At 37.0% G+C, this 72,089-nt stretch overlaps 1 protein-coding gene across 5 annotated transcripts; it reads right to left on the bottom strand.

Moving 5' to 3' along the window:
• Positions 1-54,009: 54,009 nt before the first annotated feature.
• On the bottom strand, positions 54,010-57,193 carry LOC149219110 (protein XRI1-like). 5 transcript variants are annotated; one of them, XM_089384270.1, is made up of 9 exons: positions 57,060-57,193; positions 56,542-56,638; positions 56,316-56,444; positions 56,074-56,228; positions 55,894-55,981; positions 55,721-55,814; positions 55,525-55,556; positions 55,110-55,166; positions 54,010-54,994 (listed from the first exon to the last, which is right to left on the bottom strand). In XM_089384270.1, exons 2-9 carry the CDS (start codon positions 56,606-56,608, stop codon positions 54,717-54,719), a joined length of 900 nt encoding a protein of 299 aa, XP_089240396.1. In that variant the 5' UTR covers positions 56,609-56,638; positions 57,060-57,193; the 3' UTR covers positions 54,010-54,716. The 5 variants fall into 5 exon arrangements, with proteins under 5 accessions (XP_089240396.1, XP_089240395.1, XP_089240394.1 ...); XM_089384269.1 differs by lacking the exon at positions 57,060-57,193 and adding an exon at positions 56,756-57,007; XM_089384268.1 differs by lacking the exon at positions 57,060-57,193 and having other exon boundaries at positions 54,010-54,541; positions 54,722-54,994; positions 56,542-57,006.
• Positions 57,194-72,089: the final 14,896 nt, after the last annotated feature.

Here is a 72,089-nt window from a genome sequence, read left to right as displayed (position 1 = left end):
TATTTCACAATGTTTGATCATGAAATAGAAGATTGTCCTATGCTAATAGCCAGGATATGGTACAAAGGAGCACTACCACCTCCCCCAACTTAGAACCTGCAGATGACGAGGTCTGAGCCACGTGAGGAATATCCGAATGTAAATATATTTCTCCGAAGTGGAATTGCGATGGGAGATGACAAGGGGAAACAACCAAAAGACAGTACTTGGGTTCACAAAGCCCCGGTGAAAGAGGCTATGTTTGATTTGGAGCATGCTCGGGAAACCTTCAAGGAAGCTAAGAAGAGCTTCGCTAAGGCCTCCACTTCAGGAAGCAAAGATAAGCCTAAGCCAGTGACAGACCCCTCTATGCTCACTACATTCCTATAAACCTATATGAAGTTACTGCATGATAGTAAGGCTGTGAAAGGGTTATAAGAACTCATCAACAGATGTGTTGGGACCACGCCTGGAGAACACGTGTAGTCTGAAAGATCGGAAAGCATAAAACAAGGATGGGGCATGAAATGAGACTAACCATGCAGATCGGAGAATACAAGATGCATCAAGTCATTCTTGATTTGGGATCAAATGCGAATGTTTCATCAAAACAAACATGGGAGCGACTGGGGCAACCTGCGTTGCAATGATCTCCAATTCAACTAATGATGGAAAATCAACAAAAAATCATACCCATGAAGATTGCAAGGAGTAATCGTGGATATTGATGGAGCGAGCGTGCTGGCAGATTTTGAACTAATAGAGATTTTTGATGATAGAAATGCCTACCCTATACTTCTGGGAATTTCCTAGGCTATTGATATGAATGGGGTAATAAATCTGAAGAAGAAAAAGATGATCTTTGAGAAAAAGTCACTACGCATAATAATACCCCTAGATCCTGTTTAAGGATTGCTCTATACAAAACTAGTCCGTGACTATGAGAGTGATGATGATAAGGACTGCATCTACAAGATAACAACGTGAGACCAAGACTGGGTGAATCCCACCATGGATGGGTGGATTACATAGGAGCGCGAGAGTTCCTGCACTTTGGATTCTTACGAAGAAGTAGAACAATGGAAGAATCGGTTACACGAAGTAACTATGTTGAATTGAAATATGATGACCCGGTCGTTGCACTGTGTGGCATCAGAGGAAAGGAATCTTCCTACTTATGATGGTCTAAATGAGGTAGATACATTCTTGGATGCATTTGAAAGGGAGGTGCTGGAAAAGCAACACTTCCAGGCCTTAGACTAGGTACTGCGCGCTACACCCACAAGGTGGTAGGCTACACACAAAGGAAGATTTGATGACTAGCGCAAATGTAGGAGAATGATGTGAGCACGATTTGGGAAGCCTAAGATGCGACTGATAGACAAGTATGATGGACACGATGATATATGCATGCATCTGGCCAAGTGGACATAGGACTATGGAGAAAAGACCCAACCTAAGCATATGCACATGTACTCCATGCTAAAGTATCTGGTCAATAAGCCTATGTTGGGGGGGCGAATTTGCAGATTGCTTGTATTATTCCAGGAGTATGATTTTGAAGTTGTTGTAAAGCCTAGATGATTGAATGCAGGACTAGATTACCTGCCACGCATCGAGATAGGGGAGTGTGGAGTACTAAAGAAGGTATGTTTTTGGTGATTATTTTGGCATCTTTTCATTAAAACTTACAAACCTATTGCATCATGAACTAGGTAGATGATAAGGAATTGTAATAAAACCTGTAATATTAATGTGAAAAATGAAAACACTGACAATTGTCATTTTCTTATGCAGGAAGAAGGAAAAATGAAAGACTGCCATTCCAAAGGAAAGGACAAGGCCGGGTTAACCACTGTTCCTTTGATGGGGAACCGTATGCAAACAAGGAAAACCAAATCAAAGCGTATCAGCCCTGGAAAGGAAATGGAGATATCGGCTCGGCGCAAGAAAGTAAAGAGATAACTAAGAGCCAACGGTTTGGTGAATCCCTCATGATCCTTTGATCCTAAGGGATCGCTGCTTTAACTATTTTTGCACCTAGACAACTTTTACTTCGCCACTATAAAAAGGGGTAGCATTGTTAGCCTGGGGGATAGTCTCTTATATTTTTATGTAATTTCTCTTAAAGTTGAGACTTTGATCATCGAATCTCGATTGAGAAGTGATCCACTGTAATTTTGTCTTATGCATTAATACAAACTCGGTCACTATTTCATCTTTGATTCTGGAATAACTTCAAGCGGTGTACCCCTGGAGGCTAAGGGCCCGGCCTTGGAGGAAAACTTGCTCCTGTACTATTACTTTTGGTTTATGCGTGGTTTTCTCATCATAGTTATTTGGTAATCTGATATGTTTTGTTATTCTACATCACAGCTCTGTTATGTTTGATTTATTGACTAATATCATTTCTGAAGACAAAACCATTATATTAACTTTGCAACGTATTACTGTTCCTTTAAGTATTGATATAATATTGCTAGTCTTTATAGAATACTGTTGCTGTTCAATTACAGAGTATCTGTGTGTACACTTATTCATTGGTATTACTGAACTCATCTTAGGGATTATGTTTCCTTGCGATTGTTGAATCTATAAATGTTGTTGTTCCATTCTGAAATACAGTCGTATTCTTTATAACTGAGATTGGCAACCGGATTACCAAAATTAGATTACTATTAAGGTGTGTCGTGTGCATGTATGAGTGGCTTTCAAGCGTTGTTCTATAGTCCATTATTAATCAGTGTTGTTTGATTCATCCTTAAAGATAGAGGGTTGTCATTTGATTTCTGTAGAACATGATTGTTGCATTTGATCCTGTAGACTAGGGTGTTGCTGCTTATTAGACTCAATTGCTGTTACAGTTTCCTGTTTGCTGTTCCATTTCTTATTTGTTGTTCCATTACTTATCTTCTGTTCCATTTCCTATCATTTGCGTTATTGTTACTTTGGTGTGAAGAACGATCTAAGACTGTAGCGGGCATTGACATTTACTGTCTGGCCCCCAGATCAACGATCTGTTCCCTGATTTCCTTTGGCCCCATCAGTTTACAAAGGGATGAGTTACTGCTACTGAACCCTTGACTGATAAATTGCTTAGTTTTCTGAATGCATGGTTTAGTCTTTAAAAGTAGTTTGCTGTAAACAAGCATCTGTTTACTCTTGTATTTTTGAGCACTATACTACTAGCATTACTCTGGAAAATGATAGCATCAGACTGAGACACTCTTTGAAATAAAAAAACGTTCCTGGATTGACAAATTAATGTGAGGTAATTAGAGGTGAAAGAGACCCTTTTTACAGCTCGACATTTTGGCACCGTTGTCGGGAAAGAGTGTAGCCATTTGTCTCTTTTCAGAGTAATGTAAGGTCCTGCTAGGGAAGAATTGGGTTTTAAAAATGGAAGGTAAGAACCTACGTGTGGAGTATGTAACAGCCCTGCTCCTCTGCCCACTTTCCTGCAGATTTGTCATTGTTTTGTTTGGGTAGAACCTAGCAGTTGATTTGTGTGCATGACTAAGCAGAAAAAAGCCAGAAGAGAATTCCAAACCTCTACCCAAGCCAGAAAAGCTAAGGGGTCGGTGACCCTTGGCCGATCAACCTTTATGGACGAAATTTTTAAGAAAGAATAATCTCAGCCTTTAGTAGGACTCAGAAAAGTTATTTCCAGACAGCCTACTAGTTCCCTTCAGGCCACAGGATCACCATCTGTAGCCTTTGCTGAGGTGCATAGTCAAACTGAAGAGCAGGATTTTCAAGAAATTGAAAATTCTACTCTAGAACTATTGCAAGAAGGGAATTTCAGCAATCTTTGTGAAGGAAGAGGAGAGACAGGGGAAATTGAGGAAACAAGGTCTCCTCTTGGGACAACTTAGCCATTGAACAGCCCAGATAAGGGAAGTGCTGCAAAGATCATTTTTGAAGAAACCCAATCTCCTCAGACATTATGTACTCTCATTGTCCCAGATAAAGGAAGCGTTATTAAAACCATTCATGTTAAAGCCATTCCCTCTCAACCTAGTGTTGTGTGTGGAGCATGATTGTTCAGAGGTCTTTGTTTCAGCCGGATGTATACCCCAGGAAGTTTGTACACCCCTCCACGCGGGGGGGTGCGGGGGGGACTTGTCCCCCCAGCGAGGGTCCGGGGGGGCTGATCCCCCCTGGGTCCAGGGGCCAGCGGTCCCCCGACGGGGGCTCGGGGACAGCGCCCCCGAAGCTAAAAACAAATGTAAAATTGCCTTATAAAAGTATAGTAATTTCTAGTCAATCTGGGTCGTTCATTAGGCAGATGATCTGACAGTAGAACTTATGTTTAGTTTAGGGTTTTTTTCCCTAGAAGGCAACCCCCTCTCTTTGTATGAGGGCATTGTATTTGAGGCTGAGATATAGATGTGTATTCTGTGAGCGAGAAACAGAGAGGTGAGACTGTGAGAGAAAACAGAGAATATTACAGCGGATTTGCTGTAGGTTGTGCCTCTTCATTTTGCTGGATAATAGAAAGGAAGGACTGGTTGTTCGGGGTGGACGTAGCCCAAACTGGGTGAACCACATATATCTGTGTCTCTCTTGTTTTGTGTGTTTTCTGTGTTTATATTTCTGCAATATTTTATGTGTTCCATTGCTTCGTAATATATAATTATCTAACACCTAGGAATACCCTCCTAGATATCCCAGAAGGTTACTGGCATATATTTGACCAAATGGCCCAAAACCAACCCAACACCCAAACCTCTACATTGCAATACCCCATAGTGGATACTGCAGCGAATACACCTATGAAAGCAATTCCTCTTCAGCATATCCCTACATTCCATGGTCTTACATCAGAGGATCCGGATGCATTTCTATTTGAATTCGATGTGCTGTGTAGGGGATATGATTACACCACCAACCCCCAAAAACTGAAATTATTTCCCTCTACATTAAAAGGGGCTGTTTTAAGATGGTTTATGGGATTAGGTGGCGGAGTTATAAATAACTAGGATCAAATGAAAAAATCTTTTTTAAAAAAATATCAAGACTATTGCAGGTCTAGAGAACTAAAAGACGAAATATTCCAGATGGTAGCTAGACCAAATGAAACATTAGAGGAGTATGTGGAACATTTTCAGTATAATCTTCAAATATCTCCTTATGCATCCCTACCTTTACCTAATAATGTGTTAAAAACAGCGTTAATTAGGGGTATGAAGGAACAATGGATTGAAACATTAAACATTATGGGGAAATGAGATATTTATCAAGAAAATTTTGCTGACATTATTGATTTATGTATCAGGAGCTCGAGAGGCAGCACAAGACTAAAACCGGCAGAACATGATCGGTTTGTAAGAGATAATAAAATTTTGACAGAAGGAGTAATGCGTGCAGAAATTGGAAATTTATTGGAAAATTTTAAAACTGATAAAATAGGGACGCTAACTACACAACTTGATATTATATAGGCCAAACAAAAGCAAATGGAGGCAGAACAAAATTTGGAAATCTTCTGTCCCCAATGCGGGAAGAAACATAGACATAAGGAGTGTCCACTAGATGCAGTCCAAACATGTGTCATCTGCACAAAAGACCACCTTACATAAATTTGTCCCTCACTTCCCGGATTAAAAGCAGTATACAAGGAAGCAGAAGAAGAGCAAGAATCGGTGTATCTACTCAATTAGCGCCATCAGTGGTAGCCGCGACAATCTGGTATGTTTACGGACCCAAATTCTACTTTTCAATCCCCACAGTATAATGCTCAACAATATAATATGTGGAAAAATCAACCTCAGCCCCTGTTTCCAAATTGGTCACCACAGTCATTTCCTTCATCAACCCCGTGGCCGAATCAAGCAAGCCAATCTAATTGGCCGAATTTTCCCTATGTCCCACCATATTGGAAAAGTAACGCATACCTAGCACAATGGACCCCTCCTATTTCACAAAGTCCAGCCTGGCAGACAAACTGGCAAAGACTGATGCATTAGCCAGTAGGAACCATTCCGCTCCCTCAACCTACACTGCCAGCCAAAACCCCCAGTCTAACCTGAGATCGCAACTCCCAACCCAACCCAACCCTAACCCAAATAATAGACCAGTCCAATCTGTCCAAATAGTAGAAACACCAGAAATAGGAGCCGATCTGAGGGAGTGTAATGGTCTTCAGCTAAGATCTGGGCGTATTATTGAAACCGAGGGAGACAAGACAGTTCATGTTGAAAATCAGTTACCTAGAGAACAACTGTCACAAGAAAAGGATGTGAATAAACAACAAACTCATAACCAAGCAACCACATCCTCTCCCCCATTCCTAGAACGATTAATCATACCTTGACCTACACAATATCTTGATTTTGACATTCTGGGAGAATTACAAAATTTTTACATAAAAATTACATTCCTTCAAGCCATTCAAGATATCCCGATATATGCAAAGACTATCAAAGAATTGTGTGTAAAGAAACCAAGGAGGAATATAGCAAACAATCCAAGAGTCCAAGTAGTTGGCACTCTATCTGACTTGTTATTAGGAAAAGAAACACCCATTAAATATGAAGACCCAGGAAATCCAATAGTAACCATACAAATTTATGGTCAAACCTTCCCCAATGCCTTAGTTGATCTAGGAGCTGCAACCAATATCTTAACAACTACTACTTGCCAAAAGCTAGACATCTGTAGAACCCACCTCTACCTTACTAGAACTGGCTGACCGATTTGTGGTTATGCCAGAGGGCACACTACATGATGTCATGGTAACTGTTGACTCCTGGGAATATCCAACCGATTTTTTGATAATAAATCCCAAAAACTGACTTGATGGACACCCATTGATTTTAGGTAGACCTTGGCTTGCAACTGTCGATGCTTATATTGGCTACCGACAAGGCAATATGACCATAACCAGAGGAGCGAATATCAAGAACTTAGCTTTATATCCTCCAGCGCAGCCAAGTGTCACAATAATGAAAACTAATAGGCACCCTGTATCATACCTTACTGATAACATTAGATCTCCATTAACTATACAAGAGGCACTTGATTTCAAACACCAAACAGAAGACGATGCCATTAATAATTTTATTAGTCAAACCAAACTCAGATCCCACACACAATGTCACATGATAGAGGCAGCATTTGATAACGAATTAGAAGAAGATCCTCTTAAAGAAACACATGACCAAACAATACCTATTACCTCTGTTGCAAATAGTAAAATTGTAGAAATTGAACCTGGAAAAACCTTAAACATTAATGCCAACCTCACCTTCGAACAAGAAACGAAGCTCATCCATTTATTGAGGAAATATAAAGAAGCATTTGCATGGGAATACCCTGATATGAAAGGAATTGATCCTCAATTAGGTACACACCACATTTAGATAGAAAAAGATGCGAGACCTGTTCACCAGCCTGAAAGGAGACTTAATCCTCATCTAAAAGATGTGGTAAAAGCTGAACTTCAAAAACTTTTAGATGTCAATTTCATCTATCTTATATCTGATAGTAAATGAGTCTCTCCGCTTGTGGTGGTACCAAAAGAGAATGGAAAATGGAGAATTTGTGTGGACTACAGAGAGCTAAATAAAGCAACACAAAAAGACCACTTCCCTCTCCCATTCATTGATCAAGTATTAGACACTTTGGCAGGAAAGAAATTCTTTTCTTTCCTAGATGGCTTCAGTGGATATAATCAGATCTAGATTTCCCCTGAAGACCAAGACAAAACCACTTTTACTTGTCCTTCTGGAACATTTGCCTACAGAGTTCTACCCTTTGGCTGCAATGCTCCTGCCACATTCCAAAGGGCTATCCTCAGCATTTTTGCAAACTTAATAAATGAAGGACTTGAAGTATATATGGATGACTTTACACCATACGGAGACAATTTCAATCCAGCATTGGACACACTGGAAAAATTCCTACAACGCTGCATTGCTACCAGGCTTTGTTTAAGCCATGAAAAATTCTATATGATGATGACTGAAGGACTTATTCTAGGACACTATATTTCAACAGCTGGCATTTAGGTAGACCCAGCCAAAATCCAAATAATTTTGCTTATTCCCACTCCTACCACTCAAATGGAGGTACGCAGTTTTCTTGGATTTTCTGGTTATCATAGGAGGTTTATAGAACATTTTTCGCATATTGCTGCACCTCTGTATACACTAACAGGTAATGTTGATTTTCTTTGGACAGAAAAATGTGAACGTGCTTTCCAGGATCTAAAGAATCTTCTATCCACAGCCCCAGTCCTTCGAGGACCAAATTGGGATTTTCCATTTCAAATATCATCATATGCCTCAGATACAGCCATTGGAGTAGTCCTTGGGTAGGAAGAGGATAAAAAACCATATGCAATTTATTATATTAGCAAAAATTTATCCCCTGCTGAATTAAATTACACTGTTACTGAAAAAGAATTTCTAGCTGTAATACATGCTGTCAATAAGTTCAGACATTACATTACTGGATATCCTGTTATCTTGTATACAGATCATTCTGCCATAAAATATTTAGCAAACAAGCCTATCACAAATGGCAGAATAACTAGATGGCTGATTTTATTGCAGGAATTTGATATTACAATCAAGGATCGACCTGGAAAAGAAAATCCTGTAGCCGATTTTCTCTCACGAATGCCAAAGCCAATCGATGCAGCAGCAGTTGAAGATCAATTTCCAAATGAGCATTTGTTTGCTGTTGCTGTTAAAACGATATGGTATGCTGATGTTGCCAATTACCTAGCAGTAGGTAAACTACCGAAACATCTAACCCCTAATGAGCAGAAACAGATTGTTCAGCGGAGTGCTCGATTCTCTTGGGTTGGAGGCTACCTGTTCCACACAGGGGCAGATATGCATATCAGAAGATGCGTTTGGGAGGATGAAATCTTTGACATTTTAAAAGCCTGCCATGACGGACCATGTGGCGGAAATTTCGCAAAGCACAGAACTGGACATAAGGTGCTGCAAACAGGGTATTATTGGCCTACAATTTTCAAAGACGCAAAGAAATTCGTCGAAGCTTGTGACAGTTGCTAGAGAGCAGGACGCCCTGGTCAGTCCGATGAGATGCCCCTAAACCCACAGCTAGTTATTGAACCATTCGAACGATGGGCCCTTGATTTCATTGGACCAATTAACCTACCCTTGAACCAGAAAACATATATTTTGGTGGCAACAGAATATGTCACCAAATGGGTTGAAGCAGAGGCATTGCCGAGAGCTACAGAGGATTCTGTCATATAGTTCCTGTTCCATATATTTGTGCACTATGGCCTTCCAAGAGATATAATTACGGATGGTGGACCACAGTTTGCTGGGAACAAAATAGTTGCAACACTCAAAAACTATCATGTCCAACATAAAATCACTACTCCATACCACCCACAGGCAAATGGTTAGGTAGAAAGCAGCAATAAAATAATAGAAGCAATCCTAACAAAAACCATTGCATCACATAGACGTGATTGGGCTGCCAGACTACCAGAAGCATTGTGGGCTTACAAAACAACATGGAGAAGTACCACCGGTTACTCACCTTATCAATTAGTGTTTGGAAAACAACCCATCTTCCCCATAGAATTCGAAATCCAAACATTACGAACAGCACAGGAAGTTGGCTTAGATCTAACCGAGGCACAGATTAATCGATTACAGCAGATCAATGAGCTAGATGAAATCAAGCTCTCTGCACTCCAAAACACTGCACTGATCCAACAACAGCGAGCTAAATGGCATGATGCTCTCATTAAAAATAAAGTCTTCCATAAAGGAGACTGGGCACTTTTGTACGGTTCCAGGTTTCAGGACTTTCCCGAGAAACTTCAAACACGTTGGTTGGGACTACGAAATCCAGAAGGTACATGACAATGGTACTCTTACTCTAATCACTATTTACAGTTCTAGATACACCTTCAAGGCAAATGGCCACCGAGTTCGAGTTTACCACAAATCACTCACTTGGGAGTCCTTCTACCAGCAACTATGCCAAGACTCTGATATGGAAATTTTGGGGGGGGGGGGAGAAGTCTTCCTCGCCTGTGATTCATTAAGTAATTTATCTCTTTTTACAATTTGTACATAATTTCTTTGTTTTGTTGAATTATTTTTGTATCAACACTTTTGCTGTTACTTTTCGGAGCAGCAGCAATTTTATTGCTTTCTGCTGTTCTTTTTCTCAAAGGGACAGCATTTCCATTTTGTTGTTCCTTTTTCAAAGGAACAGCACCTTTTGGATCAGCCCTTCATTTTTCTTTAACTTTGTTGTTCTTTTTTTTTCCCTTGTGCTTTTGCTATTCCTTTTTCCAAAGGAACAGCACTTTTGATTTTTGTTGTTCCTTTTCCAAAGGAACGTCATTTGTGTGTTCTGCTGTTCCTTTTCCAAAGGAACAGGATTTTCGATTTTTGCTACTCCTTTTCCAAAGGAACGGCATTTATGCTTTTTGTTGTTCCTTTTCCAAAGGAACGACATTTGTGTGTTCTAATGTTCATTTTCCAAAGGAATAGCATTTTTTATTTTTGTTGTTCCTTTTTCAAAGGAACAACATTTGTGATTTTTGTTGTTCCTTTTCCAAAGGAACGACATTTGTGATTTTTGTTGTTCCTTTTCCAAAGCAACGACATTTGTGCTTTTTGCTATTCCTTTTCCAAAGGAATGAAATTTGTGTGTTCTGTTGTTCCTTTTCCAAAGGAACATCATTTTCGATTTTTGTTGTTCCTTTTTCAAAGGAACGGCATTTGTGTTTTCTGTTGTTCCTTTTCCAAAGGAATGGCATTTTTGATTTTTTGTTGTTCCTCTTTCAAAAAGAACACCACTTGTATTCTTTTGCTCTTCCTTTTTGAAACAACAACATCCTCGTATTCCTTTTACTTATGCTTGCTCCCCTTATTGTTCTAAATTAAGGATGCCTACTACTCCTGTTCTTTAAATTCTTTTTGAACATAGCTATGCACTTATGCAATGGATACAAAATGACAACATACTGAAATCAATAAATCATAAAATCGCTATTTTTATAAGAAATTGCTCTGAATTGGTAAGAGGAAAAAGGTAAGGACACACTTACTCATTATCCTTTGTTGTCATTGTTCCACTAATTCTGCTCTGACTGGTTATCTTTATCATATTGGTTCCTTTGAAAATTTTCACAATTCTCTTCGATTATTATTTAGGAATAAGAGCAAAGGTTTTACATGTTCCTATTGAGATGTTAAGAATTTTTCCATCATTCCTACTCTTAAGGAGTGTTGAACCACCCTTTGTGTATAAACGGGAAAGTACTTTATGAAAAAGAAAGAAAAAAAGAGCGAAAAATGATGTTTAATGACTTGGTTATATAAATTGTCAAATGCAGGATTTTGAAAATGCAACAAGATGATGGAGCTTAGTGGAAAGGATTCGTCTTCACTAAGTGGGCTCACAGGCTATTTTTGGTGCAGAGTCTATTTTTAGACTATGTCTATTTTTAGACATATGGATCATGGTCTATGAGTTGCAAGATGCTATTTATGGATGATTGGTCATGTTGGGAAAAATAGATGGACTTCTATTTTTGGTTCACAGTGGAGTGACCAGAGTCTATTTTTAGACTTCCAGGCTAAACATAGAAACAACCAAATATTATTAGCCCTTAGTAATATTTGGACTCTAAACATTATCTTATTCTCTTGGAGCACTTCAGTTCGAGCTACGGATGTGGCACATGCAGCTGACAGAAGGAATCATGTGGTTTCTTATGTGTTAGTTGAGCTATTGCATGGAGGACTTCAGTTAGAACTCATGCATGTGAGTTATGTGGAGTTGGATGTGGAGTTGATGGAGTTGTGTTCAGTTTGACTTAGTTGAACTAGTTGTATTTAGTCTGACTAAAGAATACACTAGTGATGAATTGTGTGAATTGATTTTTAATTAATTCACTAACTATTAACTCATAAAGAAACTAAAGAATACATCAGTTAACTCAGTGCATGGACAGTTCAACAGAGACAGGTGTTAGAGGTAAGTGAAAGGGTGAGTTGTGACTATCAGTTGTGCATGAGATTTGCACATGCATGGATTGAGTAATGCCAATGAGGATTGTGTAGTGTGGGCCAATATCAAGGCAATTTTAGCTTGTGCTCACATGATTTCTCTTGGAGATTGCGCAGTGGAGGCAGGCAAAGTAGTGGAGGATATTTGAGCTGTGATTGATCAGATCTGAGCTAGTTTTGTGTGTAACAGGTGGAGATAGTACTGAGTACTTGCGAGGAGTATTGTACTATGTATTGTTACATGTTCTCAATCATTATAATATACAGATAGTGTGGGGTTTTCAGCTGTATGCTTTCCCCAGGTTACATATTGTGTTAATGTGCGCATGCGATTGATGTTTCATTGTTTTTTATGCTGCTAAATTGATGATCAACGTAGAGGAGATTATGTATTGTGCATGTATTCCGCAATAGTGTATAATCGAGATAATCTCTGTGAATAAGTGTTTATTATTCAAAATTTCTACATGGTATCGGAGCTGGTTGATTTGTAGAAAAAGTTCTACAGGATATCAAAGCGGGATTGATCATCAGATCTATTATTCAGAAAGTGTTTACATTTTATTTCTTCAGGCAGAGTCTGTAATCAGGCCAAGTAGCCTCTGGATTCATCCTTCTTTTGGAAGGTGAGTTATCCAGTGAATGCCCATACAGTTTATCTCTGTACAAGAAATACTTTGTTCTCACGAATTTTAGATTAGAAGTGGTTGAGTTTTGAGCTGGTAGAATGGCGCTCAAGGATAAACTCAGAAACATCAAAGCTGAGAATGGAGATGCCACAGATTGTCCGCAGAAGAAGAAAAATAAGCAAGTTGTTGGATCTGCAGCAGGAGAGGCCTTAGCCTCGCAGTTTGAGCTAAATTTTTCACTGATCGCATGCTTGGTATCAAGTGTGATGGGATCGGTATGGTTCTTAGACAGTGGTGCGTCTTCTCACATGACAGGAGATCGAGATTTGTTTTCTGATCTGGATGAGAAAGATCTTGGAATGCACATCGAGATGAGCGATGATGGTAGATACAGTGTGACCGGTATCGGTACCATTTCCTTTGAGAGGGAGTCTGGTAAACCCTTCAGATTGAAGGAAGTGATGCATGTTCCAAGATTGAAGAAGAATATTATCTCTGTGGCGATGTTAGAAGAAAAGGGATATGATGTTGTCTTCAGCGAGGGAAAGGCTTTCCTGCGCAGAAAGACAACTGGAGAAACCCGGCAGATAGGGGTTCGTGTCAGGAACCTTTATCAGTTGCATGTAGATGCATGCAAAGCCTTGAGAAGCGAGGCAACTGATGGAGACTTGGTGGTTGAGAGGGAGCGTATATTACCTCTCAACATGCAGTGCCAGAAGAAGTCTCAGATGATTGTCGAGGAGCCACGATTGGTGCAGCAGCTTCAGGAGGTTATGGAGCAGCCACAACAAGGGAAGCTGAGAGGAGATCAAGTAGAGACATCTACTCATGCAGAGACCTCTAGTAGGGGGAATCTTCGAGCCAGGTGGGCAGAGGGATCGCATGCAGCCATACCTTCAGGTAGGAGGTGGGGTGATGTGGATTGATCGTCCCAAGGAGAAGGGGCAGGATCCTTGAGGTACCCAACCTCTTGGATGAGACCTTGGGAGCCCCAATGTGGAGTAGCAGGAATTGGCTGACTGGGTAGAGACGGATGTGGATGGAGCAGCAGAGAGAGCAACAGTGTAGGGAATCCCAAGACAGTGCATAGCTAGCAAGCTGCAACAATGTGAGAGGCACAAGTGTTTTGCATAGTGTTAGGTGGCACAGAGAAGTGTGCAATGGTGCAAGATGCATGGAGATGTTGCAGTAGCGCAAATGTCAGAGAGGGAGCACTTGTCAATAGCAGGTAGAGCTTCAGCATAAAAGTATGTTCCTAGCCCAACAGAGTGGTCAGTTGGGAGTGTTTTTTTGTTCCAAGTGTTGTTGGAGCAAGTGGACTGGGCAAATATGTTGCATGCAGAACATTCCAAAGTTGCAGGATAGGGGTTGCAGATAATCCATATCTTGTTGAGAGGTAATGTTGAAAATGCAACAAGATGATGGAGCTTAGTGGAAAGGAGTCGCCTTCACTGAGTGGGCCCACAGGCTATTTTTGGCGCAGAGTCTATTTTTAGACATATGGATCATGGTCTATGAGTTGCAAGATGCTATTTATGGATGGTTGGTCATGTTGGGAAAAATATATGGACTTCTATTTTTGGTTCACAGTGGAGTGATCAGAGTCTAATTTTAGACTGCCAGGCTAAAAATAGAAACAGTCAAATATTATTAGCCCTTAATAATATTTGGACTCTAAACATTATCTTATTCTCTTGGAGCACTTCAGTTCGAGCTACAGATGTGGCACATGCAGCTGACAAAAGGAATCACGTGGTTTCTTATGTGTTAGTTGAGCTATTGCATGGAGGACTTCAGTTAGAACTCATGCATGTGAGTTCTGTGGAGTTGGATGTGGAGTTGATGGAGTTGTGTTCAATTTGACTTAGTTGAACTAGTTGTATTTAGTCTAACTAAAGAATACACGAGTGATGATTTGTGTGAATTGATTGTTAATTAATTCACTAATTATTAACTCATAAAGAAACTAAAGAATACATCAGTTAACTCAGTGCATGGACAGTTCAACAGAGACAGGTGCTAGAGGCAAGTGAAAGGGTGAGTTGTGACTATCAGTTGTGCATGAGATTTGCACATGCATGGATTGAGTAATGCCAATGAGGATTGCGTAGTGTGGACCAATATCAAGGCAATTGTAGCTTGTGCTCACGTGATTTCTCTTAGAGATTGTGCAGTGGAGGCAGGCAAAGCAGTGGACGAGATTTGAGCTGTGATTGATCAGATCTAAGCTAGTTTTGTGTGTAACAGGTGGAGATAGTACTGAGTACTTGTGAGGAGTATTGTACTATGTATTGTTACATGTTCTCAATCATTATAATATACAGATAGTGTGGGGATTTCAGTTGTATTCTTTCCCCATGTTACATACTGTGTTAATGTGCGCATGCGATTGATGTTTCATTGTTTTTGATGCTGCTAAATTGATGATCAATGTAGAGGAGATTATGTATTGTGCATGTATTCCGGAATAGTGTATAATCAGGATAATCTCTGTGAATAAGTGCTTATTATTCAAAATTTCTACACAGGATAGGGGGTCTCATCAAGAGCTAGCCTACCATGATCATGAGGAAGAAAGTGAAGTGGCATTCCCACTATGGCCACCACACCAGGGATATGGTCCAAAAGGTATATCAAATTAATAACCCTTGGAACAAGAGGTCTCATCACGAGCTGGCCTGCCCACCTTTCGCTCCTTCCTCGTGAATGGAATTATGGCTAACTGGTCACCAAGCCAGCATAATGGCCTACATTTTGACATCACACAACATTTCCTAAGCATACACAAAGGATCATGGTTCCATGGGTGAAATAAACAACTCTGCCAAGGTTATACACACCTGTCGGCAGCAAAGCACTGTTAATGGTATTGAAGTCACATTACTTACACCAATAGGTAATTATCAGCACCCTTCTGTTTCTTATACCTTAGTAATAAATCACATAAGAAGAATGTATATTATTTCCCGAACCATAAAATGCATGTAAATCTATTATCACCAATCATGACAAAGAAGTTGACAATGATCGCATGAGACTTTGTATGCACGACAACTGTCCTATCTTCCCAGCCTCGCATCATATCACAGCAGTCTCTCACTTATTAAGCGATCTGACCTTGCACCTCGATTTCGGTAACCTGCTACTTTTGTAAACATGGCATATTGCCATACGTTGTTCCTTTATGACTCTGTTCTAGGGCAGATCGGCACGTCGCTCCTTTATTTGACGGCCGAGATGGCTTATCACGTTGCAGGGGGGGAGGTTAACCTCATCATTCCCTGGATTACGTGTCAGACCACTATTTGGGAAATTGTGTACCTGGGAATCACACAGCTCAATGGTATACTATTTTTTTTATCTTTGCATGGCTTGTTGTTCCTAAGCCATTTCCATAGTATGCTCTACGGCATTAGTAAAGCCCTTTAGATTTTGAGCAAGTCCTACGTCTATTAGTTTCTCTGTGTTTTAACAGCGTGAACAGCTTGTTGTTCCATTGTCAAATTCTGAGATTTTACAGGGAAACCACAAACATGGGAGGAAGATCGATTCGGAGAGAGCCATAGGTGTTGATAGTCTCTGATGCTGCACGAGAAATCCTGGCAAGAGCAGGATGGTTAACATATCTCAATCTCTTACAGGAATCCAATGAGACTGTAGCAATCGAATTCTTGTAGAACTTGCAAGAGGATCACTCCACAGTAAGGGGGAGACACATAGTAGTCACCGATGACATAATCACAGAGGTCTTGGGACTGCCAGCTGCTGGACCTGTATGGACGTTAAAGAAGGAGAGATTGGAGAAGATCATAGAAACCTTCCAGGAGGAATGCCAGAGCCTGACAATTAGAGGAAAGGGGGTTCTACCAGCAGCATTAGGAGAACCGTGGGCGGAATTGGCGAAGACTATTCAAAGCTACATCACCTGTGAAGGCAGGAAAGACGTGGTAAGACAATGACACCTTAAACTTTTAGTCGTATTAAAGCAAAAATGCTCTGTAAACTTACCTGCATTTTAAATTCATTACTTCAAGATGTTGCATGGAGCATGAAAAAGGCACAGCATGTAGAATCATTCGTCAGTCACCATGGGTTGATACGGTTAATAGTTAGCCATAGCCTTACCCAGCAATAGAGCAGCTGGGAAGAGCTAATTTCCATGATAGATGGGGGATTGACCACACCATGCCCAAAACGTAAACATGCCACCAGTACACCAGAGCGTCCAGAAAAATGAAGGAAATCGATTCGATTAGCACGGATTAAAGGGAGGATGGAAAAGTCCCAAGGAGATATTAGCCAACCAGTAGAGGTAAACGATTCAGGGGATGAGCAACCCCCACGATTAGAAGGAGAAGAAAATGATAAAGGAATGCATGGAAATGAGGAAGGAGAAATGGAGGAAGAAACCGAGCAACCTGAGCAGAGGAGGAAACAGAATAGCATGAAGGAAGCACATTGCAGAATCCATTGAGAGAAGATGAATTGCCCAAAATTTTGGCCAATATGGGTGAATATGGCCAACCTTCCAACCCAACAGATCTCCATGTTGAAGAAGAACCAAAAGAACACTCTACTCAGGATAGAAATGCACCCAAAGAATTACATGCCGAGGACGTAGAAAAAGAGAGTCAGCCTGTTCATGATGAAAATGTGATAGGAGAGAGAAGCGATGTAGAACAAGAACAATCCGTTCCTAGCCAGACTACACCAGAATAAATTATGGAAGAAGGGGAGGCAGGAAAAGAAGTCACCCAAGAAATAATAGAACCAGCTAGGGTTCTTGTCCCTGAGAAACCAGAGCAGAGCAAGGAAGAATCACCCCAAAGAGAAAATCAAGGAATTGATCCAGATCATAGTCCAAGCCGCAGTAAACAGTCTGCTATTCCTTCTAAGGAAATTGAGGAAATTAAGAGATTACGGAAAGAACAACAAAGACTACTGAATGTAATAGTTCAACTTCGACAGTAGATCAGGATTTTGAAAACAAGAAAAAGGGTAAAAAGGACTTCAGGGGTGAGACATGCAACCATTACAGCAAAACCCCTCAAGAAAAAGGTTCTAAGGACCAGAGTCCATCATGTTGTTCAAAACCCTGTCGAAAAGCGGTCTGTTGTTCCAAATGTTGTTGAGGAGCAATCTGTTGTTCAAAATCAAAAGGAACAGCATTTGACTGTTACCCATAATGTATTGGCCTGTGACAAAGAAGTACAGACAGAGGCACAGTCCCCTGAAGGAATGCGAACCATGAAAAAACACAATAGGAAGATTCAAGTAAACCTCCCGGTCTCCACTACCATGTGGGATAGTGATCCGAGGACGGTAACCCTACGAGAGGGTTTGACACAAGCTCAGCAAGCAGCAAAAAAGCTCATAGAACAAACGGTTCCTCGAGAAAGGTATGAAGAACTACAGCAACAGCTAAGGAACGTCAATCTATCCAAAAGCCAGGCCTTTGAAGGGTGGCGAAGGGAAGAAGAAAAATTCGCGAAGGTAACTCGTAGTTTAGATATAGTTATCAAACAGATGGATACCTTATGCTCTTTGTATAATGACATCCTAGCATGTAGAGCCCCTGCTAAGAATTATGCCTTGTTTTTAATGGAACGATATTTGCAATTGAAAATAAAGGCTGTTAAAGCAAGCACCCCTATACAAATTAATACCATCGATGATTTTATAAACTGTTGTAAGCACTACGGGGTAAAGGTTCAAATATTACTGTGTGAGTTTTATTTTTATAATCTTGTGTTAGACTAGGAGACCGAGCAAAACCCCGGCCCTTTTGTTGGGGATATCCAATTACAGGCATTTATTTCATTTGGGGTTAATCAAATTAAATGGCTTAAAGCCTATAATTCTTTCCAAAGACAAGAAAACGGATTAGACTTGTGGGTAAGAGCTGAGCCTAGGGATCTAGTACAGTTGTGGAGGGAACATAGGAACCTCATGGGGACTCCAAGCGTAATTGAAGCATTAGGACCCATTCATACAACAATCAATCGGCAGGGAATAGAATACCTTTTCACTATTAAAGACCTTGCCATTGATACGGCTAAATTTCGATACCAGATCTCTAATCCAAATATCCAACTCAAGGAACCATTTAATTATGAAAATTTTAAGTTAGCCGCCAACCGCTTTCACCTCTATAGCGAACCATTTTGAGGGCAGGGCCATCCTCGTTAGGATATAGGTTCCGAAGTCAAATTATTTGGCACCCTGAACCTAGATACCAAGCCCTGTACGAGATGCCTGAGGGTCAAACAGGCCATTTTTTCGAACACCTAGTTATGCATCATGGCTGTAGACCTCCACATGAAATTCCATCTCCAGCCTACTCTCTCACTGCCTTACATGTCAATTACAATGTTTTCATGAGGACATGAAAAAAGGTAAGCAGGGGGGTGTGTGGAGTACTAAAGAAGGTATGTTTTTGGTGATTATTTTGGCATCTTTTCATTCAAACTTACAAACCTATTGCATCATGAACTAGGTAGATGATAAGGAATTGTAATAAAACCTGTAAGATTAATGTACAAAATGAAAACACTAACAATTGTCATTTTATTATGCAGGAAGAAGGAAAAACGAAAGACTGTCTTTCCAAAGGAAAGGACAAGGCCAGGTTAACCGTTGTCCCTTTGACGGGGAACCGTATGCAAACAAGGCAAACCAAATCAAAGCGTATCAGCCCTGGAAAGGAAATGGAGATATCGGCTTGGCCCAAGAAAGTAAAGAGATAACTGAGAGCCAAAGGTTCGGAGAATCCCTCAGGATCCTTTGAGGATCCTGAGGGATAGCTGCTTTAACTATTTTTTCACCTAGACAACTTCACCTTCGCCATTATAAAAAGGGGCAGCATTGTTAGCCTGGGGGATAGTCTGTTATATTTTTATGTAATTTCTCTTAAAGTTGAGACTTTGATCATCGACTCTCGATTGAGAAGTGATCCACTGTAATTTTGTCTTATGCATTAATACAAACTCGGTTGCTATTTCATCTTTGATTCTGGAATAACTTCAAGTGGTGTACCCCTGGAGGGTAAGGGCCCGGCCCTGGAGGAACACTTGCTTCTGTACTATTACTTTTGGTTTATGCGTGGTTTGCTCATCAGTGTTATTTGGTAATCTGATATGTTCTGTTATTTTACATCACAGCTCTGTTATGTTTGATTTATTGAGTAATATCATTTCTGAAGACAGAACCATTATATTAACTTTGCAACATATTACTGTTTCTTTAAGTGCTAATATAATATTGTCGGTCTTTATAGAATACTGTTGTTGTTCAATTACAGAGTATCTGTGTGTACACTTATTCATTGGTATTACTGAACTCATCTTAGGGATTATGTTTCCTTGCGATTGTTGAATCTATAAATGTTGTTGTTCCATTCTGAAATACAGTCGAATTATTTATAACTGATATTGACAACCGGATTACCAAAATCAGATTACTATTAAGGTGTGTCGTGTGCATGTATGAGTGGCTTTCAAGTGCTTTTCTATAGTCCATTATTAATCAGTGTTGTTCCATTTCTGTGTGTTGTTCGATTCATCCTTAAAGATAGAGGGTTTCCATTTGATTTCTATAGGACACAATTGTTGCATTTGATCTTGTAGACTAGGGTGTTGCCACTTATTAGACTTAATTGCTGTTACAGTTTCCTGTTTGTTGTTCCATTTCTTATTTACTGTTCCATTTCTTATCTGCTGTTCCATTTCCTGTCATTTGCGTTATTGTTACTTTGGTGTGAAGAATGATCTAAGACTATAGCGGGCATTGACATTTACTATCTGGCCCCCAGATCAACGATCTGTTCCCTGATTTCCTTTGGCCCCATCAGTTTACAAAGGGATGAGTTACTGCTACTGAACCCTTGACTGATAAATTGCTTAGTTTTCTAAATGCATGGTTTAGTCTTTAAAAGTAGTTTGTTGTAAACAAGCATCCGTTTACTCTTGTATTTTTGAGCACTATACTACTAGCATTACTCTGGCAAATGATAGCCTCAGACTGAGACACTCTTTGAAATAACAAAACGTTCCTGGATTGACAAATTAATGTGAGGTAATTAGAGGTGAAAGAGACCCTTTTTACAGCTCGACAGGGAGGAACCTATTAATTTGGAGGAAGGATTACCTGATCTGCAACTCATTGATGTGCGCATCATGAACGGACATTTCGATGACGTAATACACTTTCTAATAACTAGAACTGCGCCAGAAGGATACTCTGTCCAGCAAAAAAGGAATTAGTGGTGTGCGTGACAGATTTTTCTGTCTTAACTGGGCATCTATACAAGATGGGGAATGATGAAATACTGCGAAGGTATGTACCTGAGTTTGAACGAAGAAGCATCCTCGCAAACGCTCATGGGGGCACCGTGGGCGGACATTATGCAGGAAGAGAAACCACGCGGAAGATTCTACGCGTGGGGTTATGGTGGCCAACCCTTCATCAAGATTCAAAAGCATATTGCAAGGCATGTGATGTATGTTAGCAGATAGGAAGGTCATTGTGGAGGGATGAAATGCCTTTGAATCCACAAATGACGTTGAAAAGTGGGCAACAGATTTTATCAGACCTATTAAACATCAAGGAAAGATAGGCGCAAGGTATATTATCACTGCGATGGAATATTTGACTCGTTGGGTAGAATCGCAGTCGGTGAAGGATTGCACGGGTGTGAATGCTGCGAATTTTCTATTTGAACATGTACTGACATGATTTGGATGCCCATAGATCTTGATGAGCGATCGTGGTACGCACTTCCTGCATGAGATGATCAGCGCACTAACAAAGGAATTTCAAGTGTATCATCAAAAAAGAACACCTTATCACCCAGAGGCTAACGAGTCAGTGGAGGCGTTCAACAAAGTGCTTGAAAATGCACTGACCAAGGTATGCAATGCACAACAAAGTGATTGGGACCTACACATACCTATAGTGTTATGGGCTTATCGGACGACATGCAAGAAATTGATGGGACAAACACCCTTTAGGCTTGTCTATGGAGTGGAAGCCATAATGCCTATGGAATACATCATGCCTAGTCTGCACATAGTAGTGCTCACAGGTATGACAGATCGCGGAACCCTGGAAGAAAGGCTCGCGTAGTTGGATGAGCTGGAAGAAGAGAGATTTTTGGCTGGATTTCACCAGCGGGTCCAAAAGCAGTGTGAAAAGGCATGGCACGACCGACACATCACGTTGCGCACATTTAAGGTAAACGATTTGGTTTTGTTGTATGATAGTAAGTTTGATAAATTCCTCAAAAAGTTCAAGATGCACTGGTTAGGGTCGTATATTATTAAGGAGATTATCGACGAAGGTGCGGTATAGTTGGTCAATTTAAATGGAGAACCCTTCCCAGGAAAGGTGAATGGCAGTCGCTTGAAGCCATACACTGGTGATCCAACGATGTGACTATATGAAAGTGGCACAATCTTAATTCTTTAGGCAGGTGAAAGGAGGCACAGGACTATAAAATACATTGCCCAAGAGCTGCACGATGTCCAGACTGCACGCAGTAGCGAAGTGTCACAGGGTCCACGACAGCGCGAAGACAGCTGCACTGGCACACAGGTCTGCTGAAAAGTGACCGTTAAAGTCACTATTCACGATTTGATGGTTGGTTTCAGGCCAAATGGAGCGGGTGGTAGGAATTCAAGGCGAACTTTATGGGTTAGATTCTTGAAAATATGCCTCCAATCTAGCATTAATGGGCTGAATGTGGGGGGAACAGTCAAATTCAAATTCAAAAGGCCCTATAAATTACAAATGATTGTCCAGCAAAAAACACTTGGCATTTTGAGAACTGAGTTGTTGCACTATCAAGTGTATATGGACCTTTTGAACTTTGCGGCTTTAAGAGAAAGTTCAGTATTTGAAACCTTTCCAAAGGAGATGCAAGACCTTCTAACGAGACTGACGTTGACACCCAGGGAAGTCGCACAGGAAATTTTGGAAGTATAAGCCCTAGAGAGCGTTGGAGCAATAGTAGAGGTCCCTAAATCACCCCACACACCAAGACCTAAGAAAGATAAGCAAGCTATGATCCCAGTGCATGTCTCGCCCAGAAACCCACAGAGGACCAAGCTCACCTTGCATGAAAATGGGAAGGCCATTAATCTGGAGGCCAACACAACCATGGTGAGCAGTTTGAAAGGGGTAGGCTTGAACATGGTTGTGCTCCCTCGGAAGATGCTCTACCTCCTATAGGATGGAATCACCGCAGAACTTCGGTCAGGGAGAGTTGTGCTCTATAGGTCATGAGCGAGCAGCGCATCAACATTGAGCAGTTTCTCCTGTAGTGCAACGAGGCAGTGGAGCAGAACAAACATATAATGTAGGTTATAGAGGAAGCCTGCAGAATGGTCCCGAAGTTGGATATTCAGGTATAAGAACCAGTGGAGGCGCGCGTCCATAAGTTAGCCACAGGAGTGCGTGACGCAAGGGAAGAGATGGCCAGAGTTCAACTAGAGCTGAACCTGCAGATCCTAGAACTATAGTTAGAGGCTCAGCCTTCAACTCCGCCGGATATTAGAGAACAGTGTACCACAATGGTCACAACATAAATAAAGGTGACTGGCAGTGCAATTACAAACTGCATGCAACTCTTCGAACATACATTCAAGGTCCTAACCACCCTACAAGAGGACCCGAATGTAGAGTTCCTATAAACAGAGGTGCACAAACTAGAGCAGAAGTATGACGAGGTAAAAGGGACCATGCATATGGTTTCCCTTACACAAAGGCTTGCACGGATGCAGCAGGAAAAGGTGCTCAGGGAACAGGTGGATGTTGCTCGGCACAAAGAAGCGATCTTAAAAGCGTGCCTATAGCCACGGATCGACGAGGCTTATATAATTATAGCGTCCATTGAAGCAAAGCTCGTGCAACTACAAGCAACTCAGAAGAGGATTCAGGGAAACGGTTCAACCGTAGCAGTCATCGAATAGTGTGTGGAAGAAGTCCAGCAGGCGGCCGCTCAGTGCGTTGTCGAACTTGCAGGGATCTAAAAAGAGTTGGGAGGTCTTCGCACTAAGATCTCCGCACCTACAGAGTGACTCAAGGGCGAGTCACAATGTTTGTGTTGGGCACATGTTTGGCGCAGGATCCCCCAAGGGCAGTTTTGGGGCTTAGAGCCCATATTTTGGTCCAAGTTTGTAATACAAATGTAAAGACTCTGCATTTTGTGGGCACGAATCGCGTAGATGTTAAAGAGTCATAGGGTTGTCCAACCTTATTTTGATAATGTAATTTCGGCTACAGAAAATATACCCATGCTCCATGGACGATGAGATTGTATAAATAGAGCTAAGCTCTAAGTAGTTAAAGAAAATAATCGATGATCGATGGATTAATATCAATGATGTATGAGAGATAGCTTTATAGTGTAAGTCTAAGTTTTGGGTTGTAGCGTAGGTAGAGGCTCTGCAGCTGAGTGCATAGGGCAAGTTGAGTCTATAATTATCTAGAAGTATTAATAAAGAGAAGTATTCTAACATTTCTGCGTCTTTATTTCCTGCTTATGCATCTGTTATATTGTGTATGAATTTCACTTCTAATGGTTATATGATGTGCGAATGTGTATAACTATATTGGTTAAGTGAATGCAAGTAAGAACATCTGTTTTCACGCAACTAACTAAGATCTGTTAATAAGATAAATAAGATACTTAGCCTAGTTGGGAAATAGTGCAGTTCGCTGCCCTAGCAGCACGGACTTCAACCCCTGGTTAGGGTGGTGCGGAAGCCGATTGTAATAGTTTGGGAAGGTACCGAAGGGTACATAAGAGGGATAAGAAACCCGCGCGATGGAAGGTATAGTTGGAATACACTGACATCACAACCATCTCAAGGGTGCGGAAACTTGGTTCCAACATCCCCCCATACTGCTTCGGGTGAGACTTTAGTCCACGCTCCGTAGGCTGATGCTGAAAGGGCCAATAGTGTAGGGATTTGTTTGATAACTAACGCTAAACCAGGGTCAGGGCCCCTCAAGCCAACATTGAATCATTGTAAGAAAATTTGGCTTGGTCTAGCACCTAATCTCGCTATTTGGGATGATCTCCAACCAAGATTCTCAAGATATTTTCCAAACTCCTATTAACTATATTATTCTACCCATCAGTCTAGGGGTGATAAGTTTAATTAAAACTCAACTTTATCCCATGATTTTCCATAAATTCCTCTAAAAAAGACCCAAGAATTGAGTATCTCTATCTGAGACAATGCTCTTGGGAACTCCATGCAGTGTTACTACTTCTTTGAAAAACATATTAGAAATATGGTTAACATCACTAATTTTGAAATAATGAATGAAATGGGCCATTTAAAAAAAAAATCCACTACTACAAAGGTTGAATCCTTACGCTTTTGTGGAAACCCAAATACAAAGTCCATACTCACCGAATCCCAAGGTTTGTTTGGAATTGGTAATGGTGTATACATCCCTCTGTTATGAATTTTCTCTTTTGCATGCCGACAAAATCTACAATTTTTCACAAACTTCTGAACACTAGTCCTCATCTTTGGCCAGAAATAGAAATGCTTTAGCTTCTCATAAGTTTTGTCAAAGTTTCCATGTAGACCTCCACTTTTCTTCACTTTTATTAGGTTCACCCTCATCAAGCACTTTGGAATGCAGATTGATTGTTCTTGAATAGTATCCCATCCTATAGCATATAATCAAGTCATTGACTTCTATCTCAGGTTTCTAGATTTTTATAGGCTTCATTGGCTTCCTTGAAGTCTGAATCAATATCGTACAACTCCTTCATGAATTCAAAACCTATAACCAGGACTTGACTCTCCTGCATTATTAAACTCTTCCTCCTCAAATAATTTGTAATTCTGTTAGCTTGGCCACTAATATGATTTAAAGAAAAATTAAAACTCTGCAAATACTCTGTCCACTTAACATGATTTTTGGAAAATTTTGGATATTTCATGATATATTACTAGGCATGATTATATTTGCAAAAAATAAACTCCTTAAACATGAAATAATGCCTCCATTTATTTAGGGCTTCAACCACAGCCTAAAACTCTCTATCATAAAATACTGCTTCTTTCTTTATTAATTCAACTTCTCATTGAAATATGTTATAGGTTTGTGCTCCAAGCTTAGTACAACATTAATGGATTCTCCACTTGCATCACACATCACTTGAAAAGGTTTTTTTAAATCTAAAAACACCAAAATGGGATATTTTGTTATCTTCTTCTACAAATATTGAAATCGCTTCTCAACTTCAATAATCCACTAGAATGGATGTTCATCCTTGTTTATGGTCTCCAAAATTGGAGCACTCATCCCACTAAATTCCTGATAAATTTCCTATAAAAACTAGCCAAACCATGAAAACTTCTAACTTCAAATGTATTTTTAGGAGAGGGCCAATCAACAATATCTCTTACCTTCTCAGGGTCCATCTTCAAGCCATCTTTAGATATAACAAGTCCCAAATAAAAAAATACATCTTTAAGAATGAAGACTTCTTCAAATTGATTAACAATTTCTCTTGCTATAATATTTCTAAAACATACCTCAAGTGCCTCGATTGTTCTTCTTTGGATTGATTATACACTATGATTTCATCTAAGTATACAATCACAAACTTTCCTCTGAATTCTTTTAACACCTCATGCATTAATCTCATGAAGGTGTTGGGTATGTTAGACAGTCCAAATGGCATAACTAGCCATTCATACAACCTAGCATTGGTTTTAAACGTTGTTTACCACTCATCTTCTTCTTTAATCCTAATTTGATAGTACCCACTCTTCATATCAATATTATAGAAACCGCTAGCACCACTTAAACAATCCAAAAAATGATCTATGTGGGGTGAATTAAATATGTACCCAACTGTAATCTTATTCAATGCCCCAGATTCTATGCACATTTTCCAACAACCATATTTCTTAGGACTTACCATTGTCGTCACTACAAATGGACTAAGGATCTCTCTGGTCAGTCCTTTATCTAGAAACTCCTACACTTTCTTTCTAGTATCTTCATTCTCCTAAGGGTTTATTCTATATGCATCCTTGTTTAGTAGAATTTCCCCCAGTATCAAGTCAATATGATGACTTATACTTCTCAAAGGTGGTAGCTCATTAGGAAATTCATCCACTGCAATGTCATTATATTCATTCATCATGTATTGAATTTCAAAAGGAATGTATGAAATACTAGTTGAAGTAAGAATTACTCTAAGATTTTACACTAAAGTAAAGTTTACATCATTATCCTCCTTCTGCTGGAAAAAATATTTTCTACTCAGTAACAATGCCTTTGGGTCATTATTCTATGATGTCCCTTATTCCTAGAATTGAAACGAGGTATGATTTATGTCGTCTTTCTAGAAATTGTAATTTTTATTTTTCCCATCATGTGTAACACTCTTGTCAAACTCCCAAGGTCTACATAGTAGAAGGTGGCACACATCCATTGGCATGATATCGCATAGGATTTTTTCCTTATAATTTCCTGTCTGTAACTCCACTTCACATTGTTCATTCACCAACATTTGGTGACTTGTTTGTAGCCAAGACACCTTATAGGGTATTGGATCCTTCATCTTCTTCAAACTCAACTTCTCCACAAATTTTGTAGACACAAAGTTATCTGTGTTGCCACTATCAATCACCACCTTGCATTATTTCCCTGGACTTTAGAAATAGCTCTGAATAAGGCTTTCCTTTGAGTTATTCCAACAACTTCTTTCTTTTGATTTATCAACGCCTTCTTAAGCAATAAAGACTCTCCTGTATCTGGTACATTTTATGCCTCATGTTCCTTTGGTTCCCCTTCTTTTTCTAGGGAAATAATATCACTCCTTTGGCCTATGTCTCTATTCTCTATAAATTCTTATGCCATGTTTCCAATTTTTCCACACCTATAACACTGAATTTCTCTTCCTCTGCCTCTTCCTCGTCGTCTAGAAAATGGTAATCGACCACTAGAGTCTCCTTCTAGTTGTTTTTATGGGATTTCACTAGTAGCTCCTGCCTTATGTATTGTAGATCTTCCCCTATTTTACTATTATCCTCTACCTTTGGCACAATTTTTCCCTCTACTAAATTGCTTCCTTCCAAGATTCTCCTCATCTTTCAAGGATAACTTGTGATATCCCCTAGTTAATATTTTCCCTCTTGTAAATAATTGTAATTATTTTAAAATGGTGGAGAAAGGGACATAGATTCCATTTATTGAAGTAGGATTTTGCTTTAGGAAATGATTTTTTTAAAATAATCAATCCTAGTTGGTTGAAGGAATTAAATGTGTTCAATAGGAATTTAATTTAACTAAAAAAGGAAGGGTTGGTCCAAGTTTCCTTCTTCTAAAACAACAATAAAATAAAGGACAAAAATTTAAGAATAGAATGGGCTATACTATCAAGTCATGGACTTCTATGAAAATCATGGAAGTGAAGGCAGTTAGTCAATTTTAGAATGAAGATATTCACTCATGAAATCATATGTGCTCTCAAGGGTGGACAGATCTAAAATGGAATAAGCAACCTGCGATATTAATTTTGATCAAAAAGGGGCACGAGGTGAGGCTTGCTGGGTGACTTGTTTAGAGAATGTGGCTTGCCTGTAAGGCTGAAGAACCCACTGAAACCTTGTGATTTAATGAACCTGTTTGACTGGGAAGAATTACTCAAGTGCTTGTGAGGGATGATGAACCACCAAGAGTTTCCATGATGTTGGAGCTCTAGTGCTTGACTCACTGATTAACCACTTGGAGAGGTGCTTGTGAGGGTTGATGGACCACTAGAAGTTTCTCAAGGGTTGAAGCTATAGTGATTGCCTCAATAAGGAACCTCCTACAGTAGTTATTTATTTACCCATAGACATCTTAACCATTGATGAAACTTCCTTAAAGTGGATTCTCTTCTCATGAAAGTGAGTTGGAGTTCTCTGTATTGTGATATGTTGGCATGACTGTGAATATGCCTAAGAAATGTGAGTTATAATGAGTTGAGCAGGTGGATGAAGGTATCATAGCTTTGTGACATCCTTTTTCAGCTATGTTGGTTGACTGAAAGCATTCATAAGCACCCCACCTCAATATTTGGAATCTAACTCAAGGGTGATAGTTGTAAGTAAGGCTTGGCTGAACCTATCTACATTTGGGTGGAGAGTTTCAGTCCCAATTTTAGTTGCCAACTTTAGAATTGATTATAGATAATTGTTTGTAAATGTATTCTTGATTATTTAGTTCTTACTGAATTGTTAATTTGGTATTGTATTCACTTTATGACTGATTCATGGTTTAGTGTGATTGCAATGGTGAAATTACGATGAATGTGTGCCTTGTTGTTGTAGTGTTACATTAATGTTGTTCATGCAAGAAATACACAAATGTAAATATATATATGAGTATTGATTGCACTGAGTGATATAATTGGATGTGGTATGAGCATTTGGATGTTCACTACATGGCTCAGGCCTATAGTGATATTTATTTGATGACCATTTGTGTGTTTTATGTTTAAAACTTGAATAGGCCTAAACATGATGACTATAGGGTTGTCATAATGTTAATCATGTACCTAAATGTATGGTTGATTCCTATAATCGAACTAAGAAGGGAATTTCCTATTTATTTATGGAATGTTGATATCCTTGTAATATTATTAGGAATTGTAGGATTTTTGGTTGCTTTTATAAGTTTTACTATGCTTGTCCATTCCTCAAAAGGGACCAGTAGAAATTTGGAATGATATCGACCTATTTCCTGTAAGTCACTAAGATTCAAAGGGTCAGCAAACCTCGAAGAGGATGAATGTAAAATTCCATGGATTTTTCTATTCATTTCATTCATTAAACACCCAGGAAGGATAATCTTGTCGTAAGCTCAAGAGGGATAGCACTAGTGTGTGCCTCATCTAACCTCAATGGCAAGGGTTGAGTTCTAGTGTAAATCCAAATGATTATGAAACCACTGAAGTCAACCCATAGTGAGGGAACTTCATGAATGGTTCATAATGTGAATTTAAAGTGGATTAGGTAATCTTATAACCACTTGTTCATTAATACTTATTTTGATTCCACGCAAAGCTTACACAAAGGAAGAAGCCCAGAGGGACTTGTCCTAAATGTCACATTCCTGGGAGTTCATAACAAAATACATAAAAGGGAAGTTGGGATGACCAGGACCAAGATGACTTGATGGAGTCATCAATGTGGAAGTGGTCATGGTGATTTTTATCCTTCACATTGGTTGGCTGTAGAGTAAACCACCATGCAGGAGAAATTTTTCATCATTAGAAGGCTTGCATTGAGGCCCACTTAGATGATAAATAGTTACAAAAAATGATGGGATTTTTCCCATCCTAGAGTCTATGTCTTGTTAATTTTTGGAAGATCAGTGCAAATTTCCAATCATGGGACTAGATTCATCTTTTCAAGAGGACCAGTTTTGACTATTCAAGTGCTCAATTTGGACAAGGGAAAATGTATTTTTGAATTATAACCCACCTGTGCACATTTGATAAGTTCAGACCTAAGATAATTTGGACCCCCATGGATGACTATAAATACAAGTCAAGTGACCCTCATTTTAAAAATTATCTTAGATCATTCTTCGATTTTTCTTCCTTGGTTTTGGCTCACAGAGGTCTGAGGCAGGGTCGTGGAGAATGGTTTCGCACGAAGGTGAAATTGCAGGTCCTGAAGCTCGCATCTTTGTTTTATGGTTTTGGGTCACAACAGAAGGCATGTCATGGAGAAATATCTTCAGAAACTACACGTAGGTTGGCTCATCCATGCAATTTAAGCCTCTCATCCACACACACAATGCCCTAATGAGCACCAATATTGCAGCAAGAATGTTGCAACTCTTGGGGCTACCAGCTTTACTTTATCAAACCGAGGTTCGTACAAACTTGGAGGTGACAGTGTTGTATACACAATTAAAAGTGATGGTTCTTCCTTTTTTCACTATTCAGCTGGCAAGAGACCACTAGGGTTTTCAAGCCAGACTTCTATGGATTCAGAAGAAGCTTGATTAGTGATGAAAGAAAGAGAAATCTACTCTAGGAGAAAGCTTATCTCCTGCAATAAGGAAAAGAATTGAAATCCAATGCTAAAAACACACCATTTCCTAACTAACTGCTGAGAAAATATACTTTACAATAATTCCAAGCTAACATGTATGAAATTCTATTGTCCTAAGCATGAAATTTCAAAACATCAAACATCACTACTGTGCATGTAAAGGAATGAAATAAAATTGTTTTTTTCTTTTTATTATTTTTATGGAAAAACAAGTGCGAGAGCTAATCTCTTTTGGTGATGTGGTAGGTGGCTTAAGTATGTTGGTGGATGGTTGGAAGGTTTGGGAGACCCTTAGGTGACCTTGTGTGGATTCCTGGAGGTTTTCCCTCAATATGGCCTCAAAACATACCACTATAGGAAAACCTACAGGATGTCCTAAAAACCTACACGATTCCCTGTATTTCTACAGGATACAGCCGAGAGAAAAACGATGGTGCTGGAGGTGATGGAAGGCTTAGGGAAGGTGGTTGGTGGATGTAATGGAGTGATAAAATTCCTAGGATCACTCAGAACTCAAAACCAAGGTTGGGAGATGGTTGGATTTTCTCAACATGCTTGGAGAAGTTTCCATGTAAAATGATGAAATTGGTGAAGGTCTTAGTGAAATCAAGGAATGATTATGGATGGATGAAGTTTGAAGTAGGTTGCTTTCTATGAAATCTTTCTCTACTTCTAAAACACCTACACTGCATCAAACAATGATATTTTCCCAAAAATCATGTAAACAAGAAGAATTTCAATGATCTAGAAAAACAAAGTTTAATGAGTTAGTTGTCTACTTCATGCATGAGGAAAATTTGCAGAATAAGATGAAGTCATTGATAAGATATACTATAATATTGAAAATGGAAGAAACGGTAATTAAATCCTACACTTGCAAACTGATCAAATGCTAGTTCAAGTACAGTAAACTCTAAATTCTATGAGAAAGTAGAAATCTATCTTTTTGGGGTTGCATAGGGGTCCTTTCCTCAAATCATGATCCCTGAAGGAGGAAGTGAGGCCAAGAAACCTATTGATATATTTTTGGTGTTCCTTTTATCTCTTCTAACCTAGTGTTGAACTAAATCACAAATGGAAACAAACTAATCAAATCTATACTACTTGCAATGAAATACTTCTAAGGACAATTTCACCATGAATCTATGAAACTAATCCAAGCATACAGATACAAGAAGATGAGCCTTTGCTACTAGGGTTGGGCCCTAATCCAAGACCTTCAGCCCTTTGATTTAACTCAGTACTAGATCATGAAAAAGCTCATTCTCATTATCAAAATAGAAAATTACATAGCAATGTCTTCCACAACTCTGGAGCTCCAAAATAACTAGTGTTTTTACAACAAAAATTCAAATCCTCATGAGGCTCTAGGCCTCTTTATTTATACAGTTGAAGTCTCCAATGGCTTCCTTAAATATAGGGAGGCTCAGCTCTCAAACTCGAGATGAACTAACTCTTTGACTATCACTTGCTTGGCTGCCTTTTGATCTTCATGACTTAGTTGCTTGTACTCCGAGCTAGTCTTATTGATGGAGGGATATTAAAATAAGGGAGGAGTAAATGAGGAGGATTTACCTCCTACAATCTCTCTTCCTTGTCCCATTCAAGTTTCAGCCTTTAATCTTGCCAAAATTCCCTGATTTTCTCTCACAAACCTGCATTTAATGCACATTAGTCCACTAGGCATAATATCTCACTTTGACTCATCTCATTAAACAAAATATAATCAAAACATGTAATAAGTTGTGAGAAGAGTTGATTTTACTAATCTATGAGGTAAATGAAGGTCCATATAGTTACCCAATGATGAGGCTCATTATCACCCCCTACTAAAAGTGTTGCTTATCCTCTGAGCAACTCAATCAATATCCATGTCTTTCATAGCTCTAGTGCCTTCCCTAACATCCCATGCTTCTGTTGTGGGTTCTTCTTCTTGTGCATAGAATCCTGCCTTCCTTTCTATCTCCTCCCACTATTTTCTTTCTTCTTCTTCTTCCTTCCTTCCTTCTAACATCCCTAAGAGCAGTGGTGGACTGAGTCTCAAGCCAATCCAATTGACTTTGAGCCTTTGGATGGTTTGTTTGTACAAGGGTGTCCTATTGAGTGCTTCTCTTGTCCTTTGAGGAGAATGGTACTCTCTAATTTTCAAACTATAAGGCAAAGTATTCCATCTCCTTTGGTAAGCTTACATGCTTTCATCCCCTAACAGTCTGAACATATCCTCAAAATGTGTAATTTCTTTCTCTTGGGTAGCAAGATACCTAGCTGCATGTTGAGGATCATTTACAATTAAATTATGTGTGCTAATGATAGCCATTGGATTGGACTGCTCAACTCTTATCATGAGAGGCTTTCTTTATTCCCTTTCCAATATCCTCTTCATTTCTGTAGCCCTTACTTCCTCATGGTTCATCCATGATGCCAAAGCCATCAAATGTAAATCCCCTAGCTTTGCATTAGGGTCCCATACGTTCATGTCTATCAAGGCCATGTTATGAAAGTAGAACTCAGACATATTAGCCCTATCTTCCAATGTGATTTGATCACAAATATCAATGAATTGTTTATAATCTTGGGATGTAATAGTGTCTCTCTGTGCTAGGGTCTTGATTTGGAACTGCCATTGTTCCTTAGTGTATAATGCATAGGACTTAGCTGGCATCTTGCATTGGATTGCTTCCAAAGATAGATTGTCCATGGATGCCAATTGATTCTCTCTTTCTTGTAGTTGTCCTTTCAACCATGCATTTTCTGCCTCCAAATAAATTTTTATTATGGCCTCTCTGTCCCTCAGGCTACTTATTTCTCTTCCCATCTCTCTGAGCTTCTCCTCCATGTGATCAATGTCCTCCACTCCCTTGGACTTGGCAATCTGCATCCATATATGTGTTCTAGCCCTTTCTTTCTTAAGCTCAAAAAATAATGGGATGGAACATTTTTGTGGAATGACCATGCCCCCTTCAATAAATCTATAGTAGGAGTCAAGGTTAGGTTGAGGACTAGGTTCCCTTAGATATGGGTCCTCTCTCTTTGTTTCTTGTTGCATACTTCCTTCCTTATCCAATTTTTGAGTTTCATCTAGGTTTAGCAGATTTTCCTGTAGCACTGCCTTTGCTTCTTGTAGGTCCTGTTGTGTATCCTGTAGGATGTCTTTTCCTTTGGATGAGGTAGATCTAGTCACAGGCCTTCTCTCATAAGTGATAGGAGACTTGTTAGAAAACTATATATTACAGAGCAATGGAACACATAAAATATTGTAGAAATATAAACATAGAAAATGCATAAAACAAGAGAGACACAGATATACGTGGTTCACCCAGTTTGGGCTACGTCCACGGAGAAACAACCAGTCCTTCCTTTTATATTATCCAGCAAACTAAAGAGATACAACCTATAGCAAATCCACTGTAACACCCTCTTCGCTCTCAATCTCCTCTCTCTTCCTCACTCAAAATATAGATATGCATAGACGCAATACAATTCCCTCATATATAGTGAGGGGTTTCCTTCTAGGGAAAAACCCTAAAGTAAACATAACTTCTACCATCAGATCATCTACCTAATGAATGACCTAGATTAACTAGAAATTACTAGACTTTTATAAGGCAATTTTGCATCTATTTTTAGCTTCGGGGTCGCTGCCCTCGAACCCCTGCCGAGGGACCACTGGCCCCCGGACCCTCGCGGGGGGGACAAGTCCCCACTGCATGGAGGGGTGTACATTCTTCTTGGGGTATACATCTAGCTGAAACCTTTGAATATAGAAGATAATCAGGCTCCACACACAACAATCTCCCACTTGGAGACTGATTATAGCAACTCCACTGTTGCTTCATTTACTAGACAATGACTCCACTTTGGACCTGGTTGTTTCTCATCTTCTTCATCATACTTGAAGACCAATTGAAACTGAGCAGATTCTTAGTTTCTCCCTGGTTACAACTTTTGTTAGCATATCTGCAAGATTCTGGCTAGTGTGTATCTCTTCCAGCTTCAACTGTCCATCTTCCAATGCTGACCGTATGAAATGGTACTTGAGCTGTATATGTTTAGTCTTGGAATGAAATGCAGAGTTCTTTGCAAGATGTATGGCGCTCTGGCTATCACTGTATAACTTGCCCAACTCCTACTTCTTACCCAATTCATCCAGAAACCTTTGCAACCAAATTATTTCTTTACTAGCCTCTATAGCAGCGACATACTCTGATTCTGTTGTTGAAAGTGCAACAACACTTTGGATTTTTGAAACCCAACTGACAGCTGTTCCACCTATAGTAAATACATATCTTGTAGTGCTCCTCCTGCTATCTCTGTCACCTGCCATATTTGCATCAACATATCCCTGTAGAGCAATGTTTGAACCACCAAAGCATAATGCTTGATTTATGGTACCTCTCAAATACTTGAGAATCCACTTCACTACCATCCAATGTTCTTTTCCTAGTTTGTTCATGTACCTGCTTACAACTCCCATTACATGTGCAATATCAAACCTTGTGCAGACCATTGCATACATTAAGCTTCCAACTGCTGATGCATATGGAACTTTAGACATGTGAGCCATTTCTTCCTGAGTATTGGGACACGCCTCCTTACTTAATTTGAAATGGCTAGCCAAAGGTATACTAACTGGTTTTGCATTCTGCATATTAAATCTTTTCAACACCTTTTCTATGTACTCACTTTGAGACAATGTTAATTTGTGATTCTTCCTGTCTCTAGTTATTCTCATACCAAGGATTTGTTTTGCAGCACCCAAATCCTTCATTGCAAATGAGTTTTCCAGTTTTCTTTTGAGCACATTTCTTTCCTACATGTTAGAACATGCAACAAGCATGTCATCTACATACAATAACAATATAATATAGCTTCCATCATTTTGCCTTTTGAGATAAACACAATGATCAGAGTGACATCTAGTATAACCTTGTTGAGACATAAATCTGTCAAATTTTAGATACCACTGCCTTGAAGCCTGTTTTAAGCCATACAAGCTCTTCTTCAACCTGCACACTAGTTTCTCATTCCCTTTTACCTCATATCCTTGTGGTTGCTTCATATATATCTCTTCCTCCAAATCCCCATGGAGAAAGGATGTCTTTACATCTAACTACTCAAGATGAAAATCTTCAGCTGCTACTAGACTTAAAATAGTTATCATTGAAGTAATTTTAACAACAGGAGAAAATATTTCATCAAAATCAATACCTTTCTTCTGTGCAAACCCCTTCGCCACAAGTCTAGCTTTGTACCTCTGTTTTCCTTCATCTTCTTCCTTCATCCTATAAACCCATTTATTCTGCAATGTTGTTTTACCTGCAGGCAACCTGACTAAGTCCCAAGTCTGGTTATGTGCTAAGGAGTCCATCTCTTCTTTCATGGCTTGCTCCCACTTCTTCCTGGTTTCTACCTACACTACTTCTTCATAACATTCTGGTTCAACAGAATCAGTGAACAATACATAATATAATGAAGGAGAGTATTGTTCAGGGGGTCTACTTATCCTGGTAGATCTTCTAACACCACTTTCAGGTGTTTGAAGTGTTTGTTGCTATTGTGGTTGTTGTTCTGGCTGTTGATCATTATGATTTTTAGGCACCATCACTTTTCCTGTGATATCGTCAAGCACTGTGTATTCTCTGTTTTCTTTTTCCTGTTTCTTTTCCTGCAACTGATTCTTATATAAGACCTTTTCATTGAATATTACATCTCTGCTCCTAATGATTTTGTGATTTTCATAATCATATAAGTGATAACCAAAATCATTAACACCATATCCAATAAAGGTACATTTATTTGATTTTGCCTCAAGCTTTGTTATATTTTCTTTGTTAATGTGGACAAAGGCTTCACAACCAAAATCTTCAAAAAGGAGTAGTTTACTTTTTTACCTGTCCATGCCTCCTCTAGAATACCACCATCCAAGGAACTTGAAGGCCCTCTGTTTATTAGATAAACAGCAATATCTACAGCATCTGCCCAAAATTGTAAAGGCAATCCTACATGCAATCTCATGCACCTTGCACGCTCCATGGTTGTCCTATTCATCCTTTCTAACACACCATTTTCTTGTGGTGTTCCTGGAACTGTCTTCTCTCTATGAATTCCATTCTTTGAACAGCACCTATCAAACTCTTCGCTGCAATATTCACCTCCATTGTCTGATCTGAGACACTTCAACCTTTTTCCTGTCTCATTTTCAACCAAAGCTTTCAATTTCTTGAAAGTATCAAATAAATCAGATTTATTTCGAATACAATAAGTCTAGGTTTTTTTTGGTTGCATCATCAATAAAAGTAACATAATAACGAGAGCCACCAAGAGATGATACCTGAGCAGGTCCCCATACATCTGTATGCACAAGATCTAATTTTTCGCTCTTCTTTTATTTCCCAACTCTAAGGAATCGGACTCTCTTATGTTTTCCATAAACACAATTTTCACAAAATTTTAAATCAACATGCTTCAAACCCAGCAACAAATTCCTTGAGTGAAGAATCTTCATCCCCTTCTCACTCATGTGTCCGAGCCTATGATTCCATAATGCTGCATCTGCTCCTTTGGAATTTAAAGCATTAACAGAGTTAGAAATACCATTGCATAAATACAATGTACCAACCTTTTCGCCTTTTGCTATTACCAAGGCTCCTTTGGTGACCTTCCAAGCTTTATCTATGAAAGTTGTCACACAACCTTCTCCACCTAACTGCCCTATTGAAATCATATTTTTCTTCAGATCTAGAACACGCCTTACCTCCTTTAGTAGCCATTGGTTTCCATTCTGTTGTTTTACAAGAACCTTGCCCATTCCAATAATTTTACAGGGTTTATCATCACCCAAACACACTTGTCCAAAATCTCCTTGAACATAGTCATGAAAATATTTCTTATCAGGTGTGGCATGGAATGAGGCCCCTGAATCTACCACCCAAGAATCAGTAATATTTTTTAAAGAAAGAATCAAAGCATCTTGTAACACCTCACTTGTCACATTTGCTTCATGATTGTTTTCTTGTTGTGCATCTCCTTCTTTTCCCTTCCGAGATCTACAGTCTTTCTTTAGGTGTCCTTTCTTTCTGCATTTCCAGCACACTATCCCCAATCTGGACTTGGATCTACCTTTCCTTGATTTACTGCGATATCCTGAGCTCTTTCCTCTTTCCATTTTTCTTCCCCTAGACTCTGCACTCAAAGCATTACCTGATGTCTCACCGGAGCTTTTCCATCACATTTCCTCGCTAAGGATTGCACCGACAACATCATCAAACTTTAAAGTACTAGATACAAAGACAGAGTTACTAATGGCCATAACTAAACCATTCCAACTTTCTAGCAATGAGCACAGAAATAACAGAGCCCTAACTTCATCATCAAAATTTACCCCTACAGAACTTAACTGACTTGTAACTATATTAAAATCATTTAAATGGTCTGCAACAGATCCACCTTCTGACATCTTCATATTAAATAAATGCTTCATAAGAAAAACCTTATTTGAGGCCAAGGGTTTTTTGTATAGTTCATAATTTTTTGCCAACAATAGTCAATACCCCAATATACGTTCTATAAATATTCATAACTTCATGATTCACTTGCCCATCTAATAAAAAATAATCGCCATGGCTTCCAACATCTGTGCTTTCTTCTAGATCAACCAACTCTTCTTCTAGTATATTGAGCTCAAGAATTTATTTGGGCACAAAGAAAGGTTTTTCATGGTTTTGAAGAGGAATAAACTACATTTTCTTTACAACAATACATGAGGAGTTTTAAACTAAAATGAACCTGTAATCCTAGGTACTAAAAAAAAATCAAGTGTGTAGTGTCTTCTTGATACTTCTTGAAAACCACATCATATTCTTTAATTCTTTTGATACAAAGCCTAACGAGAAAATCCACATCACAAAAGCTCAAAGAAACTACTCACAAAACCTCATATCCTCTTCAATGCACTCTTGGAGTGCTTTAAAATGCTCTTCACTGTGAATATCTTAATCATCATGTGAAATGGATTATTCTTCAATAGTATCTTCAACAAGGCCAAGGAGATATTCTTCCTATTGGGATACTTCATATCCTCTAAGAGCATTCATATACCTATGGAATCTTAAGAAATTTCCCCACCAATTTGATGGATGACGATATCCAAGGGTATCTTCAACATCACATCTTCCTATATTTCATACAAAGACCCTAGAGCCATCTTTCACCCATACAAGCATGAAATTTCAAATTTGATAATAAATGCAATTTTGTACCCTTTTGACAATGGAGTCAGTAATGTGAACTATCAATGTCTTCACAATCATGCTTGTCTCACCTCACAAGCACAAAGTCTTTAAAATATGTAATAATAAGGTCTTCATTCTTCCAATGGATATTCTTGGATGAAAAAATCTTCAACATTGTACTTCATCCAATGTTATCTTCTAGGACATTAACTTGATTCTCCAGTAATGATGCCAAAAATATTATAGAAAAATATTGCACTTGTTGAGATAAAGTCTAAAAGCTCAAGTGTGAAACCTGTTGCACCTTAGAGGATGCCACCATCATCTCACCAAGAATCTTCTCACTTCTAGCCAAATCTACTCCTACTCGAGGCGAGTTCTCCCCAAGATAGTATTTCTAGGGCTTGGTTGTTTCAGGAGTTGAGTTCAAAGGGAAATTCCCAAAACACATACAATCAAGGGATTATCATATGATCATGTAGAGGAAACCCTAACAAAGCGATTTTAAGGATTATAAAGAAAAAAATGGTGATGTACGATATTATATTAGTGCCTTACCTTACCAATATATTTTTTGGACATATAGGGTCAAAGAACATACAATTTTGAAATTATTTTATGGGGTAAATACAAGACTCAATAATAACTAGGGCGAGTAAACCAACTTAATCTACGGTTTTAAATCAAGGCTCTCAATTTTCAAAAAGAATTAAGGAAAGGAACTAGCCCACTACTTCCTTAAGAACTTGAAGAAAGGATTAGTTTAACAAGGATCTTGAAGCAAATATCATGCTAACGTACTTAATACATGAATCATAGATCCAATAAAAACATAAAACCAAGATAAAATAAGTTAACATACTTCATTTGCCATTCATTCATCTAAGCCTCACCATAATCATCCATGAAAAGAGATAAAATCCACATCAATGAAGTCCCCAAGAAAGTCATTCAACTCATCCATCCATAGCCAAATCATAAGAAGACAAAAAATTACAAAAATTTATACTTTCCAAAAGATTTATAAATGAGAAGAAGTGCACATTATTTATAGAGAAGATGTTCAACTTCCCTTCTAATAAAATATTATTTTGTATGCTAAAAGCACCTGATATAGCCAAAGGATGAGGAAAAGGTCATCTTCACCATTAATTAATCCACATTACAAAAATTAAGGGGCTTTCATGCCACTTGTACAAATTATATTGGGAAAAAGCCCTCAAAAGTGATCCAACTCAACTAAACAGGGAGCAATAGGAGGTTCTTGGTGCAGCGTCTAGCCTCTAAAGCCCCTTTAATGCACAAGAATCATCTATTTATCCAATGCAATCCTCCAAAGTGGACACACAATCCCTTAAGGGGTAGAGCTTCTCCCCGGAGGATTACCTTAACAAGCACCCTAATGGCCTCCAAAGTGGGCATAGCAACCTAATACTCTAGAAAAATAATCCAAGGGGGCTTTCCTAAGGCACATCCAACCTTTAAAAGGATCTCTAAAGGGTTGGTTTTCTTCATATAATGTGGGAAAATGAATCCTTAAAGTAACATTCTTTACAAGGTAATTTAAAACCATCTCCAAATCCATACCTACAAGGATTATCAACCCTTAAACCTATTTAAGAAAATGAGTTCTCAATATGTTTTGTAGGAAATATTCCCATGGATATAAACATGTGGACATAAAGGCTTTCAACACATCATGCAAGGTGCCCGAACCCTTATATCATTTCCCAACATAGAAATAACACAAAAAGACAACACCTTTGAATCTTATCACAAGTTAAATGACATAAATCAACAAATACATGGGTCTACTTAGCTTTTATACCATAGATTGGTGCCAATGATTTGTTTTCTAACATTTTATACAGTGTTTTGTATGTCGGCCCTATCTATTTTTTATTCTAGCACACAAGTCAATGTTGTTGAAACTAATCATTTTCCAACATTTCACCTACACACACACATACATGCTCATTTATTTTTCTTAATACATCATCAACAAAACTACATTTTGATAGCAGAGTGCCATGGACAATGGTTTGCTCACCTTTTTGAAAGCAGACAACGTAAAACCCCTCTACAAAACACCCATATTCTTGTTATATATAAGAAATATTTGGTTATGAGAATCCTCTCATCTTCATCCTATGTCATCAATAGGATGGATAGACCAAGGGTTCAACTAATGCATTTCTAGGTCCCTTTGCTCCTAAACAAACAATGTTGTTATTACAACCCCATTGATTATTGGTTTTATTTGCTCAAATTGACTAAAATACCTTGCAATGGTGAAAAGTTCCATTAATGCATAGTTCGCGCCCCATTGCTCTCATGCATCAATGTTTCCATATGCATTTTACTTTCCAAAAATGATAGAAACCATCTCCTACATGGTATAATTCATTTTCCAACAAGCAAAAAACATGTTATAGTTGAGTGATGCACCCCATTTATTGCTTGTAATGCTCACTCCCTGATCATATTATGTTATGCTAGGTTATTATCCTACCTGTTATGAGATTGATTGTTGTGATAGATCCTTATTAGTGTTATTAGTATGCATACACAATATGCGTATGCTAATTACATACCCGCATTTTGCACGAATATGCTAATATTCTATGGTTTTCCATGATATAGTTGAATCATAATGTAACTTATGGTTAAACCTTAACGTTGATTAAAGATTAATTAATGTCACACTCTAATTAGCCCACAAGCCTAATTAGTGGTTAATTAAATAATTCTCTTAATAATGATTAATAATTAATTAATGATGTGGATTTTCTTACGATTAATTTAATATTAAAGTTAAATGGGATTTTTATGTAGTCCATTGATCTTTAACAGACTTTGTAAGTTTTATTATTTATTAAGTAATTATTACATAGTGGAGTGTAGTAGAAAGAATTGTTCCCTTACCTTGGAGTAGAAAGAATGAAAAACTACCAACCTTGGAGAGGGTGAGAAAATAAAAGATACAAGACTGAGATTGGGCATCCTCTTTAATGTTGGAATAATTCTTGGATTTTTAGAATTAGCATTATTCTCTCCTAGTAGATAGGCATCCATGATTAGGATCTTGTAGAGAACCTAAGTAACATGATGAAGAAGAGACATTTTATCCTATGGTGCATGCACTTACTCTCCACCATGATCTCCATTACACCAACACTAAAGAAACTAACATAAGTGACATGGATAGCCTTATTTGATTCTCTTAAACAAGGAGTGAAGGTCATGAGCAACATTATTGGAAGAAAATGACAACAATATTTAAATTAGCATTAATTCTTTACCTCATATTGCTTTTGTTTTATCACATACAATGCACAATACCTCATGAAAATAGCACATTCATAAATTGACAAAATAAATTCAATCAAAAAGTTTAACACTCTCTTTGAAATTCCCCAATCGGTCACCCTACATTAACTAAACCAACCATTTGATACCCAAAAGTCATAACCTAACTTAAGTTGAAAAAAAAAACTCAATTTCATATTCTAAATACTTCCATTGACAATGTTTACCCTTTCATTTGTTACAAAATTAAGTTTAAATATGGGTAGCCTACTTAGATATAAATGGTATGCATTGGTAGAAAGTTAAAAGTCCACCAGTTATGCACATTGTTGCCCTAACATATGCTAAGCATAACTTAAATTAACAACATCAACGAAAATTGGGGCTCTAAAGACACAAATTACCTATAGTTTTTCTCAATGGGTAAGTCACGTTAACCAAATTACCTGGGTCAAAATCATGAATGCATCACCCCCCCTACATGCATATGTAGTAATTTTCATTTTGAAATTGATAAAATGAGGTGTGGTCCATCATGAACAATGTGCAAGGTTTAAATGTTTGCAAAAAGCTTTGTAATAGTAATAGGAAATTCATGGCATAAAAAATAAATGCGCTATAAATAGAGAGAAGAAAAATATGGGCCTAGAGTATGCCCTAAAACTACTTTTGCTTGGCCAAGAGCTCGTCTTCCTTGGATATAAGGAAATAGGTTAATGGCCCAATACCTAGAGGCATCTGGTAGGAGTGAAAGCCTACCCTCATACAAACCATCAATGGGTAATCACAGGTGGCATGGTTTTCCTTGAATAACAGTGATGAGTCAAGTTACATTAGCGGGATAGTAGCCAATGATGGTTTTCCCCACTATTGATTTAACAATTGAGTATGATAGGTTTTCCCATTGTTTAAAAAATAAATAAAAAGAAAAAACCACCTCATTAAACTACACTCAAAATTCACATCACTAAGTAGAACTCGAGGGCTCAAATGGAAATAGTGAGAATGAATAAGAAACCTAACTTTCATTTGCATGAACAAAGGCTCACTTCACGCAAGGATAAGCAATAGTACTCAATTGCTCTCGCTGACACAAGGAGAATTGAAGCTTTCTAATAGTTAGGGTGCAAGTGCACAAGGCAATCACCATTCATGTTGCAAGACCAATGCCAAGGATCAATTCACATTTGCAACAAAAATAATTTTAGTTGTATGGAAACAAACAATTTGTTCATTCATGGGATATAAGAGATAAGTGTCGAGTGTCAGCAGTCACCACACTTTACAAAAGGATAGGCCCAACTTCATGGCACTGAAGTGACTGAGTAAATATCACATTCACCACTTACTCTCACAAAAATGAAGGTCCACTTTAGCGAGTGCAAGTTTGCAATCTACTGCACACTAACGTTCACAAAGATAACTCATGAGGTGTAGACTAGTTGGTTTGTGTGGGTTTCAGTTCCCATCAAGTCACATGTTCAAATCTTATGGGGAGGGGTCAAGGATGGAAGCCACTTTGGATGAATTAAACTTCCCAAAGGGTGTTTAGGCTCATTCCACAGTGGGTGATCAGTACTTCTTCCATCCAATATAGGGGTTGGCCCCAGCGTAGACACAGCCTAGACACACAAAAAAACATTCATGTAGATGCTGGAAATCAAACCAATTTGTTAGGTCCCTATAATACTAGTGATTACCCCATTACTATTGTAGTTGTATCCCTTATTAATATTGTTGTGCCCCTATTGTCCCCATATTGTTATTACTATGCCCCATAGAATCCCTCTATTGTTATTTTTGTAGCTTTATATTATTATTGTTAGGTCAGCTGGGTTATATTCTGACTCCTTAGACTCCTATATATAGAAATGAGGTTTTGTCATTTGAATCATCCAAGAATTTTTCATTTATGTAATGTAAAGGAGGTTGCCCCCTCGAAGACGCTGAATTCTAAGGCATTGATCTATCTTTTCTATCTTTTTGTGAGCTAGTTTCATAACATTTGGTATCAGAGCTTTGGATTCTAGGGTTTTGCTACTCCAAATAGGTCATCGTGGAATTTTCACTATAACTTTTTTTCTGCGACGTTTCAGAAGCTAAAAAAAACCCATTTGAAACGAAATTGCACTGAACCTTGGGTCCGAATTTTAGAGCTTTTCGCACTATATTTGCGGAGATATGATCTGAGGAAGTTGGTCTTTTTGCAGACTCCTGAATTACATTCCAAACAAGTGACCTGGGGAAAATCGTCATAACTTTCTCTCTAAGCATCGGATTGAAATTTCTTAAGAAGTTACAGAAAGAGGACGGACTATAGTTTCTTGTATATATTTTTCAGAGCCAAAAGTCGAAACAGTGACTCGTGGCATGTCGTACAAGTTCACTCTACTGAACTAGTCTATAATCAGGTCACTATGGGAGATTTGGCATAACTCTTCCCTGGAGAATACAATTTGGATCAAACTGGTGGCATTGGAAAGAGGATGCAGAGGGCTACTGCAAGTCGAAATTTCAAAACTAGATGATCTGAAATTACAGAGATACATCAGATTCAATATCAAGCCCCTACAAAGTGAAAAAAGTGTGTAGTTTTTTTAAATTTTTGCATTAGCTTGGTTTGAAAAATTAGTTTGAAGGAATTCAAAGGGCATAGTAAAGCATTATTATTGGTAATTGATTCCCCAAGGAAAGAAAATGCAAACACCTAGTAAGCAACCTGAAAGCTCTAGCATGACTCATGAAGAAGAGGAAGAAATGCAACATGATATATCAAAATTACGAGACCAAGTGCAACAAGTGTCACTTGCACAAAAAAAACAGAATCTAAGATGGATGGTTTAAAGAAAGATGTAGAAGCTAAGATGGATGGTTTAAAGAAAGGCGTAGAAAATAAGATGGATTTTTTTAAAGAAATGCGTAGAAGCTAAGATGAATGACGTGGAAGCTAAGATGGACGATTTGAAGATAGATTTGAAGACAGACATGGAAGATTTGAAAACAGATTTGACAAAGTTTCTACAAGAAATGCTTACTAATGGTGAAAGGGTAGTAAAGGAAACTCATGATGAGAACAAAATAAATGTTAATCATGATTTCATAGACTCTAATGTTGGACCGAAGACCCACCATATTTCAAAAATCGATATGAGGAAGTTTGATGGCAAGGATCTCGCAACATGGATATTACAAATGGAGCAATTTTTCGATCTCAATAATGTGCAAAACACACAAAAGGTACATATTGCAACTTTATATTTGGAACCAAATCAGTTTGTATGGTATCAATGGCTTTGCTTTCGTAAACAAATTATCACTTGGGCAATTTTTACGGAAGAATTGGCAGCACATTATGAGAATACAAAAAGCAACACTTTTTTTAGCTAATTGATAAGTCTCAAACAAAAGAGTTCAATAATTGAGCACATTGAGGAGTTCCAAAAATTGAACATAAAGGTAAAAAAAATATTCTAGAGGAGCATAGGATTGATGTGTTCATAGGGACTTTAAAGGATAATATCCAACATGATGTTCGCCTTTGAGAACCTGATTCATTAGATAAGGCATTCAGGTTAACAAGAAAAATGGAAAACAAAATTATGGCAACCAGGAAGCATACCACTCACAACTATAAAGATGGAAGTGTTGTTGCCCCTAATCTTCCACAACCTATAAGGTTGACACCACAACAATTGAAAGAAAAAAGAGCAAAAGGGCTTTGTTACAATTGTGATAGCAAATACACTAAAAGTCATAAGTGCGCTGAGAAGAAATTATTTTACATAGATTGTGAAGAGGAAGAAAAAAATGAGCAAGAAAGGTCAAAAGAAGAGGATATACTCCAGGAACAAATATTAGATAAAGAAGAAATGAATCCGACCATATCTTGTAATGCATTGGTTGGAATTACCACTCCTCAAACCATCAAGATAGAAGGATAAATCAAGAAGAAAAAGGTAATAGTGTTGATTGATTCAGGAAGTACCTACAATTTTATTCATTGTAAGATAGCAAAAGAATTGAATTTCTTCCTATATCCAGCACCAGAGTGTCAAGTGATGGTTGCAAATGGAGGAACGATAAATTACTCTGAAAAGTGCCATAATATCAAGCTATCCATGGGAGAATATGTATTGACTAGCCCAATGCTTTCCATTCCAAAGAGAAGTGTTGATGTTGTACTAGGAATCCAATGGCTACAATCCTTGGGTACAATAGCTTTTAATTTTCAAGAACTTTTCATGAAATTTTCTATGAAAGGAAAGGAAGTTGAATTAAGGGGTATTACAGGGAAACCGAGAAAGATAATCAGCTCTAACGGTATGACAAAGCTTCTAAAAAAGGAACAAATAGGTATAATTGCACAATTATGTTTGCTAGATGTTTCCACATTGGAATCATCTATTTCTCCAGATCTCCAAAATGTCTTGGACAATGATTCCAAGGTATTTGAGACTCCCAAAGGTCTCCGACCTATTCGTGATCATGATCATGCTATTCATCTGCTTCCAGGAAGTGTTCCTCCAAACATCAGGCCGTACAGATATCCCTATGCCCAAAAGAGTGAAATTGAATGTATGGTTGCAGAAATGCTAGAGGCTGGTATAATTCAACTTAGTCAAAATTCTTTCTCTGCTCCAGTAGTATTGGTACACAAGAAGGATGGATCATGGCGCATGTGTCCGGATTATAGGGAGCTCAAAAAGCTCACTATTAAAGATAAGTTTCCCATTCCAGTCATTGATGGATTACTGGATGAATTGCATGGATCAATTTACTTCACCAAGTTTGATCTTCGTTCAGGATATCATCAAATTAGAATGAAGATTGAAGACATTCCGAAAACAGCATTTAGAACTCATGAAGGTCATTATGAATTTTTGGTCGTGCCTTTCGGCCTTACCAATGCACCTTCTACATTTCAAGGTTTGATGAATTCCATTTTCAAACCCTTCCTTAGAAAATTTGTGTTAGTATTTTTTGATGATATACTAATCTACAGCAAGTCTTGGAAGGATCATGTTGAACATGTTGAGAGGATGCTACAACTATTGGAGGAGAAACAATTATATGCAAAAAGATCCAAATGTTTCTTTGAAGTATAAGAGGTGGAATATCTGGATCATATTGTATCTCATGAAGGAGTTAAGGTAGACCCTAGCAAAATTAAAGCCATTAAGGAATGGAAAATCCCCACATCCATAAAGCATCTACGAGGATTTCTTGGGTTGACAGGGTATTACCGCAAGTTTGTTAAGAATTATGGGAGAATAGCAGCACCTCTAACAACATTATTGAAGAAAGATGCATTTTTAGGGACTCTGGAAGCAACAAAAGCCTTCGAGCATCTTAAAGAGGCAATGTGCTAAGCACCGGTCTTAGCTACACCGGACTTCACAAAAACATTTATTGTGGAATGTGATGCTTCAGGAAATGGAATTGGTGTTGTTTTAATGCAAGATGAAAAACCCATTGCTTTTGAAAGTCGTCCAATCAAGGGAAAGTTTTTACACAAAGCTATTTATGAGAAAGAAATGTTGGCAAAACCACATGCACTTAAGAAATGGCGACCCTACCTAATGGGAAGACACTTCAAGGTAAAAATGGATCATCATAGCTTTAAATACTTTTTAAAACAAAGATTATCCTCTGAAGAGCAACAAAAGTGGGTCACAAAGATGTTGGGTTATGACTTTGAAATCATCTACAAAAAGGGAAACAAAATGTCGTGGCAGATGCACTCTCAAGAAAGGATGAGGATGTGGAAGCATTGTTGTGCGCCATTCCTGTTATCCAACCAGATTGGATAAACGAAGCAAGGGAGGAATGGAAAAATGATGAAGAAGTGTGGGCACTTATTCGAAAGTTACAACAAAATTCCAGTACATCTGATACATTTAGCTGGCAAAATGATTTGTTATGGTACAAAGATCACTTATATCTCTGTAAGAATTCCCAACTCAAACAAAAAATTGTTATGGAATTGCACACTTCTCCCTTAGGAGGGCACTCAGGATTTTTAAAAACTTACCACAGGGTTAAGAAGGAATTTTTTTGGGATAGCCTTAAATCAGATATTCAAAAGTTTGTGGCGGAATGTTTGGTTTTCCAACAAAATAAAGTTGAAAAAATTAAGACCCCGAGTCTATTACAACCTTTATCCATTCCAAGCGAACATTGGGAGGAGGTTTCAATGGATTTTATCACAAGTTTTCCCAAGTCTGAGAGAAAAAGTGTCATCATGGTGGTAGTTGACAAACTTACCAAGTATGCACACTTTTGTGCATTATCACATCCATTTAAAGCCAGTGCAGTTTCTACTGCATTTATGAAAACAATTCAAAAGCCACCTAAAATCCCACAGATTATTGTAAGTGACAAAGATCCCATTTTCACTGGAAATTTTTTGACAGAATTATTTTCTTTTCTTGGTACTCAGTTAGCTCATAGCTCATCTTATCATCCTCAATCTGATGGGCAAACTGAAATAGTAAACAAATGTTTGGAAGGATATCTTCATTGCTTTGTATCTGATAAACAGACACAATGGGTCAAATGGTTGCCTCTGGCTGAGTGGTGGTATAACACTTCCTTCCATACAGCAACAAAAATAACCCCATTTATGGCACCTTATGGATATCAGCCACCATCCATCACATCATATTTAAGAGAAAATTCTAAGGTTCAAGCAGTGGAACATCACATCGAACATCAACAACAAATCCTCCAACTCTTAAAGGATAACCTCGTGTTGGCACAGAATAGAATGAAACAACAAGCATATCAACATCGCAGTGAAAAAAGTTTTGATGTAGGTGATTGGGTATTCCTACAACTAAAACCATATAAAAAAATGTCCCTCAAGCGGGCTAAGAAGGATAATAAATTATCACCAAAGTATTATGGTCCGTACAAGGTGTTGCAAAAGATTGGTATTATGGCACACAAATTGGAGCTCCCTGTAGCTTCTCGAGTGCACCCAATTTTCCATGTTTCATGTTTAAAGAAGGTTATAGGCAACAAGTTCCCAGTTCAAACAATATTTCTAGAACTTGACGAGGAAGGAAAAATTATATTGGAACCAGAAGCAGTGACAGAAACAAGAACTCGACAGCTACGAAATCGATCAATTTCGGAGTATCTCATCAAGTGGAAGAACAAATCCGCTGACGATTCCACGTGAGAGGATGAGAATTTTATACAGAAACATCTAAAACTACTTAAGCGTTGAGGTCAACACTTTTTTGAAGGAGAGGGGCATGTTAGGTCCCTATAATACTAGTGATTACCCCATTACTATTGTAGTTGTATCCCTTATTAATATTTTTGTGCCCCTATTGTCCCCATATTGTTATTACTGTGCCCCATAGAATCCCTCTATTGTTATTTTTGTGGCTTTATATTATTATTGTTAGGTCGGCTAGGTTATATTGTGACTCTTTAGACTCCTATATATAAAAAAGAAGTTTTGTCATTTGAACCATCCAAGAATTGTTCATTTATGTAATGTAAAGGAGGTTGCCTCTCGAAGAAGCTAAATTCTAAGGCGTTGATCTATCTTTTCTATCTTTTTGTGAGCTAGTTTCATAACACAATCTGACCTTCAATAATCCCTATGGTTACATTTAAATTCATGATTCCTCTAATGAAAGGTCAAACAAAACAAGGTTGCAATTCCATTAAAGAAGATAAACCTAAGTCACATATGGTTAGGCAAGAATAGGGAGATAAGACATTTTTAGATGAAGCTTTAACCCACAATAGGTGATGGAAAAAGAACATGAATTGTGCTTTTAATGCGAATTCTTATCTCAATTGTGGATTCCATGCATTCAATGGGATGGAGGAAAGTCATCCTTATCTCAATTGCAAATTTTGTGTATCAAATAGGGATCAAAAAAGTCAAATCAATCATTGACTTTGTTCCATACCAATTGGATGCATGGAATCTGCAATTAAAATAATCAAAATAAGTTCAAGTTACCTTAATACCTTAGCCTCATAAAGATAAGATGTATTTAGTCCCTCTCCTCCTAGTGAAGGATTAGGTGGAATTATCTCAAGGTAAACTAGTTACAAGATAAAATTTCATGTTTCCTAACCGAATGAATTATTTGAAAGAACATACTTCTATCTCCTAACACCACAGTTTCAAAGGAAAAAAATAAAGCTAAGAAGGGCAACCTACAATTCTTTATCCTTAAGCTTATACAATCTTGACTATAGATAAGGTAGAATCATCACTAAAGCATTTGAACAAATATCAGCTAGCACCAATGAAACAAGAATTGATGGTTAAAAAGAAGGGAACTATATTTTTCAAAAAGGGAAACAAGGGCCCATATAAAAGGAAAAAAGAGGCCGCATATGCATATATGGACGCATTGCAAGATCACAACCTCCCATTGCACCTTTAAATAAAAAAAATCCACTACATATGTAATTTTGTCTTCAAATCTTTGAAACAACAAAAAACATTTTACACACCAATTAACTTCTACATGTAATAATCAATGGTGACATTATTTTGGTCATCTTTTAAAGGATTTATATAAAATCATGATAATTTTGACCTAGTGTATCTCATGTTTTTCAAAAACAGAAAAGAAAAAAAAATTGTGCTTAAATCTTTCAACTTCAAGCTTTAATACACACTTTAACAAGCCAAAGCATGAATAGACACATCAAGCCAATATTACATCTCCACTTTGTCAACTTCCACCATATTTGCCTTGCTTTGCATCAATTAAAGTGCCAATAACATAACCATTTGTTAAATCATTTTCAAACCTCAGATGTAATAAAAATCTAACATAATCTAATACACCAATGTTTTCAACCTTATATTTATTTAATGTTCCATTTATAAATAATACAAAATAAAATAAGTGTAATGTTCACAAAACCATTAGCCAATTCTTTATTAAAAATTCATATCATACTCACAAAAAAAATCATAATAATATAAAACAATAACATACACATCATCAATGTAAATAAAAACAATATTCAAATACAAAATATATAAAATAAAAATATTAAAATAATTCACAATAAAAATTACATCATACAACAAAAACAAGAAGGCTCATGTCTCCAAATCACCAATGATAAACACTCAAAGCTGTAAACAAAACAACAAAACATTACAATGACTCTAATCATCCATTGCCAAACACCCTAGCTCTCCATCCAGAGATTGCATTCATATATGTGTCTGTAAACATAGTGTAAGATCAGAGATTGACTGTTGTCATCCATTAATTTGGATAGGTATTTTACACCTATAGTCCTCCACTACATAGTTTTTAAAGTTGAGGTTTTTATAAACCGAGTTACACATATAGTGACATAATGTAATGCATTAACAGATATTTAATTAATGTATCCCCGCCATATAGTGACTCCAAAAAGTGCAAATTTCTTCACAACAAAACTGTGCCTCTCACACAAATATATACAACCACTCTGTGATATATATATATATATATATATATATATATTCAATTGCATTGTATTGTAAGTTTTACATCTTTTTGGATGGTATATATACCCTTAAATATATTTTATTGGAATTCATGTTTTCAATGATATCATACTAACTTAGGATCCACTCAGAATGTAACTTACCACACTTGGTAAGAACACAACCAAAGATCAACTCAATCGTGCAAGAACCAATTTACAGTGACAAGTAATAGGCTTTGCTTTTCATTAGTGTCAAGTGATGGGTTCTCTATCTTTTGGATAATAAATATTCTCACAGACACGAACATAGAACCATCTATGATGAAAACATAAATCAACATTGTGTAAGAATGATGAAAGCGTGCTCTTTAGAAAACATTATGGACACAATGTTACTCATATATTAATTTTTTTCCCACTTGGATTTTGAGGTTCAAGAACTCTCTCACAGACACAAACATAGAACCATCAATGATGAAAGCATAATTCTGATTCTCTTTAAGAATGATGAAAGCATGCTCTTTAGAAAGTATTGTCACAGTGCATATATTGTTTTTGCTCCACTCGGACTTTTAGGCTTTAAAAATTCTCTCTTACAGAACCATCTATGATGAAAGCATAATTCTGATTCTGTTTAAGAATGATCAAAGAAGGCTCTTTAGAAATCATTATGGGTACAGTGCCACTCACTATATTCTTTTTCCCCATTTGGATTCTTAGGCTTGAAGAATTCTCTCAGACACAACATAGAACCATGTATGATGAAAGCTGATTCTGATTTCATTTAAGAATGATGAAAGCATGCTCTTTAGAAAACAGTATGGGCACAGGGCCACTCACTATATTTTTTTTCACCACTTGGATTCTTAGGGTTCAAGAATTCTCTCTCATAGACATGATTATAGAACCATCCATGATGAAAGCATAATTCTGATTCTGTTTAAGAACTATGAAATAATGCTCTTTAGAAAACATTATGGGCACAGAGCCACTCACTATATTGTTTTTTCCCACTTGGATTGTTAGGTTTCAAGAATTCTCTCTCAGACACTACATAAAACCATCTATGACGAAAGCATAATTCTGATTCTGTTGAAGAATGATGAAAATATGTTTTTTGAAAAACATTATGGACACAGTGCCACTCACTATATTTTTTTATACCACTTGGATTCTTAGGCTTCAAGAATTCTTTCTCACAGCCATGAACCTAGAACTATCTATGATGAAAGCATGATTCTGATTCCATTTAAGAATGATAAAAGCATGTCCTTCAGAAAACATTTGGCACAGTGCCACTCACTATATTGTTTTTGCCCACTTGGATTCTTACTGTTAAAGAATTCTCCCTCACAGACATAAACATAGAACCATCTATGTTGAATGCATAATTCTGATTCTGTTTAAGAATGATAAAAGCATGTTCTTTATAAATATTATGGGCACAGAGCCACTCAGTATATTGTTTTTTCCCACAATGGATTCTTAGGTTTCAAGAATTCTCTCTCACAGACACCACATAAAACCATCTATGACGAAAGCATAATTCTGATTCTGTTGAAGAATGATGAAAATATGTTTTTTGAAAAACACTATGGACACAGTGCCACTCACTATATTTTTTATACCACTTGGATTCTTAGGCTTCAAGAATTCTTTCTCACAGCCATGAACATAGAACTATCTATAATGAAAGCATGATTCTGATTCCATTTATGAATGATAAAAGCATGCCCTTTAAAAAACATTTGGCACAGTGCCACTCACTATACTGTTTTTGCCCTCTTGGATTCTTAAGGTTAAAGAATTCTCTCTCACAGACACAAACATAGAACCATCTATGTTGAAAGCATAATTCTGATTCTGTTTAAGAATGATAAAAGCATGTTCTTTATAAAATATTATGGGCACAGTGCCACTCAATATATCGGTTTTTCCCACATGGATCCTTAGGCTTCAAGAATGTTGATATCAAACGTTCACATATTCATGTTACGGATCATGTAAAGATGCACTTAATAATTTTTTTGTGTTTATGCTTGACGCACAATTAATTGTCTGTGTTTATGCTTTTTTTTAAAGCCTTTAGAACCACCTTGATGGGACCTTTTGATTGAAAATGTTGGTCTTTTAAGATTTTGTTATGATTGTGATTTTTTCAATCTTAGGAGAAATTCATTGTCAATATTTTTGCAATTTCTTGAACGAGACTTTGATTCTTGACACCATTTGCATTCTTAGAGCCTGTTTTGGTACACTGTTTTGAGACTCTAACTTTGATGCTTTGCAGTATCTTAAACCAAACTTCGATTACCAGCACACTATTTGTAACTTACAACCTGCTGTGTTACAGTACATTGAAATGGCTATTATCCATCAAACTGCACATTAACAAGAATTATCTGCTTACACCCATGCACCAAGTATACTTGAAAATTCATATATAAGAGGGTTTGTAATCCTCAGACAATGCTTCATCAAATATCAACAGAAGTTGCAATTAAAGGTCATTACTAATTTCTCCGTATTCTCTTTTAGTGCAAAGAGTTCCAATTCCTTTTCTGATTGAACTTAGGCTGTATGTTGCTATAATTATTGCATAATCTGCTTGTTTTATGCTAATATAGTCTGCACAAAATCTATCTCATCCTTTGTTGGGCATTTAGTTGCCCAACATTTCCACTGGTTACTCTGGGTATTGTTATCCTGACGATTACGTTGTTATAATTGCAGTTGATTCATTGCATAATCTGCTTGTTTCTGCTAATAGCCTGCAGAAAATCCATCTCATCCTTTGTTGGGTGGGCCTCAGTATTATTAATCTGAAAATTTATTGCAACCAACAATCGGATCTGTCACTAGACTTCAACTTAGATAATATAATGAATAGCCAAACATAAAGCTTATATACAATTTACAAGGCCATAAAAATATGCTGCAACCAAGAAGAGCCTAGTGTAGTTGAAAATTGATACAAATCATAGGAAAGTTGGGTGATCAGCCTTTTGTCCTGATAATGGTGATGGTTCCTTTGCCCTCTGTGTGAATTTTAGTGAGAGCAACTACTGCCTTGCCGGAGAGTCCAGATCCTGAGGATGCTGCCGATGGAGGTTTTGCATGATCACCCACAGGGTGTTGAATAGGCCTTGCTGGGGGCATCGAAATCCTTTGGTTGATATCATTGAGAGTCACATCCCCTTCTACTCCACTGGGCTTCACAACTGCAAATGGGTATGCCACTGGAGTAGCCAGCTTAGGCTTACCTTCATGTGGAGCTAATGGAATGCAACATATAATAGCAAGTACATCAGAACTTCTCATTGCTTTATCACAAAAAATGGAAAGAATTGAGTGCTAACATAGGTGTTTGAATCATAAAGGTTTACTGACCCAACAGTGGAGATATTCTGGTAGATGTGGAAAAATTGGGCACTGCAATTTCCTTTTCTGCATTAACCCACATCAACTATATCAAGCATGTTCATATGATTTCCTCAATGACAGAAAAGAACACTCAAAAACCTAATATCATTGATTATATTTTGATAAAATTATGCCTTTGTTTCTGGGAGAATAGTTTCTATAGACTAAGTTTGGCCACAAAGGCCCTTTAAAAGATAAGAACTAGACAGAAGCATACCAATGGAGTTTCAAGCCTTTGATTATATTTTGATTAAATTTGGCTTTCTATTCTGAGAGAATAGGTTCTATGACCAAGTTCTGTCACAAAGGACTTTAAAGGATGAGCATAAACATAAGAATACCAAAGGAGTTTCTAATTCTATAGTTTATAGAACCACCATACCTGGAATTTGCGTCAGTGGTAGAAGGGCATTCCTACATCAAGTAGAACATAAATTTGTCAGGATTGAAGGCATCCTTAATTCTATGGGAAAAAGGGGATCAGTATAACAGTTTATTCAAGACAAATATTACTGCCCATATAGGGTTTGTGCACCCATTGGGTTTGAAAATCAAACCTGAATAGAAATTGTACTTACAATTCATGGTCACCTAGGATATGGCCTTCACGCTCATTAATGCATCCAAGCATCCATTTTTCTGCAGTTTCATTTCCGGGACAAAATGGATCTTCTGTTCACAAAACCCAAACACTCATTCTCCCAATCCAACATACCCATATAAGTCAAAGCAAACAATTTGCAATTCATACCGTTAGCAGAGAACCAGAGTGAAGTGGATGCCGAATCAGGGACCTGCATGTCTTGATATTCACCCAAAAGATGACTTTCACTATTATTCTGTCAACAGACATCATGGGTATAGTTAAATTGAAAGGTGCAATGAAATTCACAGATGACCAGTAAAGGTTTTTATTGTTTTCGTGGCTCACCAGTCCAATGCCTCCTTCACATTGTTGACTTGGGTTTGAATCGCAGAATACAGACTCAGATTGATCTCCTGGAAACAAAAGCATCCGCCTTCTTTTACACCGGGGACTGCCCTTTGAAGTATGATCTGGATTAATAGTATCCTCATTCTTACCTGCTATTAACCAAATGAGACCAAACTATACTCCAACTCATTACAAAACTATTGACATACTGTGGTTTATTTCAAAATCAGATAATTAACCTTCATTGCTTTTGATATCCAATGTGGGCAATCTGGGATCCGTTACTTCTGATAAAGGCGTGGATGTAAATAAAGTTCTGTTTTCTGCCTCGCTTTGAGTCCATTCATCCCAGAGAGACTGAGATAGAACTGCGCACAAAATTAGATTGCATGTAAGTCATTAAACCAAACAGAGCACTACGAAATACCATAAACATAATGAAATTAGCAGTCAAGAATTCCTAACCCAATGGCGAATCCACATCCAATACGAAGGAGTCCTCCTTCCAGTCCCATGGATCGCTCCCATCCATCTACCCAGATCGATAAATTCAAAACACAATCTAATGGCATAGAAGACCAATAACAATATCAGAACAGACAATCATAATACAAACAATCAAGAAGCAAACAATACTATTTGAACGTTGGGTGAGTTACAGCTCCCATGAGATACAAACCAGTGAATTTCAGTCATACAGTTGTGGAAAAATCAAAGCCAGTACAGTGCAGACTACTATTTTATCCAGAGTTTGCTTTCCAACCAGCCAAAACAGTTGAATAACATGATTTCTAATTCAATATACTGCAAACCCCAGAGGATGAGGAAAACCAAACAAGCACAGTACAACTATACTACCCTACATGGCGGGAAGTATATACAGCAGAGTATAACCAAACGTATACACACATATATAGCAAGATACATACATATATGTATATATATTTGATCAAACCAGAGATTGTTCTTTTTTTTAAATATACCTGTACTGCTCTGCTGTAAAAAAACAAAAGATTTGTTGTCGTTGGAATGGCATTCACTGTTACAACATTCCAATTCCAGCTCAATGTAAATCTCTCGTGACCCACACTTACTGCTGCAGTCAACTATTTATCACTGCACAACACTGACTGGCTGAACCCCACCCACTCACTCGAACAATCATTATTTTCTTGGGATTTTATTTAATTCACCCAAACAATTTCCAACAATCATTTACACATTAAAGTTTTAAACCCATCCATTCTGGTTCAAATCAATGGGGGAGAGTTAAACCCATCACATCCGGAATTCAATTCAATTTGGGTAGTGGCCAAAGTGGTTGAATCACCCTCCCCATCTTTCATTTATTCATGTGATGTGGAAAACAGCTCTCATATAGTCAACCATCAGAAGGCTGACATCTGTCTGTTCAAAAATACTATATTTATAAAAACTGTTTTGCAGACCCACGCTTGTGGTACATTTTTCAATTACTGCTCCTGTACGAGTTACGACGCTCAAGGATGCTCACGCTTTTGGATACGTTAGTCTCAGGCTGCCTTAAATTATCTCTGTGCTTGGAATATATGTCTATATAATGTGGGTGGGTGAATGAGTGTCAAGCATTTAATGGCTGGCATCATAAAAGAATTGGACAATCATAAAGAGTTTCTTTCATGGGCTGGCTGTGTGGATTACTTTTCATGGGCTGGCTGTGTGGATTACTTTGACCATACCTTAGAAGTAACCCACAGGTGTTTTTCATGTTATAAATATGCATGCAAATACCCAAATCAACGGTCATGAATGATGAAAGTTGCCATTGAGAATAATAAGACCTAGATTATGTAAGGAGTTAACATATACATTCCTTTATCTTAGGATAATAAAAGTTGCCCACCAATTCCCATATCTTTCTCCTGGCCTTCCAAAAGGTATAGGTGTGGGTCCTATCATCTATATTTTTAATTTTTAATAAGATTAAAAAGAATGTAATTTTTATTTTTTATTTTTAATATATTTTTTTGGATAAGTTTTGCCCAATTTTAAGTAAAAATCGTTGAAATGAGAAATTCAAATGGTTAATTTTGTTAGGATGAATTTTATTTTAAATTAATTAAAATTGATTGAAATGACAAATTTAAATTATTAAATTAATATAAACTAGATATTTATATTAAGGATAAACTAGATATTTATATTAATGATAGAATTTGATGTGAGAATTGTTTGTCACGAAATGATTTGTTCGTTAAATATAGTTATAAAATATGGAAAATTATTAATGTTTTTTTTTGAAATTGTGAAAACGGATTGGGGAGGTGTGAAAATGGTATAATTTCACACGAGTGGGTCATTTGACATTGTTTGTCACGAGGTGATTTGCCCATTATATATCGTTATAAAATGCGGAAGACCATCAACGTCTTTCTTTGAAATTGTGAAAACCGATTAGGGAGGTGTGAAAGCGGTATAATTTCACGAGTCATTTGACATGAAAATTGTTTGTCACGAGGTGATTTGCCCATTATATATGGTTATAAAATATGGAAAACAATCAATGTCTTTCTTTGAAATTGTGAAAACCGATTGGGAGGTTTGAAAACGGTATAATTTCACGAGTAGATCATTTGACGTGAAAATTGCTTGTTACGAGGTGATTTTCCCATTAAATATGGTTATTGCCGTTAAATATGGTTGTAAAATGTGGAAAACCATTAACGTTTTTCTTTGAAATTGTGAAAATGGATTGGGGAGGTGTGAAAACCGTATAATTTCACGAGTGGATTATTTGAAGCGAAAATTGTTGGTCACGAGGTGAGTTTTCCATTAAATATGGTTATTGCTCGTTAAATATGGTTATAAAATGTGGAAAACCATTAATGTTTTCTTTGAAATTGTGAAAACGGATTGGGGAGGTGTGAAAACTGTAAAATTTCACGAGTTGGTTATGGAATTTGACGTGAAAATTGTTTGTCACGAGGTGATTTGCCCATTAAATATGGTTATAAAATGTGGAAAACCATCAAGGTATTTCTTTGAAATTGTGAAAACCAGTTGGGGAGGTGTGAAAACGGTATAATTTCAAGAGTAGGTCATTTGACATGAAAATTGCTCATCACGAGGTGATTTGCCCATTAAATATTAAATATGGTTATAAAATGTGGAAAACCATTGGTCTTTCTTTGAAATTGTGAACACTGATTAGGGAGATGTGAAAACCTTAAAATTTCACGAGTAGCTCTCTTTTAAAATTCCAACATTTTCCCACCAAATTATATCTCCAAATTTCAATAATAAAAATTAAAAAAAAATCTCAAATATAATTTTTTCATTGAAAATAATATATTATTATTGTTATTATTAAATATAAATTTCCATCTACTAAAAATAAAATAGTTTTTATTTTTTTCAATAATTTACTTTAATAAAAAAAATTAATTATTAATTTTAAATAATTAATTTTATTAGAAATTTTTAATAATTTGATTTAATCAATATTTTTAATCATTAAATTCATTACTTTAGAATAATTTATTTTATTATTATTATCCTAATCATTTATATGTTTATCCTTTATTTTATATTATTAAAAAAAAAGGAAGTTATCATTTCATAACCCAACGTGATTAATGTGAACACTTTTTTGGTTTCAAAGATTAATTTTTGGGGAACCTTTCCTCTAAAGATTAAATATTTTTGAGCTTTTACTTTAAGATTATGTTGAATTTTTTATTAATGGTAACAGATCAGCGATGAAAAGTTGGATAGTGAAATTTGGAGAATTATTTTAATGGTAATGATTTATTTTTTTAAAGATTGAATTGCTATGTATAATTTATTAATAATTTAAATATTACTGGTGTATTTTGATTAATTAATATGGTTTTTTAATAGAAATATTATTTTAGAGTGTTTGTATAGAATGGCATTTTCCAATTTAGTATGGTAGAGATGTTGTAATTTTATATTTAACCTTTTAATTTTGTCAAAATAAAATATCTCGAACTGAATTTTTTTTTTTTTTTTTTTCAGAGGGAAAAAAACAGAATAGATTATATTAAGTGAATATAATGGTCGTGAGTACATTTGGGCTGCTGTCGAGCCGAGCATAAACATAGCAGGCAGTTGAGACAAATGCGTATGAGCAGTGCATGATATGTGAGAAAATATTGATGAGAGCAATATTCAAACCGTGGATCCAAAACATAGATAAAAACAGATCCGCAAATGCGAAAAATATATCTCGAACTGATTATGACAAAGATGTTGTAGTGTCATGTTTAACATTTTGACTAGTTCAAAATTAAACTAAATGAAAAACTTAAATTAATAATTATATTTGTAATTATAATTAATAATTGAAGTAGCCTAAATTCATCTTAACTCCAAACTCACAGAATGATCAAATCTCTCAAGATGCAAACCTTTTTTAGAGTGAAAAGAAATTTGATCCTTCTTGACACTTAGCAGATCCTCAATTAAAATAGATGAAGATTGACTTTAAACAAAAAATTCACAAGTAAATAAAAGAAAAAAAAAACTCAAAACATTTACACATAGATATGGATCTTGATCCCACAACTCCATATATTTATTATTATTATTACTCATTTCTATTTTTCATTTTTAAAAATTTTAATTATTAAATCAATTAAAAATAGATAAATTCAATTTTTATAATATTTTTTAAATTCAGATATTTATTTTAACACTTTATAATTAAATTTTTAATTGCCTACCAAGTCTAAAATAGATAGTAATATGTATATTGTTAAATCTCTTTATAATTTTGATAATTTAGATATTCTTAATTCAAAATTTCTCAATCTATAGATCAAACTTATATACTCTAATAAATTCATAACTTGAAAAACAAAAAAAATATTATTTTTTAATCAATTAAATAAAACTATAAAAAATAGAAATTTTAAATCATTATAATCTTAACTTGTTTTACCTTTATAGCTTACTCAAATATCATTACTTTGCTTTTCTCGTGTTCAAACTTGTTCAATTAAATGTTACAACTCTAGAAATTTTCCTCATCTCCAAACTTGTACCGAATGAAGTGAACGCCTTTAACTTTTATCCATATTGTACGATATCATGTATAGTCTCATTAAATAGTGATTTAATTGAACTTTTCATATTCTTAGTCTCCATATCAATATTAATGTTATTATTTTATTGAGGAAGAATAAAATTCATATATATATATAATTAATTAATTTAATAATTTATAGCATTTTTTTAAATTGGAATGGTAGATGTAGGGGATTGTTTCTTAATCTTAGGAAATTATGAAAATATTTTTGAATGACATCCAGTAAACTATTTACTTTTTTTTATCTAGAGATTGAGGTTTTTTTGGGTGAAAGTTATAGAGATTGGTTTTTTTTTTGTGAAAGTTATATCATAAAACATATTGTAATTTAGAATTCAATTATCAAATTGATGTTTAAAGGTCTTTTTTGGAGTAATGAAAAGCTTATACAAATTATTAAGAGAATAAGAAAGAAAGTTGATAAAAGGTTTTTTTTTTAAGTTATATCATAAAACATATTATAATTTAGAATTCAATTATCAAATTGATGCTTAAAGGCTCTTTTTGGAGTAATGAAAAGCTTATACAAATTTATACAAATTATTAAGAGAATAAGAAAGAAAGTTGATAAAAAAAATTAACCTCAAAGAGTATTTATATTATTTAAATCTATGTCTAGCTCACAACAAAGACATTAGGAATTACATAGCAAACTCTTCAAAATTTCTCTCATTTTTCTCTTATCCAAGAGATGTGTTAAACTTTCCTAAAGAATATATTGATGAACGACAAAAATGGTGTTTTGAACGTGTATACCTTATAGAATTGCCCCAACATAACACAACATTTACAATACATAAAACTACTAATTGATAATAAAGTCATTGATGACTATGAATCTGTTGGAGTCATGAGGAGGCTCATTAATGACTATAAACCATTATCATGAGGGATTAATTTGGATGCTCTTGACCTCCTTGCATAACATAGATCTCTTCTAGTTGCCACGAGTGTTATCGGGAAAACAAGTGTCCATTCAAAGTTGCTAGTCCCACTAAGATGGGTAGCCATCTTAGAAACAAACAAACTAAAGTCACTCATGTTTTCCTTTATGAGAGATAGATGAGAAAGAAGCAGAGAGTACCAACCTCGGTCTTTCGCTTGGCTCCTTGTTTGTTTCCTTTCCCCTTTGACAGAACTTCACCACTCTTTCCTTACTTGTCCCGCTTCAAAGAGTACATGTAAGTCAAAGCAGCATAATACCATCAAAGCATAGAGATCTATAACCATAAACAATATAGGATCAGATGTATATTAACCATACAAATGCATATATCAATACAAGATTCAGAGATACACAAGAATATGGAGGAAAACTCAAATAACTTTATTGATAGAAGTAGTAGAAGAGAGGATTACAACCCATTGGTCTGACCCAGCGCCATCCTCCCAGCATGAAAGCCCTCTTCGCCTCATGAAAAGCTTAGATCACCCAACAATACAATGTTGCACAGAGAAACCAACAACACTTCCTTACAAAATACAAAATTCCAGCCTCTGGATCTCTAGGATGAGGGATCCATATATAGATGTTTGCAGGTGGGTGAGTCAGCTTTTGGGATTTTGATTAGTGTCATCTCTCTGATAGTTCTTGGTTCCACTTGGAGATTTCATGATCTCTTACTCATCCCTAGGCGAATTCATAGAGGCAAGTGTCGAATGAGCAGCTTCTAGAAGATTCTCTGGGTTTCCACCTAGCAAACTGCTTCTGCCATTTGTTTGCTCTTGCTCATCGCACCCTACAGAAGGGCTTTCCAGTATGCATCACACCCTTAGCACTGAGCAGTCTGTATGGTCTAGTTTTGACCAGTTCTAAGTAGTTTTTCAGGGAGAACTTCTGGGAGATGATGTAATCAGTTGACCTTGCTCCTTTAGGGTATGAAACAACACTTTTAGGGACTTAGAAGCCCTTGGTTTATGGACATATGTGATTGGGGTTGCAGAGCCCAAATATGTCTATAACAACGAGACCTCTAGGGCCTCCCATTTTCCAATGAGCATATCTGCATCGGGTTAAATTAATTTTTGAGTTATTAGACTCCATTAAGGCATAATTGGTGGCCAAATTTGGCCATTGATGCGCAATTATATTGCTTTCAATTTTCATTCATCATTTTTATGTGGACTTATCCCTCTTGCGGACAAGAGTGATCTCCCTAGACTTCAAATAAACCTAATAACAAACAACCAAGAATTGCTACCTTTCTCTAGAATATGATTGACTAAAATAAATACTATGATAGAGGCCACTCACTGTTTAAATGAAATGATTGATGGAGTCCCCTTAAAATCTTTCGACCATTCGTTCCTTAATGCTTTAGAGATCCTCTCGTTGCTCCCCACAACTTCTCCATGATGTCTTGAAATAGATTTGCATAGACATAAACAAACACGAGATCAAAGCATCCGGTGCATAACATAAGAGATAAATAGACTAATTAACCAATCATGTATCATAAACTGAGCAATATGCAATCACAATCTATGCAGGTGATCAAGGAATCCTACAAATTATATCAACTAAGATGTAATTGAGAAAGAACAATTGTCTTTATATAAATAAAATGGAGAATAGCCTTACAACCATGTAGCCTTGATGTTGCAAGTCCCTTCCCATAATCTCCAACCCTCTCCTTGAATGAATAGCCTTCCAACCTCATTCCTGCAACATAAGCCTACTTCCAACAGTCCTCCCCAATCCTCAAGCCTATGTTAGCTTTATAGGCCAAGAGTGGGAAGTTTGGGATCCATTTTTCAAGGGATGAGATCCACTAATGGTGGGATAGGGATTCCGCAAAAATAGGGAGTTCTCCTGTTGGGAAAAATAATGAGAGGGGGGGTGAATAAGTATTTTCAAGTCATTAAAATTTTCAATTCCATATTCATATTATGTACGTGACTTTACTTAAGGGAACCAACGTATGTACGTGATTGTTATTTAGAAAACTAGCATATATCTAGTAAACTTATTTTTTAGTTAATTCATCATATGTTTATCTTGAGCTAGTGCAGCAGTACTTTATTAGACATTAAATAAATAGTAACCATGTGCAGTAAGAACAAAATAAACCATCACACATAAGCAACACATCAACACACATGAACACCAAGATTTTTAGGTGGAAACCCAATGTGGGAAAAAACCACCGTTGTTGTAGTCTCTGTCTTCCTTTTATTATAAATAAAACTTCTTACAATCTTGTACTGGCACAGACTCATACCAGCACGTAGGCACCCACCTGCTAAAGGCTACAACCTTCTCTCTTTCTTCAACACCCACCGGAAGGGAGCTCTAACCCCCTGATCTCGTTTACCAACACCCATCGGAAGGGAGCTCCAACCCCCTGATTTGATTTACCAGCTACCACTAGAAGGAAGCTTTGACTTCCTCATTGAAGGCTCCAACCCTCAACACCTTTTTGGATGATGTTTCATAAGTTTTCATACTGGATCCACCTACTACGAAACATCACAACTTGTAGGCCACGTTTCATCAAATTTTCAGACTAAACCCATTATCATCATTTAAGCCAAAAACCAAACATCAAAGTTGAAAATGATCACTGCAACAAATCACTCAATCATCAACTGAAACAACCAATCTCTGACCCAAATAAATCAACCAATCAATGAATCAAATGAAACCCAACTCAATCAACTTATTCTCAAACAACCAGAACAGTTAGATCATTGTAACCATAGTACTAATATTGAACCCAAACACTGCATCATCTTATTGAATCAACTGAAAGCCCTGATCAATAAACTATCAGAATATATATGCTACTTTTTTGTATCAAACCCGCGTGTATACGCACTTTCCATGAGGCATACCCGCATACAGATCTAAAAACACTAAACCCTTAAATTGAACCACTGCCACTCTGAAGTAAACACTGAATCATACATAGATCCATTGCATCATTCTGAAATAATCACATAATCAACATTGATCTTCAATCACAAGAATCTAATAGCTTCATCATTCTTCAATCAATCAATCCTCAATCAAAGCATCACTATTAAGCCCAAATGTTATGCAACCAGCTCATAAAAGATAGAAAAGAGAGATAAACACCTTAGAATTCAACCTCTTTGAGGGGGAAACCTCCTTTACATTACACAAATTAACAATTCTTGGATGATTCAAATGACAAGACCTCCTTTCTATAGATAGGAGTCTAAGGGGTCATAATATAATCAGAGCCGACATAACAATAATAATGTAAGGGCAAAATAATAACAATAGTGGGCTTCTATGGGGCACAATAAGAACAATACAGGGACTACATGGGCACAACAATATAATAAGGGGGTTGTAATAGTAACAATAAGGGGTTACACTAGTAGTATAGGGACCTAACATGCCCCTCTCCTTCAAAAAGTGTTGTCCTCAACGCTTGAGTAGTTATTGATGCTTCTGTATAAAATTCTTGTCCTCCCATGTGGAATATTTAGTGAGTAAGTTCTTCCACTTGATGAGATACTCTGAAATTGATCGATTTCGTAGCTGTGGGTTCTTGTTTCTGTGACTGCTCCAAGTTCCAATATGATTTTTCCTTCCTCGTCAAGTTCTAGAAATATTGTTTCAAATGGAACCTTCTGCAACTTTTGAATGAGTGGCGACACTTCTTCATCCTTCTTCCATTCATCCCTTGCTTTGTTTATCCAATCTGGTTGGATAATAGAAATAGCACAAAACAATGCTTCTACATCCTCATCCTTTTTTATGAGTGCATATGCAACAACATTTTGCTTCCCTTTTTTGTAGATGATTTCAAAATCATAACCCAACATATTTGTGACCCATTTTTTATTTTCTTCTAAAGATAATATTTGTTCTAAAAAGTATTTCAGACTATCATGATCCAGATTTACCTTGAAGTGTCTTCCCATTAGGTAAGGTCACCATTTCTTAAGTGCATGTAGTATTGCCAACGTTTCCTTCTCATCAATATCTTGCTTGAGATGTAGCCGTAAAAATACCCAATCACCTACATCAAAACTTTTTTCACTGCGATGTTGATATACCTATTGCTTCATTTGATTCTGCACCAAAGTGGCATTATCCTTTAAAAGTTGGAGAACTTGTTGTGGATGCTCCATGTGATATTTCACTGCTTGAACCTTTTTCTTCTTGATATGTCCTTCTATCTTGAGAGTTTGAGGAGTGGTAATTTCTTCCAATGCTTTACAAGATATGGTCGGATTCAGTTCTTAATGCTCGATGTGATCTTTCACTTCTTGAACATTTTTCTTCTTGATATGTCCTTCTATCTTGATAGTTTGAGGAGTGGTAATTCCGGCCAATGCATTACAAGATATGGTTGGATTCATTTCTTCTTTCTTGATGTGATCTTTCACTTCTTGAACCTTTTTCTTCTTGATATGTCCTTCTATATTGAGAGTTTGAGGAGTGGTAATTCTTGCCAATGCTTTACAAGATATGGCCGGATTCATTTCTTCTTTCTCTGGGGTTGGGCCTTGGGGTATATCCTCTTCTTTTGATGTTTCTTGATCCTTTTCTTCCTCCTCTTCATACTCTATGTAAAATAATTTCTTCTCAACACACTTATGACCTTTAGTGCATTTGGTATCACAATTGTAACAAAGCCCTTTTTCTCTTTTTTCTTCCAATTTTTGTGGTGTAACCCTTGTAGGTTGTGGAAGGCTAGGAGAAAAAACACTTCCATCTTTATAGTTGTGATGGGTAGACTTCCTTGTTGCCATAATTTTGCTTTCCACTTTGTAACAAAGCACTTTTTTCTCTTTTTTCTTCCAATTGTTGTGGTATTGCTCTAAACAAGGTGTTGCTCTTTGTATCCTCATAATGTGCTCTAATTTCCTCCGTGAAAATTGACCACGTAACAAGTGGTTTATGAGAACAAAGCCCTTTATACCATAAAAATTGATCTTGTTCTAAATATGAAGATGCAATACATACCTTTTGTAATAGTGGTACACCATGTAGATCAAAATATTTCTCCATTTGTAGTATCCAATTTACCGGATCCTTGCCATAAAACTTCCTCATCTCGATTTTTCTTGATTTTAGGAGCTCGATATTCAAATGACTGTAAGTGTAAATATGTAATTTCAGATCTTTAAGTTCTAAAATTTCAGTCTTGTAATAGCCCTCTGAGTCCTCTTTCTAACTCCACAAGTCTGATCACAATTGGATTCCCGAAGAAAGATTTATTCCCAATCTCCCTTGATGACCTAATTATAGACCTTTTCAGAAGAGTGAACTTGTATGAAGTGCCACGTGTCATAGTTTTGACCTTCAGATTTGAAAACTATACACAGGAAACTACAGTCCGTCCTCTTTCTGTAGCTTCTTACGAAATTTCAATCTGATGCTAAGAGAGACAGTTATGACTATTTTCCCAAGGTGACCTGTTTGGAATGTAATTCGAGGGTCTGCAAACACCCTAACTTCCTCAGACTATAACCTCACAAATATAGCGAGACAGGATCTGAAATTCGGAGCTAAGGTTCAGACTGATTTCTTCTCAAATGGGTTTTTGTTTTAGCTTCTGAAACTTCGTAGCGAAAGAGTTATAGCAAAAATCCCACGATGACCTATTTTAGCTTAAATTCTGGAGCTTGCAAAAACCCTAACTTCCTCAAATCATATCTCCGAAAATATAGCAAGACAAGCTCTGAAATTTGGACCCAAGGTTCAGCGTGATTTTGTCTCAAATGGGTTTTTTTTTTCGCTTCTGAAACGTTGCAGAAAAAAATTTATAGCAAAAATTCCACAATGACCTATTTGGAGCAGCGAAACCCTAGAATCCAAAGCTCTGATACCAAATGTTATGCAACTAGCTCACAAAAGATAGAAACGAGAGATAAACACCTTAGAATTCAACCTCTTCGAGTGTGAAACCTCCTTTACATTACACAAATGAACAATTCTTGGATGATTCAAATGACAAGACCTCCTTTCTATATATAGGAGTCTAAGGGGTCATAATATAATCAGAGCCGACATAACAATAATAATGTAAGGGAAAAATAATAACAACAGTGGGCTTCTATGGGGCACAATAAGAACAATATGGGGACGACATGGGCACAACAATATAATAAGGGGGTTGTACTAGTAACAATGAGGGGTTACACTAGTAGTATAGGGACCTAACACCAGATCATCAAGTAAGACTTCATTGACAGACAACAGAAACACAGTAAGACTGATTAGACATCTCTTTTTTTAACAAAACCTAGTTTATATATGTGATTTCCTCAAAACATTTACACGTGTATACACGCTTTTCAAGAAACAAACTCGCATATAGATCTGAATATATATGCTACTTACCAATATTAAACCTACGTGTGTACGTGCCTTTCAGGTTATCAAACTCGCATAGATATCTACAATTACTGGCACAAACCTTCGCTACCTCTCAGAACTTCAGACATACCCAGATCTCGACATACATAGAAAAATCACACGTCAAGATAAAATCAACCCATAATCAACATTATCATTTCAGATCTATTGGATTTGATCCATCATCAAATTTTTGGGTGCATACTTAGTTTTAGATAAAGCAAATCATTAACATTCCATTACCTGCATACTTGTTGTAGATCTAACTATTCATAAAATATTCCTCGCTTGCACACACCTACCACTTTGATCTTCATCTCCTTATATAGCTTAGCCCTTATCCAATACCACAGGTCAAAACCATACTGATGCCGATGATATTATTAGACGAGATCAAATATATGTTGTTGGGCTCAATACCGTAGCTCAATACCATGGTAGAGACCCTTGGTATTTAGAATACCATGGTGCAGAAACAATGCACGTCTTTCCTTCTTTATACCCACGTGTGTACGCATATTTTCCTTAAAAAACCCACATATATTCTACTTTGCTTCACCAACCATGAGTGTTTACATTACTTTGCTTCATAGAACCTGCTTATACTCGAATTTGCTTCACCAAACCTATGTATACTTCTTCAAACTTCATCTTTATCATTCTTTTGTCTCTGAACTGATAATCATTTTCTGTCACATGTAGACATATCTTGTTGACATCTTCATCAAGTAGGTTTCCATCAAAAGACAACTCATCAAGTAGGTTTCCATCAGGGACAACGCATTAGTCATAATTCCAACAATCTCCCCCTTTGGACTTGATGGCAACCACTTTGGCTTTTGGTCACCACCACCTGTAGATACATGTAAAACACATTAAGCTAAGCACCAGATTTTCAAACACCAAGTTACTCTCCCCTTTGACATCAAGGGAAAAGGGTTGATCAATGCTTGAATGAAGGCTTCGCTTCCTTTGTTGATATGAGCATTGTAAATCAAATCTGAATTGACCATGCTCCCCCTGAGCACATGTTGAATTTTCTGAAGATATACAACAAAGTACATGACTCTATGACATGACCTTTCCTATCACCAATGACTCATGCTTACATCAATCACCCAATCACAGTGGGTTTACATATTTGATTTCATTATTACATCAACCACCCAATCACAGTGGGATGAAAAATTACACATATGCCCAAAAAGACTTGTCCACAATAGTCCATACATGATTGAATTTGACAATGATTACATCATAGATCTTTACATGACCTTTACATCAAATGACAGATATGACATGTATAACCATGACCAAATACCTCTACAGTGAGGTAACAAGACCAAGACAGTCTTCAACAACCATCATATACTATGTAGGATCTGCACCATAATCATATGTTAGTAGCAACTCATCTTCAATATGCAAGATAGGACAATGTAGCTTCAATATCATCACGTAACTAGGTATGTAATAACAACATAAGTGAGGACCAAGTATATCATCGTAAATTAAGGTAGGATAGTGTAGCATCATTCTTCAACATCATCAAAATATTCCATGTAGCAGTAGTATATCAATAAACCATGTCTTTCTGAAAACTGTAGCAACATAATTCTCTTGGCCCAAAGTTATTACAAAAGGAGCATTCAGTTTCATATTGAAGAGGAGAGAAGGCATTGTAAGATTATTTCTTTACCCCAACCTCATCATTTTGTTTTTGTGCTTCTCTAGTCATGATATTTTTGTAGGCAACACATTGAGCAGTCGTATGACCAAAATTGTGACAAAAGAAACATTGTCCTTTAAAGTAGAAGTGTATGGGAGTATAGTACATTCTAGTGTTGTTTTCATTTTGATTGAACCGAGCAGCGTTTACCTGAGAAGTATTTGGTCCTTTGTTTTTTTGTTGTAGGATGCAGTGATGTTGATTGCTTATCTTTATTTCATCGAGATAGCTTCCTGTTTCTATAGAAGACTTTGTTGTCTTTGATGTTTCTTCACAGTATCCAAGACCTGTATTTATAAGAGGAGAGCATTGAACTTTGATGATTTCATCTAAGGTTTCAGATCCTTTAGCAAATATAAGTTTAATATTTTTTGCTTTCTCAAATTCTTTCCTTAGACTTACTATTTCACATTCTAGCTTCTCATTATTCTCTTCCTTTTCTATGATTTGTTTCTTCAAAGTTTCTTCTGCTAATTTAGCTTCTTCTAAACAAATCTTAAGTTGAGATATTTATTCAATAAGAATATCCTTTTCTTCTAGGGCATCCATGAAATTATCATCAGACACATTACTACTTCTATCTTCATGTGCCCTAAGTAATTGACATTCTTGATCAGACTCACCTTCTTCAACATTTGAAATACCAGCACTACCATTATTGCATAGTCAAGGAAATGGATCACAATTAGAACAAATTTCCATACGTGATAATGCTTTATTACCATCGTCTTCATTCTTGATCAATAGAAAATGGTTTTCTCCCAAACTTGAATATTTTCTAACATCTGTAACAGTTATTGAATCTGAAACCCTCCTTCGAGTTATCTTCTTCTTTCCCAGCATCTTGACGGATCTCCTTCAAGTGATCAAGCTTTTGCTGAAGGACCTGCTCTAATACCAATTGTTGGGAAAAATACTAAGAGGGGTGAATCAGTATTTTCAAATCATTAAACTTTTCAATTTCATATTCATATTTATGTACACGACTTTACTGAAGGGAACCTGCATATGTACGTGATTATTATTCAGACAGCTAGCGCATATCTAGTAAACTTATTTTTTAGTTAATTCATCATCTGTTTATCTTGAATTGGTGCATCAATACTTCATTAGACATTAAATAAACAGTAACCATGTGCAGTAAGAACAAAATAAACCATCAAACATAAGCAACACATGAAAACCAAGATTTTTAGGTGGAAACCCAATGTGGGAAAAAACCATCGTTGTTTTCGTCTTTGTCTTAATTTTATTATAAATAAAAATTCTTACAATCTTGTACTGACGCAGACTCATACCAGCATGCAGACACCCACCTACAGAAGGCTACAACCTTCTCTCATTCTCCAACACCCACTGGAAGGGAGCTCCAACCCCTGATCTTGTTTACCGACACCCACCGAAAGGGATCTCCAACCCCTGATATGATTTATCAACTACCACTGGAAGGAAGCTTTGACTTCCTCATTGAAGTCTCCAACCCTCAACACCTACATGGACCACGTTTCATAAATTTTTACACTAGATCCACCTGCTACAAAACATCACAACTTGTAGGTCACGTTTCTTCAAACTTTCACACTAGACCCACTATCATCATTTATGCCCAAAACCAAACATCAAAACTGAAACTGATCACTACAACAAATCACTCAATCATCAACTGAAACAACCAATCTCTGACCCAAATGAATCAACCAATCACTAAATCAAATGAAACTCGACTCAATCAACTTATTCTCAAACAACCAGAACAATTAGATCATTGTAACCAGAGTACTAATATTGAAGCCAAACATGGCATCATCTTATTGAATCAACTGAAAGCCCTGATCAATAAACTATTAGAATATATA

Source organism: Pinus tabuliformis, chromosome Q (genome assembly GCF_031772625.1).
Source record: "Pinus tabuliformis cultivar Carrire ecotype Pingquan chromosome Q, CPIR1, whole genome shotgun sequence".
In the NCBI taxonomy this organism is placed as follows: Eukaryota; Viridiplantae; Streptophyta; class Pinopsida; order Pinales; family Pinaceae; genus Pinus; species Pinus tabuliformis.
The sequence above is the reverse complement of the archived record's forward strand: the minus strand, read 5'-3'. Positions and strand labels throughout refer to the sequence as shown.

Excerpts from the sequence above, each read along its gene's own strand:
- LOC149219110 (XM_089384270.1), bottom strand. The coding sequence starts at position 56,608 with ATGGATGGGAGCGATCCATGGGACTGGAAGGAGGACTCCTTCGTATTG. Across the intron at positions 56,229-56,315 it reads GGATATCAAAAGCAATGAAG|CAGGTAAGAATGAGGATACT; the intron begins GTTAATTATCTG and ends TTTGGTTAATAG. Across the intron at positions 55,815-55,893 it reads ACTCTGGTTCTCTGCTAACG|AAGATCCATTTTGTCCCGGA; the intron begins GTATGAATTGCA and ends TTTTGTGAACAG.